The sequence below is a fragment of the Drosophila montana genome, unplaced genomic scaffold (assembly GCF_035044405.1).
Source record: "Drosophila montana isolate Dmon_TW-CO22-7 unplaced genomic scaffold, ASM3504440v1 contig_758_1, whole genome shotgun sequence".
In the NCBI taxonomy this organism is placed as follows: domain Eukaryota; kingdom Metazoa; phylum Arthropoda; class Insecta; order Diptera; family Drosophilidae; genus Drosophila; species Drosophila montana.
The window spans coordinates 1-63,062 of record NW_026999057.1 but is presented as its reverse complement, the minus strand read 5'-3'; the positions used below and the strand labels follow the sequence as shown (position 1 = coordinate 63,062).

At 40.6% G+C, this 63,062-nt stretch overlaps 1 protein-coding gene across 1 annotated transcript; it reads right to left on the bottom strand.

Annotated features, from left to right (window-relative positions):
* Positions 1 to 32,992: 32,992 nt before the first annotated feature.
* Positions 32,993 to 33,718, bottom strand: LOC135439653 (uncharacterized protein K02A2.6-like). Its single transcript, XM_064698401.1, has one exon. The coding sequence runs from the start codon at positions 33,716 to 33,718 to the stop codon at positions 32,993 to 32,995; it is 726 nt and encodes a 241-aa protein (XP_064554471.1).
* Positions 33,719 to 63,062: the final 29,344 nt, after the last annotated feature.

Sequence of the window (63,062 nt, the reverse complement as noted above, 5' to 3'; positions counted from 1 at the left end):
CCCAAAGACCGCCAAAGTGTGGAGCCCTAGGTGGAATGAAATGAAAGGTTATCTCTTCAGAGGAACAATATGATAGGATAGCATCTTGAGTGCTAGTGTTGAACATGAACTTCTTTAACTCGAGTAGCTTGTTGGATGCTCCGACAAAATTTGTGGCGTTGTCACAATAGATGTGCGACACTGGTCCACGACGGGCAACCATGCGTTTCAACGATTCCAAAAACTTATTCGTTGAAAGATCTGACACGATTTCAATGTGAACGGCCTTTACGGCCATGCAGACATATATGGCGATATAGGATTTTGTGGCCCATCTTGATCATCTAACAGCACTATTTCAAGGAAGATTTGCAATTACTAAGGAAACGAAGAGATTTGAAAAGCAATCTGAAATTTCTCAACCCCTATCATAAATGACTCTTCTGGGGACAAACTCATTAAGGTTGGCGGCAGACTCGAGCATGCTGATATCCCCTATCGTCAAAGGCATCCTTTACTTGTTCCCAAGAAATCGCAATTTGCAATTATGTTCGACATCTTCACTTGCGCAATTACCATGCAGGACCAAAGGCATTAGTTGGACTGCTGCGGCTTCAATTCCGGGTCATAATCGCAAGAGCTTTAGCACGCAGCATTGTTCGTTCTTGTGTACACTGTCTCAGATATCGTCCAGTTCTACTTCGTCAAGTCATGGGTTCCCTGCCACCTAAGCGCTTATCCACAGACAAGCCATTTCGCCAAGTTGGAGTCGACTTCTGCGGTCCAGTGAACACCTATCTTCGAATACGTGGCAAGGGTCCCACAAAATCCTATATCGCCACATATGTCTGCATGGCCGTAAAGGCCGTTCACATTGAAATCGTGTCAGATCTTTCAACGAATAAGTTTTTGGAATCGTTGAAACGCATGGTTGCCCATCGTGGACCAGTGTCGCACATCTATTGTGACAACGCCACAAATTTTGTCGGAGCATCCAACAAGCTACTCGAGTTGAAGAAGTTCATGTTCAACACTAGCACTCAAGATGCTATCCTATCATATTGTTCCTCTGAAGAAATAACCTTTCATTTCATTCCACCTAGGGCTCCACACTTTGGCGGTCTTTGGGAAGCCGCTGTCAAGATATATACATATACCTCATATATACATTAGTTAGGGTATCAATAGCAATGTCAAAGCAGATTATGTTAAGATTATGCTAATTTTCTTCTATTTGAATGTCATAAGCACTCATACACATGTACGAAGTCTCGCTCTCTTTCGAACTCTGTAATTGCTCGGTCCCTTTAATCTTAATTTATGTTAAGAAATCAGTTCTGTAAGCATCATCATAGAAGTAAGTCGTGTTGCTCATCAATTTGTTAAACCTTTATTAAAACTTCATGCCATCCACACACGCCCACTTGAGATAAGATTCTTAAAAGGTCAAAAAAACGCTTTTGATCCAACAGATGGTCTACATGAAATTTTCTTTGGGCAGATAATTCGTAGTAGAAAGAAATAGATCTTTTGATCTGATTTTCGTGTTTGATTCGTTCGACAGTGTTGTGCACAGGATTGACCCGCTTACGCTTCCTGAAGACCCTTTTCATCCAACTCTGGATATGGTCATCGATCTACCAGCCCGAGTCCCGAGCTGAACGTGTCCGTTGTTTCCGAAAGGCAGATTTTCATAAACTGAATAATCTTATTCTGCAAATCGACTGGTCCCAACTGTACAATTGTGCAGACATTGATGTTTCAATTAAACTATTTTATGATACCTTGTACTCGCTCTTTGATATCTGCGTTCATCTTGATCACCCAGCGAGGTCTGATAGGCCTTTCTGGTTCTCAAGTGAACTTATGAGATTACAAAATGTGAAGTCGACGTGTTGCAGAAATCGGATTTCTCCCGTTATGCAGTTGCCCGATCAAATTTGTCTACTCAAAATTCCATCTGCTATAAGGATTACCTTAGCCGTTGTCGCCTCCAAATTTCACAAAATCCTAAGCAATTTTTTAACTTTGCCAATTCTAAACGTAAAACTTCCCTTTTGCCATCTTCGGTTAGGCTTGCAGATAAAAAAGGGAGTAAGGCCGATGTCGAAAACTATAGAGGTATTTTCAAATTATTCGCTATACCTAAAGCATTCGAGAGAATCATAACATCTCAACTGCAACATTTATGTGGTTTTATTATTTCACCTTCCCAGCATGGGTTCGTGAAGAAGATCTAACACCACTAACCTTTACTTCGCTTGTAATTGATGGGTTTAAGAAAAGAATGTAGATTGACGTCATCAATACTGATTTCAGTAAGGCTTTCGACTCTGTCAACCACTCCTTACTGCTTCATAAATTATGTCTTCTCGGCTTCCCAGTCAATCTTTTGAACTGGAGTTCAGAGTATTTGCGGTACAGAACCCAAAAGGTTTTTGGTGACTGGTGACTTCCGGTGTTCGTCAAGGTAGTCATCTTGGCCCGCTACTTTTTACTCTTTTCATCATTGATCGTCCCTAGATACTGTCTCACTCTCGAGTATTAAAGTATGATGAATATATGAAATTATGCCTTGCATATAAAGATATGGCATCATGTTATTTTATACAAGCCGAAATTGACGAGTTTCAGTCTTGGTGTCAGGTCAACCTGTTACATTTAAACTGCACTAAATGGGAGGTACTGACTTTTTTTTAGAAGCTCTTCTCAATTGGTTTCTTACACCCTTGATAGCTTACCGCACGAGCGTATCAACAGTTCCAGCAATGAAGTTAATGATCTAGGTGTCATTCTTGATCATAAACTGAAATTCGACTCTTATGTTACGACCGTGGTCAATAAGGCCAGAATTGTTTTGGGTTTCATCCAGCGATGGTCGAAGGAGTTTGACGATCCGTACATGACAAAGACTATTTATATATATTTTTCACCACAATATTCTATCCGTCGAGACAGAATTGAATCTGTACAGAAACAATTCTTGTTGTTTGCGTGGCTTAAATTGGGATCCTCGTGTGCGGTTATCGTCATACTCCAGCAGACTTCTGACAATTAATCTTCTTTCCTTAAGTAATTGTAGAACCATGCTTGGTGTAATAATTATTCATAAACTAATTACTGGTGAAATAAACTCTTCTGTGTTGACTAGCATATTAAATTTCTCTATCCCTACTAGACTAACACGTAATTTTACACCTTTATCGCTTTAATTTTCCTCATCTAACTATGCCTTGCATGAACCGTTCAAGGTTCTTTGTGATGATTACAACAAGCATTACAGAGTATTCTGCTCGAGATCTTCTCATCCTCGTGTAGTCTTCTATTCTAAACTATTAGGCAAGTAGATAGTCTTAGCATAGTTTGTATGTTTTGTACTTCGCGACTCGTGTGGGCGGGATTCGCGCAAAAAAAAGCGCGGTGTTGCGCAAAGTGAGAAGACCTTTTATCAAATGTAGCGTGACGATTGCCGACGCCATTTATTTCCAAAAGTCAACTAAAAACTAAGATAATTATTTCTTATAACCAAAGCTTGCCCTATGCCCTAAAAGTGCCGACCCCGCGCCTCGAGCACGGTGTCACATGACGACTGCTTACATCGCGGAACGTTGGCCACAACAATGAGCTTGAGCTTCTGGTGTTGTTATGCAAAATCCGCAGACGTTGTTGATCTTGCACTCTTACGGTATGTCTATGCCTGATCGGTCTGGCAAATTCTTTGTTGTTGGCCGATCGAGTTAACTTACATTAACGCAGTCGATCAACATACATACGCACAAAGAAAACAAAAAACGAGAAAGAATGGCTATCTTCGGCACGCCGAAGATTTAATACCTTTGCAGACCCCACCTTTTCATAATGCTCATAGTGATTCGCCCGTATCTAAGAAGCACAGGGAAAATAGTTAATGCCGAGTATGGTTAACAGAGCACTGACGCGAGAAATCAAAACATACGAAAATCGGTGCTTAGCGAGCTTAATATGTTTTACTATTGATTCGGTCCCTTTATTCGCTAATAAGCAAGATCATAAACGCGATTGTTTTGTTTTAATTATAAGTTCATATCCCAGTAAAAAATTGAGTGCCCGTAAGCCGCCTTAAGAAATAAATGCTGCATACAATATATATTTTTCAAAATTTCCTGAATAATTTAAAAGAGTACCCGTTAAATTGAAGGTAACAAGAAATAAGTATATATAAATAATAAATAGTTCCTCTACTCAAGTACGAAGTAACATAAGTTAGTCTGTTATTCAATATACCGATATGAATAATTATGGGCTCTAGTAGCCGATCATATAAAGAATGAACCCTGATTTACTCGATAATTGTTACTTTGGTTTTGAGGTCTGATTCAAAATGTACTGACAGTACAAATAAAATAAAGAGAATTCAACATAGCAAGAAAATAAACATTGATATAAGCCCAATTAAAACTGTAATTTTATTGAGGATTTACATTAAAGAAATGAATGTGTAAAGTTCTTAATTAATTCCATTGACATGGGAGCCAGAATAGAAAATACTGCCGTATCGCTTTTGGGGCCCTTTAACCAACAACAGTTTTATGAGACCATCATTGGGAGGGTATAGAGGAAACGGGGCCTGGCAAACAACAGCAAAATACCACTGACCCAATTTAACAATATTTTGAGTATGCCATATTTTGTTTAATTTCAGTTTATGGTTTTGGCTAACACATTTGCGCTCGCGCAGGATAGACCTGGTATTTGTTCTTTTTATACCCTAAACTCCTTAAAAATGGGGATATAATGTATTTGTGAAAATGTATGTAACAGGCAGAAGGAAGCATCCCCGACACCATAAAGTATATATATGTCAGCATCAATAGTCAAGTCGATCTACCCATGTCCGTCCGTCAGTCTGTTCGTCTGTCCGTATGTATAATCGCAAGGATCTCAGAACTATAAGAGCTAGAGATTTGAAATGGAATCTAGGTCCTCCTAGTGCCCGCGCAGTATGAGTTTGTTTCCTATAATCGATAACTTGCCCCGTTTCCAAGTAGCTGATAAACATCAAAATCGAAATCCTGTTTTTTGAGAAAATCTCTTAATCAAGAGTCAACAAACTTGACATGTAGCTTCTAGAATAGTATATATATACTAAGTATCCTTCATTTTAAAGCTACCGTCACCTCCCCGCTACCTCCACATAGCTAGAAATCAAGTAATTACACCAACTGAATTCTATCAACAGCATTGCGATTGCGATTATATTATTTTCTATGGTGCCATTTTAATCCTTTTTTTTTTCTCAATGTGGCTGTTGAGTAGAGGCGGCGGCAAGTAATGCGGACAGTTGCGAGCTCGAACCCTACCGAGGGAACTATATTTTTTTTAAAATTAATTTTTTTACTACTAAAGCAAACGAGTGCGTAGCGCGAGCTGCATTTGGTGTTGGAATAATAGAGTTCATGGTATCCCCCAGTCGGGAGCTGCCGACTAGAGCCTCTTACTTTTTTGTTTATGTCTTCCTGAAATGTCAAATGAAATCGTTTGAATCATGCCAGTCGACCATAGTTTTGAAGAAGCTATTGAGCCGCAATAGCCTATAGCTGAACAAAATGCTTGCATCATTTGTGGAGAACGTATGGAGGATACGCAGACTTGCGCTTTCACCAAATACCAGCATGATTTCCACAAAATTTGTATTTAAAGTAGAGGGAAGCCCCAAAAAAAAGTCAAAGCTAATGTGTAGTAGAAATCATTCCCCCGAAGCAAAAGATAAATTAAATAAAAATGAATCAAATAAAGTCCCTCAGGTGATGAGGCAATGGGAGAGTCCTTAACCCTTCTGGAAGAACGGACAGCAAGCTCTAGACCTCATCTCGGAAGAGAAGCAGACCAGCCAGACCTAAATATTAAAGTCAGGAAAACCACAACCGGCTCGAAAATTTTGTTCTTGTTTCAGCCTCGATAAACGGATCCAGCAGTGTGATCCCGCCAAGGCAGTCTGTAGAAACTCAATTGAGTCAGCGAACCGTTAGGTTATCAAACTTGAAAGAGGTTTTTAGTGCACACAAAATCGCAGACATTCATCAAAAATGGGGAGATCGATTTAATGCTACCCCAGAAGGGTTATCAATTGAAGAATTTTTATATAGAATTAAAATCTTAGCGCAGGAAAATCTGGATGCGGATATTGAATTTTTAAATAAAAATAATCATCAGCTGCTGGAAGGCAAAGCTTTTGGCGTGACATCGTGAGAGTCGCTCGGTTACCGAGCTGCGGGAGCAAATACGAACTCGAAAGCAAAAACTCAGAGAGTCGTAAGATTATTTTTATGAAGTCATCTGTAAGCTCGTGTATAAACTGTCTGTTAGATTTGCTGAAGACAAAATGGTTGAAATGGTTCAATGAAATTTGCTCACCGGAATGAAAGATAGATTGCTGTTTGAAAAGTTTCGTCATTTTCGGAATTGTGTCCCCTTGTACAGAAATTAAAAAATATTGTAAAAGAAATAGGTAAGACTCCCCCAGAGCCATTTAAAGTAAAAGAAACTGGCGCTTATCGCATATACGCCCTAGGTGAATTAAGAACGGGCAATATCCAACTAGGTTAAGCGGAGATTGCTGCTGTTAATTGAGTCGTTTCTTCTAAAATCAATTGTTGGAATTGCGAATCTTCAGGTCTCGGAACTTCTGACGCAAAACCAAATCGAGTGAAAACAAGGAAATCTATTTATATGTGATAAGTTCTATAGCCCAACGCTTGATTTTAGGTAAGGTTTCTGGCGTATATTTACATTAGGAATTATCAGCACTATCTCTACTACGGACTTGGAAAAAGATCACATTTCAGATCAAAGTCCAGTGTCCGTCAGTCAGCTAAGACAGCTTGAAGCTGTAGAGACATTATTTCCGAATTTTGAAAAGCAAAGAATAGGCCGTACATCCCTAATAAAGCACCACATTAATGTTGCAGGGGCCAGTCCCGTATAGCAAAGACACTACCCTGTTAGTCCAGCCGTCGAAAACTTAATGCACGTGGAAATCGGCTGAATGATAAGTTTATTATTGATAGAACCTTCCCTTGCAAGAAAGCTTAGCGAAGCTACAAATAAGAAAAGCATCAAAAGAAAGGTCTCAGTTGCAGTGATTGACGTGTTTTACGTATGCTCCAAGATTTTTATATATTTTTACATCTCTTGTGCTTTATTTAAGAAGCTTTTATTACTTGTGCAAAGTGCTATCCCTTGTGCTGCGTAAGTCTATTGATTATTTAATTTATTGACCGAGGCGTCAGTTCCGTATTGTTAGTTTGTGCGTGTGTTTGCTGGTGCATTTTTCTTCTTGTGCATCGCGCTCTGACATATTTTTGCAGTTGCCTTTTGCTCCAAGCAATAATTTGTTTGCGTACGAATATTTTTCGAGCGTATGCCTGCTCTATGTTTGTGCACCGTTTTTCGTCTCGAAACTTCTTCTTAACTTAAACCATGGTAGAAAATATGTCGTACTGTAAGAAACCTTGCACGTTCAAGCAGGTTGAAGATTCCACACAGCCGCAATTTGTTGTTTGCTGGCTGTCTCACTGGGCGTGATTGCGACAAGATAGATGCAATTGCCAAGAAGGACTGCGGCGGCTTGCGTTGGTCGTGCCCAGTATGCATCGTAAAGCAAATTGATTTCTTCAGAATGTATAATTCTGTGAACAATCAAGTTTTAAAACTAAACAATGTGGCTAAGCAGCTCTCGAGTATCTTTGACCGAGTTTCGAATTGCTTAGCATATATAAATTTGAGTCTCCACCCAATCGCCGATTAGAGTCTCAGTTTTTGCATTTGCCCTCTACTTCTGTCCAAACTCATACGCCTCTTTTGTCCGTGCCTAGCAATTTGGATATAGCCTCAATGCTTTCATATTATAAGTATTACCGCTGTGGTATCTCCAGTAGACCCTGTTTTTGAACCTGCCTCAGTCAGCGTAACTGCTTCAGTAGCGTCATCCTCTGGCCGCAAAGGTAGACCTGCGCAAATTGTTAGAAGCAATCACGGCGCCTCTTTGGCCCTACCAACTCCAGTAATATCTTTAGCACCATCAGCTCATATTTTAACTGTTGTTGCCCCTCGGAAGCAAGTTTTTGTGTCCCAGCAATCGTCTGGCACTACTTGTGATTCATTGGCTCCCTATACAGCTAGACTAGGCGATACCCTGAACCCTCTTCCACCAACATTTAATGCAGCTCGCGCTCGTTTGCTTAAGCAGCAATAAAAATAAATTAAAAAAAAATTAGTTCACTCGATAGGATTCGAACTCATAACAGACCACATTATTTGCCACCGCCTCTACTCAACACCCATTCTACCAATTGTGAGAAAAAAACGAATTAAAATAGCAGTGAGGAAAATAATACAATCGCAATTGCATTTCTGTTTAATAAAGACGCGCGTGAATGTGTTTGAGTATATGTATACAGAAATTCATGTAATTGGCGCTAGCTACCCAACCACGTGGGCAGCCAAAACGCATTTGCCTCAATAACTTCTGTGTTTCCTAACGGATCTTGATGAAGTTTTCAACAGTAGATCTTATTGTACTATAGACTATTTGTGTATTCTCAAAAATGCGATGGAAGTGGGAAGGGGGTGATAGCTATTCTAGAAGCTTCATGTCAAGTTTGGTGACTCTAGCTCTAATAAGTTTTTGTTTATTCCTTGAAAGCGGGACATGTTATCAATTATCGGAAACAAACTCGTACTGTGCGGAGACTAGGAGCACGTACGTTCCAAATTTCAAGTCTCTAGCCCTTATAGGTTCTGAGATCCTTTCCAGACAGACGGACATTGCTACATCGACTCGACTGTTGATGCTGATCAAGAATATATATACTTTATGGGGTCGGAGATGCTTCCTTCTGTATGTTACATACATTTGCACAAATACATATAGCCCTTTCACCCATTTTTAATGAGTTCAGGGTATACAAACCGAAAGCAGCCTTTTCCTGTCACCCTTCCCGTTCGTTTGGCACAAGGTCCTATTGTTACTGCCACATAAAACTTACTCCGTCTTCCGGCATAGGTTTTATTCTTTATCAGAATGCCAGAGGTCTCATTTCTAAGCTTAAAATTCTATTTATGGCTAGCACACCCTTGGATTCAGATATAATCGCATTTTCAGAAACATGGTTAAATGTTCGAACAATTTCATTGTGCAGAAAAATGATCGGCTGATTCCAGGCGGTGGGGTATTATTTGCCGTTAAAGCCACTCTCCAGTCAGAACCTTTCTGTTTCAGTACGCCTACTGACGCTGAGATTGTCCCAGCTAAAATGACTTTTCCATTTCGCGATATTTATATCACATACTCCTATGTTCCTCCTTTTTCTGATATTTTAGTTTTTATGAAAAATATTTCTTATATTAAAGAAGTTTCTACTTATGTGCGTTATAGTGACCTATCTTTAGTGTTGGGTCATTTTAATTTACCGAACATCTCTTGGTCATTATTTACTGCTGAAAATTGTCTAATACCCTCAGCACAGCATGACTTTATAGATTGCATGCTAGACCTTTCTTGTATTTGTCAACGATTACCTTATTGCCTATGTCTCTAGGTCCCCTCCTTTATCTCTTTCTGAGGATGTATATCATCCTACTTAAGAGGTTGCAATGTTCAATAGCGATCCTCTTATTTCTCATTCATCAGCTACCAATAAGCCCCGCAGTCGCTTTCGCTTAGAAAACTGTTCCTTGTTTAATGAACGTATTCATGCAACCGATTGGTGTTTTTATATGACTCGGTTGATATTAGTATTGCTATTAATAATAATTAATAAAAAAAAGTCTGGTTCGAGTATTGACTGGGCTAAATATTCTAAAGCCAAGTTGAATTTATTTTTTCTGGACTCTTAGAGCTATGATAATCATCTTTTTCGTTGCAAAAGACAATTCGCCCAAAATCCGAGACAGTTTTATAATTTTGTAAGTTTGCAGGGTACTCAAGTCTCGAACTTAAAAGCCCCAACACCGCAACATTCTCAACAAAGATTAAAAACTTAAATGACAAAATATTAATAAAACCTCCATCCCCAAAGCATTTGATAAAGAGTCCTGTCGTCTGTCCAAACGACTGCCCTGGACCGCTCTTCACTGAAGCATGCAAATCAACGTGCATGATAAATACGACCTGTGCGATGACCGGCACCGGCCCCGCCTGAGCCCATAGGATCAGAACATCAGCAGCAGCCAATCAACAAGCGCGAGGGGCACACCTCCACTTGCGTCATCGAGGGGGCATCACATCCGGCGACGCCCAGCTGATGCAGCAGATGCAGCACATATACACTTATTATTATAAATTATAAATATACAATTTTTGTTAAATTGAGCGGAGTCATTTCTGGCCAATTAGAAGCGTAGCCTGTAAAACTATGCGAAACATTAAATAGAAATTTGCGAAAAAAAAATTTTTTTTCAGGAACAAATGAGAAATTAATAATAATTGAGGAAAACCCAAATTTGTTTATACATATTAAACAAAGTTATGTAGAACACTGCAAATGTGTTAAGTGTTGTAGAAGTCATGGACACCACGCCTCACTTAGAAATACAGACAGTACTTTTGTATTTACTAGTAGCCCTTACAGCTATGAATTTGTTGTTAAAAGCGTATCTTATATACAAGCGAATATTGAGAAAACGTTACCTAAGTCACGCAAATGATCTAGATAAAGTTAAAAAAAAAAAACAAAATAAAAATAATAATAACATGAATATACAAAGAAAAATAAATGAAGTTTACATAAATTTCCCAAACTTCATTATAAATTCATTGCAAATTCTGAGTCTGTATAAATAATTCATCTCAATCAATGATTTTGAGATAGAATATATTGACAAGTATGAGAATCCAACATACCCTTTGATACATTGCAATAATAAAAATATAGGTGTTGTCTTACAAACTTCACCATACGTTCATGCTAAGGTTATTAGCGAAGACAATCCAATACTAGGGTTAGCAACAATTGTTCAGGTTCAGTTGTTCAATGGAGTATATTAGCTAATAAATTTAAATACCTTTAAAGTATTAACAAAGATACAACAATCAAAGTAGATACGTTAATATACCATATTAATACGTTAATAATCCAATACAACAATATTGTTGATATTGTTAACAAATATAACGATAAACTTACAACAGAGCACGGCAAGCAGAGTCAAAAACTTTAACAATCCCTTAATAAAAGATTGAACAAGTAAGAGGTTCTAGTCGGGTACTCCTGACTAGGGGATAACCTGAACCCTCTTCTTCCAACAACAAATGCAGCTCGCGCTACGCGCTCGTTTGCTTTAGTAATAATAAAGAAAAACTAAAATAAAACAAGTAAGAGGTTCTAGTCGGGAGCTCCCGACCAGGGAATACCCTGAACCCTCTTCTTCCAACAGGCGATAGGTATAAAATGAAAGGTACTTGATACATATATACTATTCTAGAAGCTACATGTCAAGTTTGGTGACTCTAGCTCTTATTATTTACCAAAATTGCTTTAAAACAGGATTTCGATATTCGATCTGCGCGGGCACCAGGCGGACCTACAGATAAAATTTCAAGTCTCTAGCTCTTATAGGTTCTGAGATCCTTGCGATCATACATACGGATAGACGGACGGACGGACAGACAGACGAACATGGCTAGATCGACTCGGCTATTGATGCTGATCAAGAATATATATACTTTACTTATATATACTTTTACTTCTTTCTGCCTGTTACATATATTTGCACAAAAGCATTACACCGTTTTAACCAATTTTCAATGGGTTGAGGGTATAAAAATATTGGTGAATCCCCTGACGTACTAAAGGCGAAACTGTTTAATATCAAACAAAAAGGAAAAACAGCTTCACAATAAACTGTTGAAATTGACAACTTGCAAAAGCAATTCGAGGCAGCATATATTGATGATGGCCTAGACCCTGACAACGCAGAAAATTCTCAACCAAAGAATCAATTTTTGCTATGACCAAAAATTGCGAACATGATAAGCTTCGTATTATCTTAGAAGCAGGAAACTTATTCACTTTCAATGATGTCATGGGTAAATATATCCATTACAGCACTGAAATGACCGGAAGTGCCAGTACAGTATTGTACCACAGAGGAAGAGGTAATAAATACCAAAATACCCAAAGAGGTAGACCAACTGGTCGCGGTAATCATAGCCAAAATTACCAAAACCATAACAACAACAATAGAGGACATTACATAGGTAGTGCCCGTGGTCATATCCGAGGAAGGAATAATACGCACACACATTCATGCGCGTCTGCTTTGAATTCTATCAACAGCATTGCAGTTGCGATTGTATTGTTTTCTGTGCTGCTATTTTAATTCGTTTTTTTTTCATTAAGACGTTATTGTTGGTGTGGCTATTGAGTAGAGGTGGCGGAAAGTAGCGTGATGATCAGTTACAAGTTCGAACCCTACCGCCACAAAGGTATAAATCAAGTTAACAACCCAACTTGTATTGTCCACCAATTTAAGCTACAATTTTAATGCAATTGACTTTTGAGAATACACAAAAGTAGCGCGGTCAGTTACGAGCTCAAACCCTGGAAACTGTGTTTTTTTTGTTTGCTGGTGTGGCTGTTGCGTAGAGGCGGCAGCAAGTAATGCGGTCATTTGCAAGTTCAAACCCTGCCAAGAGAACTTTTTTTTTAATTTATTTTTATTACTACTAAAGCAAACGACTGCGTAGCGCGAGTTGCATTTGGTGTATATAAGAATAGGAAGGTTCAGGGTATCTTCTAGTCGGCAGCTCCCGACTAGAACCTCTTACTTGTTTTTGGTGTGGCTGTAGCATAGAGGTGGCAGCAAGTAATGCGGACAGTTGCGAAAATCGATATCAAAGTCCACGATAAAGCCTGAGGACTCAACCAGGCTTGGCGTAATATCACCTAAGCCAACTGTGTTGTAATAAAAATGTATGCTATTTTTTATTCAATCCAATAAACAAACAAAAAAACAAATAAAATAAATATCGAAATCCTGTTTTTTGCGCAATTTGGTAAATAATAAAGCTAGATTCGCCAAACTTGACTTGTAGCTGCTAGAATAGTATATATATATCAAGTATCCTTCATTTTATAGGTATCCTCACCTCCCCGCTACCACCACATGTATTGCCTAACTAAGTAAGCCACAATTTAAATGCAATTGTTATTTTGAGAATACGCGAATATTTAATAGTACAATGAGATCTACTACTGAAAATTTCATCAAGATCGGTTAAGAAACACGAAAGAAAATGTGTTTTGGCCTGCAAACACGTGCAGCAGCAAGCGCAAATTCCAAGAATTTCTGTATACATGTACACACACACATGCATGCGCGTCTGCTTTGAATTCTATCAACATCATTGCAATTGCAATTATATTGTTTTCTGTGCTGCTATTTAAATTCGTTCTATTTTCATTAAGACTTAATTGTTGGTGTGGCTATTGAGTAGAGGCGGCGGAAAGTAGTGCGGTCTGTTGAGAGTTCAAACCCTACCGAGGAACATATTTTTGTTATACCCTGTACTCATTGTAAATTTGTGCGGTCTGTTAGGGGTTCAAGTCTGATTGAAAAAACTTTAACAATCCCTTAATAAAAGATTGAACACGTAAGAGGTTCTAGTCGGGTGCTCCTGACTAGGGGATAACCTGAACCCTCTTCTTCCAACACCAAATGCAGCTCGCGCTACGCGCTCGTTTGCTTTAGTAATAATAAAGAAAAACTAAAATAAAACAAGTAAGAGGTTCTAGTCGGGAGCTCCCGACCAGGGAATACCCTGAACCCTCTTCTTCCAACAGGCGATAGGTATAAAATGAAAGGTACTTGATACATATATACTATTCTAGAAGCTACATGTCAAGTTTGGTGACTCTAGCTCTTATTATTTACCAAAATTGCTTAAAAACAGGATTTCGATATTCGATCTGCGCGGGCACCAGGCGGACCTACAGATAAAATTTCAAGTCTCTAGCTCTTATAGGTTCTGAGATCCTTGCGATCATACAAACGGACAGACGGACGGACGGACAGACAGACGAACATGGCTAGATCGACTCGGCTATTGATGCTGATCAAGAATATATATACTTTACTTATATATACTTTTACTTCTTTCTGCCTGTTACATATATTTGCACAAAAGCATTACACCGTTTTAACCAATTTTCAATGGGTTGAGGGTATAAAAATATTGGTGAATCCCCTGACGTACTAAAGGCGAAACTGTTTAATATCAAACAAAAAGGAAAAACAGCTTCACAATAAACTGTTGAAATTGACAACTTGCGAAAGCAATTCGAGGCAGCATATATTGATGATGGCCTAGACCCTGACAACGCAGAAAATTCTCAACCAAAGAATCAATTTTTGCTATGACCAAAAATTGCGAACATGATAAGCTTCGTATTATCTTAGAAGCAGGAAACTTATTCACTTTCAATGATGTCATGGGTAAATATATCCATTACAGCACTGAAATGACCGGAAGTGCCAGTACAGTATTGTACCACAGAGGAAGAGGTAATAAATACCAAAATACCCAAAGAGGTAGACCAACTGGTCGCGGTAATCATAGCCAAAATTACCAAAACCATAACAACAACAATAGAGGACATTACATAGGTAGTGCCCGTGGTCATATCCGAGGAAGGAATAATACGCACACACATTCATGCGCGTCTGCTTTGAATTCTATCAACAGCATTGCAGTTGCGATTGTATTGTTTTCTGTGCTGCTATTTTAATTCGTTTTTTTTTCATTAAGACGTTATTGTTGGTGTGGCTATTGAGTAGAGGTGGCGGAAAGTAGCGTGATGATCAGTTAGTTCGAACCCTACCGCCACAAAGGTATAAATCAAGTTAACAACCCAACTTGTATTGTCCACCAATTTAAGCTACAATTTTAATGCAATTGACTTTTGAGAATACACAAAAGTAGCGCGGTCAGTTACGAGCTCAAACCCTGGAAACTGTGTTTTTTTTGTTTGCTGGTGTGGCTGTTGCGTAGAGGCGGCAGCAAGTAATGCGGTCATTTGCAAGTTCAAACCCTGCCAAGAGAACTTTTTTTTTAATTTATTTTTATTACTACTAAAGCAAACGACTGCGTAGCGCGAGTTGCATTTGGTGTATATAAGAATAGGAAGGTTCAGGGTATCTTCTAGTCGGCAGCTCCCGACTAGAACCTCTTACTTGTTTTTGGTGTGGCTGTAGCATAGAGGTGGCAGCAAGTAATGCGGACAGTTGCGAAAATCGATATCAAAGTCCACGATAAAGCCTGAGGACTCAACCAGGCTTGGCGTAATATTACCTAAGCCAACTGTGTTGTAATAAAAATGTATGCTATTTTTTATTCAATCCAATAAACAAACAAAAAAACAAATAAAATAAATATCGAAATCCTGTTTTTTGCGCAATTTGGTAAATAATAAAGCTAGATTCGCCAAACTTGACTTGTAGCTGCTAGAATAGTATATATATATCAAGTATCCTTCATTTTATAGCTATCCCCACCTCCCCGCTACCACCACAAACCTATGAATAATTTTAGTAAACCAACATGTATTGCCTAACTAAGTAAGCCACAATCTAAATGCAATTGTTATTTTGAGAATACGCGAATATTTAATAGTACAATGAGATCTACTATTGAAAATTTCATCAAGATCGGTTAAGAAACACGAAAGAAAATGTGTTTTGGCCTGCAAACACGCGCAGCAGCAAGCGCAAATACCAAGAATTTCTGTATACATGTACACACACACATTCATGCGCGTCTGCTTTGAGTTTTATCAATATCATTGCAATTGCGATTATATTGTTTTCTGTGCTGCTATTTTTTTTTTTTTTTTTTCTCACCAAGACAGATCACAGATCATCTGTCTGTTGTTATTATACCCTCTCTTTTTACCCGCTCGCAATATAAAATTGGTTTTCCACGTGCGGGTATCGAAATCGCAACTACCTTCAATCGATCGAAATTCTTGATCCGCCCCATACTCCACAACCATACCAAGAACTGTTTCCAAACGAAAAAAAACTGAATTAAAATAGTAGCGCATAAACATAGCACAGAAAATAATACAATCGAAAATGTAATTTTAATGATAAAATTCAATAAAGACGCGCATGAATGTGTGTGTGTACATGTAGACAGAAATTCTTATAATTTGCGCTAACTGCCGCAAACAAGATAACTTTTGTGTGTGTTAACTGATCTTGATAAAACTTTTAACAGTAGATTCTCTTCATTATTCTTCTTATCCATTTTCAACAGTTTCAGGGTATAACAAAAAAAATATTTAAGTTCCGTCAATCAGACTTGAACCCCTAACAGACCGCGCAAATTTACAATGAGTACAGGGTATAACAAAAATATGTTCCTCGGTAGGGTTTGAACTCTCAACAGACCGCACTACTTTTCGCCGCCTCTACTCAATAGCCACACCAACAATTAAGTCTTAATGAGAAAAGAACGAATTTAAATAGCAGCACAGAAAACAATATAATCGCAATTGCAATGATGTTGATAGAATTTAAAGAACACGCGCATGCATGTGTGTGTGTACATGTATACAGAAATTCTTGGAATTTGCGATTGCTGCTGCACGTGTTTGCAGGCCAAAACACATTTTCTTTCGTGTTTCTTGATGAAATTTTAAGTAGTAGACTTATTGTACTATAAAATATTTGTGTATTCTCAAAATGACAATTTCATGTCAATTGAGGCTTAATTAGGTAGGCAATACAAGTTGGTTTACTAACATGATTTATAGCTTTGTGGTAATATCGGGGAGGTGGCGCTAGCTATAAAATAAAAGATACTTGATACATATATACTATTCTAGAAGCAAGATGTCAAGTTTGGTGACTCTAGCTCTTATTATTTACCATCATTGCTAAAAAAAACAGGATTTCAATGTCTATTTTTATCAATTACTTGGAAACGCGGGAAGTTATCGAATATTGGAAACAAACTCGATATGTGCGGGTACTAGGAGGACCTACAGCTAGTAGTCCGTCAGATTAAAATTTCTTCACCAGAAAACAATATTTTCATCCCAAATCAAACCCTGTAGCGGAATAAGCAGCCCTATACTTTGTTACGGAACTGCTTGTTTCTCAGTGGGCCGCGCCGGCTGGCTCATTGGTTTCTCTGGGTGTAGTCCCATCCCTGGCCCGCAGTCTGCACAATCGATAACAACAAAGCTACAACGTCTGTAGCCAAACATACCTATACAACACTATTCAAAATGAACCACATAATCGATACCAACAAACAATCAGAACGTCTAACAAATGAACAACACTAACAGCTGTAATAACAAGCAAACGTAAACAATACAGGTGAGACGCTCAATATAAATTAACAAACAAAACACTATTTATCCACTTTACTTTTTCAGATCGGGTCCCGGTTCCGGACCCAGCGTACCCACCCTACCATGAGACGATCACCTTCACTCGTCTCCCTCGTTTTGGCCACTAGATGGCCTGTATCAGCCCGTGTCGGCTGTTATGCTCCCTCTTCCCATCAAGTTAAACTTAGCCGGACATTTCTCTCTTCAATATGTGTATGTATAATTGGTTGCATCCCTTAAGATTATTATTTTCTTATTTCTATCTATTTATCAAGGTATCTCCATTCAGTTATTTATTCTACGCAAGCTGCCAACAATTATGTAATAAATTCCAAAATTTCGTTCATTTTACAGAGTGTGTTTTGTTTACTTTAACAATATTAAATGGAACAGGCGACGAAAAACTGCAAAGTTATTGCCCGTCGCCGCAAAAAAGAAAACAAGAAGGCAATCATGAGGCAATCGTGGCACCGATTTAAGGACAGAGTACCCACGCAAATACTAAGATCTGGGTATGTCACGATAGTTACTTGTGCAACAGGTAGGTGATATATATATATGTTTTAAATCGCTTAGTTCTACCTTACCCTACCTAAGAGCTCTCTGGGGCGATGGAAAGGGGTAATTCAAGTTAGGTATGTATGTGGGTGTTGTTCGCGCAAGTTCTAAATTTGAAACTTTTATGTTTTATAGGCGCATAGGCATAACCTTAGAGTTTTCCCTCACTGCTCGCACTCTAAATTGAAGCTTGGCGTAAGTGCCTATGTATATATATATATAATTTACAAACAAAAAAAACTAAATTTAACAATTTTAAAATCGACAAAAATCTGCTTTCTTTCAGGGAGCGCAATCAGGAGTCTACGTCTGACTCTGCCAATGACTCGACCGAAGAGGGGCGAAATGGAACAGACTCACTCGGAGGATGTGGGCGTGGTCTCGCCAGTGGCCGCTTTTTGCTGACGGCGTCGCGGATATGGTTGGCATGCACCGCTGAGCCAAATCCTGGCCTTTGGGGGATGACTTCGTGGGCCTCTCTGGTGTTAGAGCTGGTCCCTTCGTTGCCGGAGCCGTTTATTTTGTTAATAGTCTTTTGATTTTTATTGGTTCGTCTCGTGTCGCACTTAAGTTTTAAGTTTTCAAATTTTGTATATTTTGACACAGTGTTTGCATAGATTTTTATTAATAAACGGCAAAAGAAATAATTTATTGTTTAAAATTTAATTGCGGAACATTTTTCTTATAACTTTTATTTTTATTGGGCCGACATGAGAAATTATTACCTTATGCTCGCTTCGAGCTGGCACGCCCGCCGTTGACCGCTGATCAAATCGAACTCCCGGCTGTACATTTGGGCAGCAACATCGGTGCCGAATTTCGGCACACGCATACATTTGCGAGGCGGGCACCGTTGCTGTCCATCTGTCCATCGACCACCGAAATCACCACTAAATCAGTGATGTTTAGCATATTAGTCACATGCAAGGGGGCCAATCTGCTTGGCAGAACTTACCCGATACCAGCACGACCCCCCTCTCGGTATTGATTTGGCAGCGTTGAGATTCTCGCTCAGCCTGCCATCAATTTCAATTTTGCTCCAGCAGCGCAAATCCAAACAGCGACTGCCACATACAATTTTCTGGCGCTGCCTGCAGACTAGCGCCGTTGCATTCCACCCTGCTCCAGCAGGCGTCTAGCAAGAGCAGCATGCCTAAAGCTTTTTCGGTAAACTAATTTTCTTGCTTCAATATCTTGACAGTGAAATTGGCACGACGCTGGCAAAACGCAATCAAACCAACACACACACACGAGCCACACAGTGTGTGAAGTGTGCGCGCGTGTGTATACTTTTAGGTGGCGATACTTATGCTACCAACTGTTTGCTATTGACATCACGTTTCGTTTAAGCCAAAACTGAACCACTGGCGCGCCCAGCTCTTCTTCATTGCTCGATCCTTGCGGCAGCAAACGGAGCCATAAATTTCTGGTTTAGTCACCGGAAATTTAAGCCAAGTCGCAAAGTTATTATTAAAAACTTGTCGCAAAAAAATAAAATAAAGTAGAAGTAACTGAAGAATACCTGGGGAAAAGTGTCCTTTGCGCGAAATAAAAATCTCACATTTCCTAGGCGCATAAAAGGCACATCGTAATGGCTGCTGCTTCATCGTGCTTCGTCGTGGACGCGGCTAATAAAATTCTGATGGCTGCTAAAAGCACAAAACTTCCGTCTTTTTGTGTAGGAAACGCGCTGCGTGCATCATTAAAAATGACATGACCATGTCGCGTGCGGCAACCGAAAAAGCCAATTCAAGCTACCAGCCTCTCTCCAACAACATTGTCGACTGTTCGCTTCACCAGCTGCATTTACGTTCATTGTCTTTTGCATATATATATATATCAATTTTTGCCGCTGCAGAAGAAACAGGAACTGCACCAGAGACCAGCAAATGATGAGCAAACTTCAATTCGGATGCGAATGCAGACAACGTCTGAGCATAAATTTAATGAGGCACACGAACTTGCCAGAAAATGAATGCTGACGTGATTTGTCCAAAAAAGGAAGGCCTCAGAGCATTGGTCGAATATTTAACTAACGTAACAAAAATTTAAGTGAAATTATTTTCGTATTTTATTTGAAGTTCGCATCTGCCAATGCGCTTTGCTCAGTTTAAAAACTTACTAAATATAGTAAGTGTCTGCGTCCAAAACTGTACAGAAGCATTTACCGTAAGCACATACACATACACAGATACCAAAAAAGGACATTAAGGAAATTACCAAAAATTAGTAATATCAGAGTATAAATTACAGCAGTCATAGAGGATGAGACACTCATCCTGCAGTCCAAGGCAGCGACAAAATCTCTTAGTTGTTCCTCAAAACTCGACACACAGAAAACTAAGGGCTACGACTAATTGGCAAATCTCTCAGCCTAGAGATAAAAGTAATTGTAAAATATTACATAAAAACTCTATTTTTATTTAAAGTACCATAGTTCCCATTAAAATATACAGATATATATATTTTATTTTATTTTGGGCGTTTTTTATAGAACGCTCTGAACCGAAACCAACTAGAAATTAGTAGCGGGAACAGCTCAAATAGAAAATTAAAATAATTTGCCGATTTACGCATTTTTGCATGCCATAAATATTTGATGAGGCGGCAGCCACAAAAACTGACAGCTGTCAAAACGCGAATGTTTCAAAATGTAAAATGCGAGTGTGTACAGAATTCAGCATGGAATACATTACGGGCCCTGCGGGGCATACTTGTCTTTCACATAGCCCGCTTTCAATTTTCATTTATCCAACTACAGTGCGACAAACTTGATGACTGTCAAAGCTGTTGCTGCTGCTGTTGTTGTTTGCTCTTATCTTGGGCCCTGAGTCTCAGGTTTCAGCTCGTTGCATTCGGACGTGCGCGCTTGACAAGTTATTTTCGCAAGTGATCAACACAATCTCTTTACCTCTTTATCTCTTTGTGCTCTTCTTGCACTATTTTTAGCCACTGCTTGCGGTGGCGGCAGCTTATCGCGGTACTTTACCTAAGATAAGCCAGACTTAAACGGTGCTTAGTTTGCCCCTCGCCCTGCGCGCTGCGCAAGCGAGAGGTTGGTTCCGTTAATTCTTATCTTTTGATCTGGAAAAGTTGACGACAATTGCATTATTTGACTCTAAATAATAACAATTGAAGGTATGGACAATAACTCATGGAATCAGTCGCTACCTAGTAATAGGCAAGCTGTACTGGAGGAGATGAGAAAAGCAGCTGGGGTAAGCCCTGAAACTCTACGCTCTCAAATCCGCGATAGCGTAGCATCCATTTCTGCGGAAAACAACAGCTTATTGCCAAATCGGGTGATAACTGGGCCGACAGTAACAACAAGCACTGATACCAGCGTTACCTGCACTATCTCTATGTCGCAAGCAAGTCTGACATCTATATCTACGTATACTGTAGCGGCAACTGTGGGGCCTAACATTTCCTCGACTACGTCACTTGACAACACATTGGGTGAAATCTTGTCAGCAGCAACTCGTAAGACGAAGTGCTCGTTTCAAGACCGTGGCCTGCCTGCTAGTAAAAAACATAAAGGAGTTATAAACACTTCTAAATCTATACAGAAAGCTAAGCCGAAGCCCGCTGAGCTGCACAAGGAAGTAGCCAAAGACACGGCATCCACCTCGACTGCAGCAGCACTGAGTAAAAACCGTTTTGCAGCTCTGGACGAAGAAGCGAACAACATGATGGAGCAAGGATTGTCAGAAAGCGGTTCTGACGACGAAGATGAAGCTCGTGCTGTTGGCAACGGGAACAAACAATCCTCAAAAACGCTCTCAAAGCATCCAGCAATATGTGTACCACAAGTCAACAATCCCTCAGGCATGGAACAAGCACTAGACTTGTGCGTGGGTGCCAACAACTATAGCATTCGCACCTCTAAGTTCGGTGTATCACGGATATACACCGCAAACTCTGACGCTTTCCGAGCAGCTGTAAGACATTTGACAAAACTTAACTGTCAATTCTGGCACCATCAACTTAGGGAGGAAAAGCCTTACAGGGTTGTCGTCAAGGGCGTTAATGCCAACGTCCCCAAACCACAAATTGCGCAAGCTTTTACTGACCAGGGTTTCGAAACTCTCAATATATATTGCCCAAGAAAGGCAGATTGGCGTAACGTTCAGGTCAACGAGACAGACGATGAAGCGACGATCAACTACAAGTCTAGGCAAAATCAATTTTTTGTCAATCTAAAACAAGGACCCAATGTGTCTAATGCTTTGAAAATTACACAACTCGGCAGATACAGAGCCTCAGTGGAGCGTGCTCCTCGTAGAAAAGAAGTTCTACAATGCCTGAGATGCCACATCTTCGGTCATTCCAAAAATTATTGTCTTCAGGACCCAATCTGTGGCAAATGCGCTGGTTCTCATATGACTGGTTCTCTGCTTTGCACGAGTGAAAATTTCCTGTGCGTCAACTGCGGTGGTGATCACGCGTCGACCGACAAAGACTGCCCCGTCAGGATTAAGAAAAGCAAAAAAATGAAACCGATCCCAAGGCTCCATGATACTGGCAACACTGCCAGGCCAAAACATAACCAAGGCCCTTCACGTGGATTCATCCCGGCTGAGACTGTCAGATGCAGTATGTCTTACGCCGACGTTGCTCGGCCCAAAAGGGCGGAATCTGGTCCAAATGCTGACAAGTATCTTCAGCGAGAATGAAACTCACTGCCTGACAAGAAATTGGACGCGCTGGAGAGCTCCATACGGGATCTCGACTCCAGAATGGACCAATTATTCAAGTTGGTTCAAGAGACTATGGAGGCTAACAAGGCCTTCCGAGAATTGGTCCAGGCTCTCATTTCAAGTATCCAAAAATGATGCAACCGATCATTAAAATCGGATTGTGGAACGCACGGGGACTAGTTAGGGGCTCTGGAGAGCTCCGGCTGTTTCTTAGTGCAAATAATATAGATGTAATGTTTGTCACAGAGACACACATGAAAGAGGGACAGCGTGTCCACCTACCATGCCTTTCACCCCAGCGGTAACAGCAGAGGTGGCGCCACAGTCATTGTGCGCTCCAGCATGTGCCACATTCCTCATCCTCCCACCTCAACAAACAACATACAGCTAGCAAGAGTGAATCTGCAGACATCGGAAGGGCCCGCCGCACTAGCATCTTTGTATCTTCCTCCCAAAGAGCCTTGTACTAAAGCGGAATTCGAATCCCTGTTTGCCATGCTAGGTAACAAATTCATTGTAGGTGGTGACTACAACGCCAAGCACTCATGGTGGGGCAACTCAACAAATTGCTCCAGAGGCAAAATATTGCAGGATGTAGTGGCGAATGATCGGTACCAAATTCTTGCAACGGGTGAGCCAACATTCTACTCATCCAACTCCCTAGTGTCAACATCAGCGCTAGATTTTTTTGACATTAATGGATACGCAATGAGCAGGCTTAACGTGAAAACGCTTCATGAGCTCTCTTCGGACCACACACCACTTATAGCTGATTTACACGCCACTCCGATAAGCAAGTCACAGCGCTCTTGTTTACTAGCACGCGGTGCTGATACAGAAATTTTCAGGGCCCATCTGGAGCAGCTGATTGATCTAAATATGGAAATTCAAGACGCAGATGATATTGATAACGAAATCGATATTTTTAAGAGCAAGCTGAAAGATGCTGCAACAAGAGCTGCTCCTAGGAATCAACAACATCTGCATCGCCTCAGCTTCCTTCTATAATCGTTGAGCTCCTGCGTCTCAAGCGTAAAGTTCTTACTTTAAGGAGTATGCAAGAACAGGAGATGCCCGAATCCAACAGATTCACAACAGGCTGGCTAATCGTCTTCACAAAGTTCTGGCTCGCAGGAAAAGAATTCAAATTGACAACATGTTGGAAAACTTGGGTACCGATGTCTCTACTAATTACTCTCTGTGGAAAATTACTAAGAGATATAAGACATTGGCAACACCGAAATCGGCTATTAGGAACCCTTCAGGGAGCTGGTGCCGCACTAGTCTTGACAAAACGGAAGTATTTGCAAACAATCTTGAGCAACGATTCAGGCCGCACGACTCCTACCAGATCAAGCACTGTTGTTTTTGGTGCTTATTTTCAACAGCGTCCTACGTGTGGGATACTTTCCGAGAGCCTGGAAGTCGGCAAACATTATAATGATCCTCAAGCCTGGAAAGCAACCAACTGATGTGGACTCTTATAGGCCGATCAGCCTTCTGCCTTCACTGAGCAAAATTATGGAGAGGTTGATTCTAAACAGAATGCTGGATCTCGAGACTGTTACCCTTGCGATAAATTTCAATTTGGATTTCGCAAGCAGCATGGCACTCCAGAACAGCTGCATAGAGTTGTCAACTTTGCGTTAGAGGCCATAGAGAAGAAAGAGTATGCGGTCGCTGTCTTCCTGGACATACAGCAAGCTTTCGACAGGGTGTGGCACCCTGGACTTCTTTACAAAGCCAAGAGACTCTTAACCCCCCAGCTGTTCCAGGTTATAAAGAGTTTCTTAGAAGGGCGCACATTCCGAGTGGCTGACGATGGGTGCAAGTCCTCCAGTAAATCAATCGAGGCTGGCGTTCCCCAGGGCAGTGTTCTAGGCCCCACACTCGATATATTCAGCGGATATACCAAACCATATGGCAATCACCTCAGTCGATAAAAGCGATACGCTAATAGCGACCTACGCCGACGACACTGCGGTGCTCACAAAAAGCAGTTGCATACTACTAGCCAAAAGTGCACTGCAGGAGTTTTTGGACGCATTCCAGGAATGGGCATCGAAATGGAATGTGTGCATAAACGCAGGTAAATGTGCAAACGTGACTTTCACAAATCGAGTGCAGAACTGCCCAGCCGTATCACTTAATGGAAGAGTACTGGATCATTCATTTGCGTACAGGTACTTAGGTGTCATCCTAGACAGAAGCCTTACCTTCGAAAGACATGTCACGTCACTGCAGCACTCATATAGAGTCAAATTAAACAAGATTTCCTGGTTACTCTCCGCCAAAAACAAATTGTCGCTGGAGAACAAGGTCAAAATATATAAGTGCATTTTAGCTCCCAGCCTATTCTATGCCATACAGGTGTACGGTATTACTGCCAAGTCGCACTTGAATAAGATCCGTGTGCTACAAGCTAAGACTTTGAGGATGATCTCTGGGTCTCCATGGTACATAAGGACACGTAACATTGAGCGCGACCTTAAGGTGCCCAAAATAGGTGACAGAATCCAAGTGATTGCCCAAAAATACACGGAGAGGCTAGGAGCTCATCCAAACTGTTTAGCTAGACGCCTAAATACTGCCTGTCACCGTAGAAGAGTAAGGAGGAGACTCAAACGCCATCACCCTCAAGACCTCCTGAACCGGGTCTTGACATAAATATCTCATACTAAAATGTAGACGATCTCCCCAGTATCACCCCTTAAGCCTCCCCCTTATAAGTTATCTTTAATTCATTGTTATGTTCTATCATAAATTATTTTGTTATTTTTAGTTTAATTTTCTGATTAGTTTAAGTTGCCTTTCAAGGTAGCAGCACACTTATCTTGTTAATAAATTTCATTATTATTTTCCAAAAAAAAAAAAAAAAAATTTCTTGGGCCCTGTGACTGACTGACTCCCAGGCGATTAGAGGCGGCGCCGCAAAGTATGCAACAAATAAAGAAATTTTAAACACAAAATCTTTTAATCCCAATGAACTGTAGCTGTCCCTTCGAGTGCCTTCGACTCGACTAGACAGCAACGTGGATTTCGCCGCATGTCCAAAACAAACGTCGCAGCCATTTACTTAATCGACAAGGGATTATATTGCACCAGCAGCTACCAGCTACTGCAGAGGGTGCAGGTGGTTGGGCAGGGGATGCTTCTGGTGCGGAGCGGGGGCTTGGTACACAGTACCGGAGCGTTTGTAATGTTTTCATTTGTGTGTCTCCGTTGTTGGCCACTTTAAATTGAGAATTATTGTCGCAAACAACTGTCCGGACGCAGGCATAGCACGAATCGTAGTAGTGAGCACTGAAGCATCGGGCCTGGATAAGGATATATTGTGTCTCACGCAATTGGACAGCTTTAATCTGAGGTTACGCTGGCCCCGGATCCACAGCGTACGTGCTTAATTTTGTTTGCACTTTTAAGCCCAGCCTCGCTTGAGCCCTCCCGCTCCCTTGCCTGCCTGTGCCGAATGCAGTTAGGCTACAAAAATCACGGAGCAGGCGTTGCCGGGGCCAAAAGGAGCGCAGGATAAAATGTCAGCGGCCGAATGCGCTTGCCAAGGATTAGCGCTGAATAATATTGCAAATGAACATTTATTTTTACTGCGTACTGCTGCCCCCACCCCAAACCCACGTTTTCCTCCGCCAGGACAAATATTAATTTAGCTCAGCGCTTGGACACAACGCCTGCGATGAGGGCGGGGGAAGACGAGCCGTCAACCCTGGGTCAAAGCGCATTGTATTAAAATTTAATTGAGTAACTGACATTTTATTTTTGTATAATTAAATTAAGCCCCGGCTAAGCGTTTAATTTTTGCGACATTTGTTTTCTGCAGGCGCCGAACAGTGCCGCTCTGTCACAACAATTGACCGTGTCACGCCCCTACGCCTGCTTATGGCACGGGGTTGGGTCTGCAGCTTTATTATTTTGCTATTAAATTTGTTTATATAAATATCACTTCGGCGCCAGAACTGGCCGCAGGATTAGTTGCAAAAATTATGTTAAGTTCGCATCTCTTTTTTATGTTGTTGCAAAGCCTAGACGCAGGCGTTGCCACATAATTTATTGGTCCGCCGTTTGGGCTCAATTGCGCAGCTGCGTTCATGTTGTAGGCATTATTGGCCATAAAGGGTTTAACAAATTGATTGGCCAGCGAGATCGGCGGGGGGCACTTTACTGAATAATATGCAATTTAATTTCATGTACAGACAATATCTGATGGAAAACTAAAGCAGCAGCAGATTGGCAGCTATCAGTGTTGTCAAACATAGCCATATTGCTTCAAGTTTTGGCAAATGATAAATAGTAGCGTAAATTCATTGCCTTCGTGATAAAAAGTCAGCGAAAATTTCGCATCGATTTAAAGTTCTTAAATTTCTTGTAAATTAACAGCTGCAAACCCCATTTGCAGTCCAGAGCACATTGCTGATTAAGTAACTAATTCCACATAGCACACTCATTAGCTCATTCGACTGTTTGACCTATGGATAAAATTACAATATAATGTCGAGCGCTTTCTGCTGACCCCTTTGCTAAGCAAAGGCCCAAATGAAGGCCAAGGGCATATCCAAGGGTATGCGATCCACTCTCCTTGTAATCTCTTCAAGAGCGAATCGGCCGCCAATAGCAATCGCCCCTTTTGGCGCCGTGGATCGCAAGCCTGGCGTTGCCACCCTTGAATAAATTGGGCTCCGCTGTGGGCCCAGCTTCACCCCCGATACTCTGACTGTCCAATTTGAGTGCTTGTAAGATACTGATTTTATTCTTACGAATCCTATGTCTTATATACTAACAGAGTGTCTTAATTTTGGCCTGCTGTCAATGCATGTGGCAGCAGCGGTCATAAACTATTGTGTTTAATTAGGCTATTTTTTACCCTTGCTACTTATGTTTCTAATATGACATTTCTTGGCGTAGGTCGCTCTTACAATCTTAAGCGACCACAAGTGCGCTATCTATTATTATGCTGCTGGCTGCAGTCGTACACCATGGTGTGAGATTTAATTCAAATTTAGACTCGGTGTCACGTGTTCTTGTGTGAACATTCTGCGGAGGGCCGACAAAGGTGATGGCCTGCAGTTTTTTTGTTACAGTTATTTTTCTTATCAGGTATACAATAATTATTACGACTAAAATTAATACAATCATTAACGAAGCATGTCCCGATACGTGGTGGAAGTTTAAACCATTTAATTCCTTAGAAGTACTAATCTTAGTTTCTGTTAATGGATCCCACGTAATTTTAGGTATTTCTTTCAATTCTCCTATGTAAGAGGGCATAATGGTTTCCTGCCTTTCGGATCTTATTGTGCATCTTATTGTGAGCTTATTGTCTATAAAAATACCCTTTGCCTTTAACAGTGTGTAAATCTCCTTAATTTCTGTATTTTTTCTCTTTCCTGGAAGTACTAATTTTTCGGATAGGGTATCTTTTATCTTGGAGACTTCGTCCCTTAATTGTCTGGGCTTTAAAAGGTTTGGATTGATTTTGGTTGTAAATAGTTCGTTACTTTCTTCTAATTCCGCAATTTGTCTTTGTGTGCTATTGAGTATCAAGTTACACTGATCTTCAAACCCATGGAGTTTCTCACAAACCACTCTCATTTGTTGCACTAACTTGCTTCCTCTATGCAGCATTTCAAAATATGGTTTCATGTCGTAAAATATGACCAGATCCCATGAGGATGACACCTCTACCTCACCCATTGGATCTAGATACATTGCTGAGGAGCTATTAAATTTTTCTATCACCCATTTTCATTCTTGTTCCCTTAACGGAGTTGTATTTGATACTTGGCAGAATAGCATGAGTATCATCATCATCATCATCATCAATCCTAACTTTGAGATTTTGCATCTCTTAGAGCTTCACCTTTCCTCCTCATTAGTTTTCTGCTCATTTTCATTTTTGTCTTGTGCCTGTATGCCGATAAGCGGGCACACTTTTGTAATTGGTCTTGTGGTAAATCCATCCTGTAATTTTACTTTTACTACCCTGACTTTGTTATCTTTTCCCCTATGTACCTCTTCCACTTTGCCCAAGGGCCAGCTTGCTGGAAGACAGTTTTCGTCTTTTTGTCCCTCTTGTATATCCCGTGTTTTAATAGATTCATTTCCTTCGATCGCTATTACTTTATTTTCCTCAGTATTTTCTACATGTTCTATAATCTCTTGTTTATTTGCAATCCATTTGTTCAAATTAAAACCAGATTCCGCTAGCTCCCGAGAAATTTCTTTTATTTTCTTCTGACAATCTTGTATGGAGTCTGCTCCTGACATCAGATCATCCATATAGAAGTCATTTCTGATTGTTTCCCCAATGATTTGATCTTTACAATTATTTGCTATATCTACCAGCACTCTTGTTGCTAAGTAAGGGGCTGACGCGGTACCGTATGTAACCGTTGTGAGTTTATAGTTTTTAATCTGCTTATTCGGAGTTTCTCTCCACAGAATATACAAATATTGTTGATCCTTTTTGTCAACATTAATCGACGGCAAATTGCCACTTGCGCCATTTTAAAACGACGTCGAAAATATCTATTTGGACTCTGGGTCCCACCCACATTATATCATTTAAGCTTTTGTTGTTCGTGGTTTTTGCGGATGCATCGAAAACTACTCTTAACTTGGTTGTAAGACTAGAGTCTCTTAACACTGCTTGATGAGGTAAATAATACTTCCCCTTTTCGTTGCACTCGACCATATGTCCTAAGTTCATATACTCTTTTAAGAAGTTGCTGTAACTTTCCTTCAGCTTTGTATTTCTAGTGAATTTTTTCTCTAAGTTCAGAAACCGTGCCATTGCTTGTGGTCTTGATTCACCTAACTCTTTCTCTTCTTTTAACGGAATGGTAACTGTATACCTTCCACCTGGTTCTTTTCTCGTTGTTTCAATAAAATTTTTCTCGCAGATATCTGCTTCTGCAATTTCTTTATCTTCTTCTTCTAACTCCCAAAATCTCTCTAAAGCCTTAACCTCAATGGCCGACGCGACTATTTTTTCTTCGGATTTCGTGCACCCAGACACTATCCACCCGAATTCTGTGTTCTGGCCGAGAAGTCCGTCTATTTTTACTACTCCATTTTTTAAAATGTGAGTATACAGGTCAGTTCCGATAACTATATCTACTCGACCTGGTTTATTAAACTGCGGATCAGCTAATATATATCTTTCCCATTTAATTTTTTCAATATTTATTGATTTTATTCGGAGCGCTTTCATCAGTTTTGGCAAAACTATTGCATCTACTGTAAGCGGCTCCTTTTTTGGGTCAAAAGTATCCACACAAACTTTGACCTTATATTTTGATACACTAGACTCTGTTGAAGATACTCCACTAATTTTTGTGATCGCCCTCAATCTAGGTAACTTCAGTATCTGGACTGGCTCCTCAGATATGATAGTAGTTTGCGACCCACTATCAATTAGTGCCCGCAATTTTTCATATTCCCCGGTAGCTGATTTTACCCTGACAATTGCTGTCGCTAATAGCGCTTGCCTTTCAGCCACGCATGTGTTCACTTTCTCTCTTCTTTCAAAGTGAAGCATTGTGTGGTGGTATTTGTTGCATTTCGCACATAAAATTTCACTTGTGCACCTCTTGGCACTTGAATGTTTTAAGCACTTTAAACATAATTGTGCATTTCTTGCGGCTTCTGCCCTATCTACTGGGAATATGCCTCTAAATATAAAGCATTGTAATGCATAATGCCCTGCTACTTTGCAAATTGGGCAATTTTCCGAAAAGTCCCTATTGACTTTCGGTTTTTTCTCCTCATCCTTCAATGAGCCTAGAGCATCCAACCTTTGCTCTAAATACTCCATTACGTCGGACAATTTTTGAACTTCTTTTGTTCTTTTAACATGATTTTCATATGATTGCAACGTTTCTCTATTAAACTCTTCTGATGAGACCGTTTTCAATTTTATTAAATGTATTGATTCATTAATTGAATCAATAAATGCTTTAATGTGCTTTGCTGAATCACTGTTCAGTCCTGGCAACTCTAAAGGCCTATTTAATTGTTCGGAAAATATTTTCCTTTTGTTTTCATAACGCTTGGTTAATAATTCCCAAGTCGCATTGAAATTTTCTGCGGAGCCTATTAGCAAATGCGACACCATGCATCTTGCTTCTCATTTTAATGCCGTTTTCAAATAGTTAAATTTAAGAGCTGGACTCAAAAACCTCTCTTGATTGAACCAACTCTGTAAACAACTCGGCAAAGAGATCCCATTCTTTGGAATCCCCGTAAAAGGTGGGGACCTGCATTTTCGGGAGCATTGGTAGCTCCTCTGTTTTGACATGGCAGCCCTCCATTTTTGGGTGACACTTGTCTTGAACCTGTTTTGCTAGTTCTTCTACCGTGTTCTGTACGTCGAAATCTAGCGTTTTAATTTCCCTATCAAACGTTACGTTGCTGTCAAACTTTTCTTTAAAGAATTGTATTTCTTTTTGTATTTCTTCCTAAAGAAATACTACCTTTCTTTTCCTCAATCCAAACATTTTACTGTTGTTTTCCTTAATGTCCACCTGCGTTTCCTCTAAATATTTGTTCAATACATCTTCCTGCCTGTCGAAATCATTGGCCCTCTTCTCCATTGCTTCTGATTTAGGCATTGTCCTATCTTGGCGAACTGGTTTCGCCTTTTCTTCGGGTATTTTGCTAGTTAGGCCACCTGAAAGTATTTCTTTAATTTTGCCTATAACTGTCATTATTACGTCGTATTGTTTCTTATTGAAGTAGTCATGATCGACTACTCCAATTTTACACAATACGCTGTGATTGGTTTGAAACTGCTTTTGCAGTTCTCCTATTTCTTCTAACTCGCCCCCTTGACCACCCTCTATCTCTCTGATTCTTTCCACCAATTGTGACTGCTTCGTCAACAATTCTATGACTTTGTCTGACAACATATTTTTAACAAAACTTATTATTTATTTTACATAAAAGGTTCTTTTCAATTTTAATTTAAACTTTTACTTTTGCTACAATGGACTGTATTTTAAAAAAAAATTTTTGTTTTATTGCGAGGCGATCTTGCCGCCGTTTTCGCAAGGGTGCGCTACAAGGCGCACTCTCATTTTATTGTTAATGTTGTTGTGTTTTACATGACGCTCGATTGCGTCTATTCGTAGCCACAATGTCGTGGCTATGTCCCACGCTGGTGGTGGCTTCCAGTTGACTCGTTCTAATAGGGCTCTTCTTTCCTGTAGCAGTTTCGCTTTTAGGCCCCCTCTCCTTTTTGGGGCTTTGGCGGACGGGATTGCCAGAAGTTTTTCCTCTTTTGCCTTACGTGCTGCTGCTGCTGCTCTGGCCGCTGGTTGCCTTGCCCAATATTCTTCTATTGACAAGGGCTTCGGTCCTGCTTGTGGCTCTTCTGCGATGATTTTCTGTAGCGCTTGTTGGTAAGCGCTACTAATTTCTCCTCGTCCAGATGCTTGGGCTCCTTCTTATTTTTTAGGTGTCCCGTCTTGAAGCGCCGCTGGTGTGGGTCGTGGGAGGAGTACTTCTTGAAGAGTTTGCCCTCTGGATGGGCCTTGGTCACCTTCTAGCATTGGATCTCGCTCTCCTTTGCTGTCTGGTCTTCTGTTCGGCGCGCTGCTCTTGTCTGCACCGCCCAACAATTTTTTTGGTTTGGCGTGCTGCTCTTGGCTGCACCGCTCGATATTTTTTTTTCGGCGTGCTGCGCTTGGCTGCACCGCTCGATATTTTTTTTTTGTGGCTCGGCGTGCCGAAATGCCGGCACTGCTCGAAGGTCTTTATAAACAAGCGTGCCGAAATGCCGGCACTGCTCGGAGGACCAAATGAACGGATATGTCCAATTTGTGTACTTGTAAGATTCTGATTTTATTCTTACGAATCCTATGTCTTATATACTAGCAGAGTGTCTTAATTTAGGCCTGCTGTCAATGCATGCGGCAGCAGCGGTCATAAGCTATTGTGTTTAATTAGGCTATTTTTTACACTTGCTACTTATGTTTCTAATATGACATTTCTTGGCGTAGATCGCTCTTACAATCTTAAGCGACCACAAGTGCGCTATCTATTATTATGCTGCTGGCTGCAGTCGTACACGATCGTGTGAGATTTAATTTTACCGAGGGTCAAATTTAGACTCGGTGTCACGTGTTCATGTGTGAACACTGACCATATGACAAAAAGATATCGGCGTGGCCGATATTATCGCACGCAACCAACTAAGCAAACCCTCGTTGCTGCCGATAACGTCAAATGCAACATCACCACGCAGATTATTGTAAACGCGTACCCGACCGTTACAATAGAATCTGTGTGCGCATTTTCTATACTGTTTCGACCAGCCGGCTAATTAGAATGCCCAACGTAGGCCACACCCACGACCCTGATCTACACCCGTATATCCTTCGTATGGAACACTCCTAGGGGCTTCCCTTGTAAAGCTTCCAGCAGGTACGAATTATTGCCTACTCGCCGCAATACTCTGGCCTTAACGAACTTTCTTGCAAATTTGGCGTTAAAAGCTTTCACAGAATCGCTCAGCACAAAATTGCGTCGGTAGACTTCTTGGCTGGGTTCCGCCTGGAATACCCGGGCTCGAGCGTTGTACTGCCGATGACTTCTTTCGTGAGCCTGGTGTAGTTGGCTTTGGACTCGCTGTCTAATCAGGCGTATTTTGTCTGCTTGGTGCAAATGAGAAATCTCATGATCATCCGGAGATCCTAACCTACGAGCCAATTTATAGCATGCCCCATTTAGGAACATATAATGTCCGAAAACGGCAAAGAAAGAAGTCATCCCGGTCGCTGTGTGTATGGCATTTCGTATGGACACCTCTATTTCCGGAAGGTAGAGGTCCCACTCGCGGTGATCTTGCTCTAGATACGCCCGGATCGCCGACAACACTGTATGATTAACTCGCTTGCTTGCATTGCTCTGTGGCGCGTAGACCGCAGTGCGCATGTGCGAGATGCCGAAAGCTGAGATCATGTTTTGGAATGTACTTGATATGAACTGTCGTCCATTGTCAGAGTGGATTACCTCGGGTACTCCAAACTTATAGAAAACCTCGCAGACTAAAAAATCCACTACGTTAAGAGCCGTAGCCTCTCGCATTGCTTTCAAGAAAGAGAATTTTGAAAAATAGTCGACTACCACGAATATCCAAGCGTGCCCTTGCCCGAACGTGGGTACTTTCCCAGGAAGTCAATGTACAGTTTTTGGAAGGGTCGCTCGGTCACTACCTCATTTCCTAGACCCACATGCATGCGGAACTTCGGTGCCTTGACTTCCTTGCATGTCACGCACTGTCTTACCCAATCCTTTACCTGACTAGCCATGCCAGGCCAGTAAAACTGCCGACGTAAGGTCTCTAGCGTTTTCACAACACCCCCATGACCAGCCGTCTCATCTACATGAGCCTTCGCTATTAAGCCGACTGTCAACGAGCTTGGTACCCACAATTTCCACACGGTGCCTTCTAACTCGTCTTCTAAGTGGACGAACCCCATGCGCTTAAAAAGCAAATCTCCTTCAACCTTCAGGTCTGGTAGTTTGTCTTGACTCGCCCTTACTTGTTCGAGCAACGCCTGATATTCCGCGGATTCGAACTCGGTGGTCGCAAATTGGAGAAGGCCTTCTGAAACCTTTCCCACTGCTTCGACACTGCGCGATAGAGTGTCGGCTACCACGTTCTCACTGCCTTTACGGTGCTCGATGGTAAAGTCATAGCTTCGCAGCTGCAATGACCAACGAGCTAGTCTCCCGCTTAGGTCTTTCATGGACATCAGCCATTTTAAGCTGGCGTGGTCAGTGATGCATGTAAAAGTCATCCCTTCTATGTAGGGTCTGAACTTTCTTATGGCCAGTACCGACGCTAAGCACTCCTTTTCAGTGACGGAATAGTTCCGTTGGTGTTTGTTCAAATTGGCTGAAAGTAAGGCTATGGGTCGTTCCTGACCCTCAGTGTCTTTTTAAAACAACACCGCTCCCACGCCAAACTGAGACGCATCGCACTGCACGAAGAAAGGCTTGGCAAAATCCGCGTGCACGAGCACTGGGGCCGTGGTCAGGGCGGTCTTCAACTGTTCAACGGCTTGCGTTGCCTCGTCACCTAATACAAACTTTCCACTATCTTTTTTTTTTCACATTTCGGTCAGTGGTGCGGCCATAATCGCGAAATCTCGCATAAATCGCCGGTACCAACCTGCTGTCCCCAAAAATGAGCGAACTTCTTTGCGCGACCGAGGCACGGAGATTCGTTTAATAGCTATAACCCTTTCGGGGTCCATGCGAAGCGTGCCGCCACCAATATTGAATCCTTGGTATTTTAATGCCTTGAAGCAAAATTTTGATTTCTGCAGTCCGATTGACAGGTTCGCTTCCCTTAAGCATTTGCCCACTTGTCGCAGATATTTCAAGTGCGTTGAAAAATCTGGGGAAATAACTAATAAATCGTCCAAGTACACAAAGACGTTGTACCGTAGCTCGTTGGGAATCACCTTGTCCATCAGACGAACAAGACGTTGGGCTGCATTGCATAAACCAAATGGCATAACGCGAAACTGGTATAGTGGTCTACCTTGTACTGTAAATGCAGTATAGGGCCTGCTTTTGTCGCCTAGTTCAACCTGCCAATACGCGAACTTCAAATCCACACTGGAAATGTAGTGGGTCTGGTCCATTCTAGATAGGGTACCTTCTATACAGGGCAGTGGATACGCGTCTTTCACCGTCAAATTGTTGAGCTTGCGTGCATCGAGGCAAAATCGGTTTATCCTCGGTCTTCGCAATACTGTTGTGCGGTTACTCCATGGGCTGTTGCACTCTTCTATAACCCCCAAACTCAACATTTTGTCGACTTCTTCACTTTCTACTACTCACTACTACTACTTTCACTTTCACTACTTTCTGCATCGCTGCCGATAATGGGTAGGGTCTATCTTTGAACGGTTGGGCACCTTCCACTAAGTCGATAGTGTGCTTCTCTAAGTCCGTCGTCCCTAATCCGCTACGTTCAAAAGACAAAAACTCCTGCTTTACCGCCTCCAATTCTATCCTTTTGGTGTTCCGTGGAGATTAGCTTCTCGGGGCCCAAAATGTCAATGGCCAGGTTAAATGCTCGCCAGAAATCGATCCCAAAATAGGCTCGCTGCTTAAGGTACGGGCAGATAAAAAACTTTATTTTTTTATGCTGCTCCCTGTACGAGATTGGGAGTTCTACCCTACCTATGATCGTTTTATCCTCACCTCCAGCAGTTGTGACTACCGAAACGTAAGGTTGCACCGTAGCCCCTAATTCTTCTACTAATTCTCGACATCATTTTCTCAGCAGACTGACCGAGGCTCCAATGTCTAACAAACCTTTCATTTGGAACCCCGCGACCTCCATTTCGGCGAATACGCGAGAGTCTAGGCTATCCTCCCGTTTCACCGCTTCAATGACCTGGTGCCTCGTCATTCTGCGTCTACGGAAGCGCGCTCTAGCCTTCACCATCCTTCGGGTGGCCAGCGTCATCCCCTCCAATTGTCGCTCACCAAAAATTTTATTTCGGGCCGACATGTATGCCCGAACAAGTTCTTCGTATGGTAAGCCTCTTAATGTTCTTCCTTTGTTAATTTCCTTACAAATATTCTTATCCTGGCCCTTATGGTCTATATCCGGCTCCGTTTCCATGACTATTGGCTTTGGAAGGTGCTACTCGAACGCGTCTGTCCCGCCATCATCGCGCTCCCTCTGGGGTTTCCCGGACAATTCTCGCAATGTGAGCAGAACGTGTCCGGCTTTCCGCACCTGTAGCAGAAAATCGTCCGCTTCTTGGACAGGCAGTCTCTAAAGACATGATCTAACTGTCACAGTTCCAGCAGACTAGCCGGGATGATGTCCTGCCTCGCACGAAGGCCTCCTCCAGCTCTCCAGGTGGCGATTCCGCATGATGTGGGTGATCTTCAACCTCATGCACAGTCGGTTTTGGTCCTTGCGAATAACGTGACTGCTGCACGTACCCGGTCCGGCCTCCGCGACCAATGTGCCTCTCCACTTCTATGCACTCTTGGCGCAGCTCATCCACGGTGAGTACATCGATGGCGTAGATGTATTTTGCCAGACTTTCCTTCAACCCACGCTTTATGATCTTCACTAGTTATAGGTCTCTTAGCGGCTTTTGGAATCGCGCGGCGAGCTGACGCATGTGATGGATTTATTTATTTTTTTTATTTTTTTTTTATTAATTGTCGACAAAACGAGTGTCTTCCTAATTATTTAATACATTATATATACAATTATGAAAATTAAATGCTAAAAGCCTAGTTAGAGAACACAATTTTCTAACAGCATCACCGACCGATGGAGGTGTTTTATTTGCCAGTCCGGCCAGCTGTGCACAGCTAATTCACAGCTAATTTTGTCAGTGACGCTATTAGAGCCTACATCTAAGAAGAAAGGGTTTAAGTAGGAAAAAGTGCTCTTAAGTAAAATCAAAAATATTCTTAATTTGCTATATTATTTAAGAATATACCATAAATAGGAGAAAAAAAAGTAAGAAGATTGTTAAGAAAGTAAAGAACTGTATGCTAGATATATAGAGTGTTAAGTAGATAGGATAAAGAGATAGTATTGGGAAAGTAATGGGAAATCACCGACCCGGTTGGGGAAAATTTACAGCCTGTCCGGCAAGCTATGCCCCTGATCATTGCTGGGAATGGTCAGTGACTTCCCGAAGGTATCTTGAAAGCAACGATTTTATGAGGGGTAGAGAAAGTTCGGTAGAGAAAACGTAAACTATTGTAATTTTTACATAGCACGCGAAAAGGATTGTGCATAGCGTAGTCTGTTGTGCACGTTGATAAGAACAAGGGGTGATAATTCCTGGTTGGTCTAGCCGGAACAGAGAATTGAAGACGCCCTAGCAGAAAAGGAGAATCTATATCGCCAACAACCAACTTATGTAGAAAGACAACACCGAGAATTGTCCTACGGTTGGTTAACGACGGAAGATTAAGAATAAGCAGCCTGCTGGAATAGGATGGCAATCGAAGATTAGGGTCCCAATTTAAACGTCGTAAGGCAAAAAGCAGAAATTGCTTCTGAACAGATTCAATACGATCCTGGCTATTGTTATACTGCGGAGACCAGATACAAGAGCAGTATTCAAGGATAGGACGAACAAGAGAGATGTACAGAAGTTTCGTTATAAAAGGATCGTTAAACTCTTTAGACCATCGTTTAATGAATCCAAGTTCACCCTTTGCCTTATTAACGATAGTATCTATGTGCAGATTGAAGCAGAGTTTAGAATCAAAAAGAACGCCTAGATCCTTAACTGTTAGTATACGTTGCAATGGAGTATTGTCGATTGTATAACTGACAAGATAAGGTGTAATACGATTAAATGTCATAAACATACACTTTGAACAATTCAGATGCAATTGATTGGCCGAACACCAAAGTTGCATAGCGTTCAAATCGTCTTGAAGCCGAGAATGATGTAGGGGATTAGTGTATGATAGAATAAGTTTCACGTCGTCCGCATACATGAGTACACGGGCATGTGATATAACAGAGGGGAGATCATTTATAAAAAAAAATAAAGAGTAAATGCCCAAGATGACTATCTTGAGGAACACCAGAAGTAATGTGAACCTGTTTAGAGGAAGTCAGCCTCAGCATTACTCTTTAGGTCCTACCTTTTAAATGAGAACTAATCCAAAACAAAAGAGACGGAGGGAAACCTATTCAGTCAAGTTTAAAAAGTAAAATGTCATGGTGCACTGAGTCAAACGCCTTACTGAAGTCAGTGTAAATGACATCAGTTTGCATTTTCGAAAGGAAAGCATCATTTACCAAGGAAGTAAACTCAAGCAGATTGGTCGTATTTGACCGATTCTTTACGAATCCATGTTGAACAGGGGAGACAACTGATTTTCAGAAATGCTGCGAATTCGAAGTTATTATTTTTTTTAAATAATTTAAAAACAGCGCACTGTTTTGTAATGGACCCTTTAAGTTGGTATATCAGACTTTCCACCTTTCTTGTGGAGAGGAATGATATAAGATTCTTTCCAAAGAGATGGAAAGACAGAATATTCAAGGGATAGATTAAAGATTGAAGATTGAAGCTTTAGCAATGGGTCAACAAGGGAAGAACTACACTCTCTAAGTAGACAACTAGGAATATTGTCAGGAGAGTAAGAAGATTTAAAAAAATGTATAGCTGGAAGCATAGATTAATAGGAAATAATAGGAGCAGGTATAAAGCTAGAGGAAGTAATAGTATAAGGGTAAGAGTTATTATTAGGACAGACTCAAGAGTAGGTTGATTGGAAAAAATTAGCAAAGAGGTTAGCAGAATCAGAGTCATTGCTAGCTTTATCCATCCCGAGAGAAATAGAAGAAGATTTACTCTTCAAGTTTACAAAATTGTGGGAGTAAACCAAGGTGGCTTTAAAGAAGTAGTCGAAGGAACTGACTTGGGAATATACATATCTAAGAGGGAGTTTAGGGTGTTATAAAAAAAGTTAATAGCAGTATTCATGTCAACCGAGTCATATAATAAAGACCTATCGGTTGCATAAATAAGTTGATTCAGCAATGAATAATTTCCTTTGCAAAAGCAACGGCGGGGATTATTGGCTGATGAGCACGAAATGAGAGGATTACAATTGAACATTGCAACCTCTAAAGTAGGATGATATACATCCTCAGGAAGAGATAAAGGAGGGGACCTAGACACATTAGAAATAAGGTAGTCGTTAACAAATACAAGATCAAGTGTTCTATTCAAATGATTGGAAATTGAATTGATTTGAAACAGCGAAGGGTCAAGCATACAATCTATAAAGTCATGCTGTGCTGAGGGCACTAGATAATTTTCGGCAGTGAAAAATGACCAAGAGATGTTCGGCAAATTAAAATCACCCAACACAATAAAAAGGTCATTATCACGCTTATGTGAAGAAACTTCTTTAATACAAGAAATATGTTTCATATAAACCTGAATATCAGAAGAAGGAGGAATATAAGAGCATGTAATATAAATATTCCGTGTAGGAAAAGACACCTTGACTGAGACAATCTCAGCGTCAGTAGGCGTACTAAAACAGAAAAGTTTTGACTGGAGAGTGGCTTTAACGGCAATTAATACCCCACCACCTCGAGTCGGCCGATCATTTCTATGCAAAATAGAATTATTCGAAAAAACCTCAAAATCAGATATGGTTGAATTTAACCATGTTTCTGAAAATGCGACTTTATCCGAATCGAAGGAAGTGCTGGCCATGAAAAGATTTTTAAGTTTTGAAATGAGACCTCTGACATTCTGATAATGAATAGAGACTTGGTCAGAAGAAGAAGTTAGTTTTTTGGGGCAGAAATGGTACCCTGTATTGAAGGGACTGGAAGGGTGACAGGCTGGTTACGCTTTTTGGCTTGAACTCGTGAACAATCATGTGTGGAGTCCAAAATTTGGGATCACAAATGAACATATCATGTGAAACATTTATTTTTTTGAATGATGATGATATCTCACGAGGAGTGGAGAAATTAAATTTAGTAATTGACACGCTAGCAGAAGATTTGCTAGCAATATAGGCTGCCAATGACTCAGAGGTGGTGTCAGACGAAAGTCGAGACACAAAAACTTGCCTGCGAGGGGCAACAACAGTTAACGTAGGAGCTGATGGGGCTGGATTACGCGCAGGTCTACCTTTGCGGCCAGGAGCTGAGCCCCGGAACCTGTCCAAGAGAGCGTGCCGCAGTTGCATCCAGCTGTCGACTCTAGAATGCTGCACGCGCATCCAGTACCACTCGCGAGCTCTTCCGGTCAGGAGCAGGTTGACCTCCTACCATGGGCATTGGTATTGCCTCTGCAGCAACTCCAGCCGAAACACGAAGTCCTCGACAGAAAGCATGGCGTCCTCGCCATCGAACTTGACGTTCCACCGCTCGAGCTTCAGGTACGCTGTCTCTTGTACGTTGGCGTACGCTTCCTCCGGATGGAAATCATCCGCTCTCCGGTTCTCTACTCGGAAATGACGATTATTTGTATTACGCCAGTTCCTCGCCTGAGTACCTGCAACGTACACTCCTTGTCGCTCCTCGTGCGACTTGTCTGTGTGGCTTCTTTGGCACCGGCGGTAGATATGTCTCGCGCTGGATCCCTTCTCGCTCTTTCGGGATGGCACCTGTTCGTGGTCCCGGCCCGACTTGTCTCGGTGACATCGGTACAGTGTTAGGCTCTCCGGTATGGCTCCCTGGCGGCCTAAGCACATCAATGATCCCCTTCATTATCTCCATAAAGCCTGTTCGCATCTCCTCGCGGATAGACTCGCTGATGCCAGGTGGCAGAGCATGCAGATATGTCTGGTGGGCATGAGCTATCGCCGCGTATGCTGCCGACGTGAGTACCGAGTCTTTCGTTGCTTTCGGGAACTCTAGGTTCCGTGGAGGTCGATCTTGTTGCGCCAATTCCTTCTCTAAGTCTACCAGATGTCCCTCCTCCGGGATCTGTCTCTCATGAAATCCCCGGAAATTCATTGGCGTTCGCACCAGACCTCCAGCTGGACGCGGCGGTGGCAGTGCCGACGCTCCGTCAGCGTCAGAAACCCAGTCAGACACCTGTTCCTTAGCCATACTGATCCCTTGAGAAAACCGTACCCCTTTCTACTATAAGTCTTACTTACCCTAATACAAAAAAAAACGTCACAAATAATTCCTTTTAAATAAATAAATAAATAAACATCGACCACAAAACTAACTCACAAATATAACTTTTTTATATTTTCTCAATCAATTTCATATACTTTGGGGGAGCATTCGTCACATGCATAGTTCATCAGTTCGACTAACGAACGGCATTCAAGGAACGCTACCTTGAAGTCTATTTGGTTTCTGTCGCACTTCTGGGAACCTTTAGGCATGCTGAGTGACAGCTACGGCGCAGGATCGAATCTATATCGTCCTGGGTCACCTGTCTCCGAAGCTTATTGCTACGGCCAGCACACTCCGAACGTAAACACAGAGTGGGACAAAGCAAATAGTAAACATTAAACAAACTATAACAAGACCTACCCTAATATCACATTTTATCACAGGTTATTTTGTCATGGCGGCTACCACCAGGCTACGATGGACGGTCGCGAACGTTCGCCAACATGCGAACGTGACTTACCGCTATCAACCGCGACAAACAAAATCCCCATGTTAATGGACACCATGGCAAGATCCGCCTCCGTCGCTCTTCTGGCCATTCTTGGGGTATGCTGTGTGACAGATGCGGCGCAGGCTCGATTCTACATCGTCCTGGGTCACCTGTCTCCGAAGCTTATATAACTCCTGTCAGCATACATCCAACATTGACACAAAATGAGACAAAAACTAATAATTGAATAAGTAACATCTGACAAAATTACCCTAATTTTACATTTTTTATCACGAGATGCCTTTGTCATTGCGGCTACCACCAGGCTACGATGAACGGTCGCGAACGTTCGCCAACATGCGAACGTAACTTACCGCCATCAACCACTACAAGAAAAACTTCTCATGTTTATGGATATTCTGATATTCTCCACTTCCGTCGTGCTTCTTGGATTCCACTACACGCTGCGCAATTATGAGCCACCTACTCGTGCCACATAAGACTTCAGCGGTGCAAACGTAAACAATACAGGTGAGACGCTCAATATAAATTAACAAACAAAACACTATTTATCCACTTTACTTTTTCAGATCGGGTCCCGGTTCCGGACCCAGCGTACCCACCCTACCATGAGACGATCACCTTCACTCGTCTCCCTCGTTTTGGCCACTAGATGGCCTGCATCAGCCCGTGTCGGCTGTTATGCCCCCTCTTCCCATCAAGTTAAACTTAGCCGGACATTTCTCTCTTCAATATGTGTATGTATAATTGGTTGCATCCCTTAAGATTATTATTTTCTTATTTCTATCTATTTATCAAGGTATCTCCATTCAGTTATTAATTCTACGCAAGCTGTCATTGTCTTTGGTTCGTCAACAGGTGCGTATTATTGTTTTGCTTTGCCTTATAATTATCACAATTATGTAATAAATTCCAAAATTTCGTTCATCTTACAGAGTGAATTTTATTTACTTTAACAATATTAAATGGAACAGGCGACGAAAAACTGCAAAGTTATTGCCCGTCGCCGCAAAAAAGAAAACAAGAAGGCAATCATGAGGCAATCGTGGAACCGATTTAAGGACAGAGTACCCACGCAAATACTTAGAACTGGGTATGTCACGATAATCAGTCGTGCAACTGGTAGGTGATATATATATGTTTTAAATCGCTTAGTTCTACCTTACCCTACCTAAAGAGCTCTCTGGGGGTGGTAAGGGGAGATGGAAATGAACGGCCCAAATGAAGGCCAAGGGCATATTCAAGGGCATGCGATCCACTCTCCTTGTAATCTCTTTAAGAGCGAATCGGGCGGCCAATAGCAATCGCCTCTTTTGGCGCCGTGGATCGCAAGCCTGGCGTTGCCACCCTTCAATAAATTGGGTTCCGCTGAGGGCCTAGCTTCAACCCCGATACTCTGACCATATGACAAAAAGATATCGGCGTGGCCGATAATATCGCACGCAACCAACTAAGCAAACCCTCGATGCTGCCGATAACGTCAAATGCAACAACTTTTTGTCCCAAAAAAGGGATTACCAGGTTCCGATACCAAGAGATGGCCATTAGTTATGGACTATCGTCAAATAAATAAAAAATTACTCTCCGATAAATTTCCACTTCCAAGAATAGATGATATTCTTGACCAACTGGGCAGAGCAAAATTTAATTTCCTGTTTTCACCAAATAGAATTAGAAGAAAACTCTAGAAACATAACGTCTTCTTCAACGATCAATGGCTCCTATCGTTTTACACGATTACCATATGGTCTTAAAATAGCGCCTAATTATTTTCAAAGAATGATGACCATCGCTTTTTCTGGATTAGATCCTTCACAAGCTTTCTTGTACATGGATGACTTAATCGTCATCGGTTGTTCCGAAAACCACATGATCCAAAACTTAACAAACGTTTTTGAATTGTGTAGGAAACACAACCTTAAATTACATCGAGAAAAATGTTAATTTTTCATGCACGAAATGACTTTTCTAGGTAATAAGTGTACTGATCAGGGTATTTTACCAGATGACTAAAAATACAATGTCATTGAAAATTACCCGGTCCCTACAGACCCCGACAGCGCTAGAAGATTCGTTGCATTTTGCAATTATTACAGACATTTTATAAAAAACTTTGCAGATTATTCAAGTCACATAACAAGATTATGTAAGAAGACTGTAAAGTTTGAGTGGTGCGATTAATGCCAAAAAGCTTTCGATTATTACACAAAATGCTCTTATGAAGCCTACTTTATTGAAATACCCAGATTTTAGCAAAGAGTTTTGCATCGTAACAGATGCCAGTAAACTAGCCTGCGGAGCAGTTTTAACTCAAACTTGTGGACACAAACAATTGCCCGTAGCATATGCTTCTCGTTCATTTACAAAAGAAGAAAGCAATAAAAGTACAACCGAACAAGAGTTGGCAGCAATCCTCTGGGCAATAACGCATTTTCGACCATATATATATGGTCAACATTTCAAAATTAAAACAGACCATAGACCATTGACAGACCTGTTTTCAATGGTAAATCCAAGTTCAACATTAACAAGAATGAGATTAGACTTAGAAGAGTATGACTTTACTGTAGAATATCTCAAGGGCAAAGACAACTTCGTTGCTGATGCATTATCCCTCATCACAATAAAAGAATTAAAAAATATCTCAGCTTATATATTAAAAGTCACTACAAGAAGTAAAAGTAGAAAGAATAAATCCTGCGCAGGACAAGAATCCGAATTGCAGTAGCAACCGAACACTTCGATGCGCAAAATATATAACGTAATTCGAAATGAAGATGTTAAAAAAGTAGTAACCTTGCATATAAACTTGCATATAAACTTGAAAAACCTAAGAGTAGTGCTACTCCAGCCGGTAACCACAATAAAAAGTAATAAAGAAATCGAAGAAATACTGTCTACATTCCATGATAATCCAATTCAATGAGGGCATACGGGAACAACAAAAACTATTGCAAAAATAAAACGCTATTATTATTGGAAAAATATGACGCGTGATATCACAAATTATGTGAAAAAATGCCCGAAATGTCAAATATCAAAATAACAACGCACACTCGAACTCCTCTAACACTGACAGAGACAACACTAATGGCATTTGATAGAGTAATAGTAGACACGATCGGTCCACTACCAAAGTCAGAGCTAGGTAATGAATACTAATATGTGACTTAACAAAATACCTTGTAGCCATACCTGTGCTAAACAAAAGTGCAATAACTGTAGCTTAAACTGTATTTAAAGATTTTATTCTGAAATTTGGTCAAATGACGACGTTCATTACGGACATGGGAACAGAATATAAAAATTCAGTTATAGAAGATTTATGTATGTAAATACTTTGGTATCAAAAACGTAACTTAAACAGCACACCACCACCAGACTTTAGGGACAGTAGAGCGAAGCCATACAACATTCAATTCATTTGTTCCCATATATCAGTTGATAAAACCGATTGGGATATTTGGCTACAATACTTCGTATATTGCTTTAATACAACCCCATCCACAACGCATAACAACTGTCCATACGAACTAATTTTTAGTAAAAATCCATTTAATAATGTAAATGAACACAATAACATAAGAAGAATAAAAAACAAAAAGTACATAAGGATAGGCTTATATTGTTTAATACGTAAAACTAAAATGGAAAATCTTTAATGAAAGAATGGTTGGCCATCAAAAAAAAAAAAAAAAATATTTCTCTTAATTTAAAATTCATTAATTCAAATTATATATTCTTTAATCAACTATTCAATTATTATAATGTCATTTTTAATATTATAATTTAAAAAAAAAAAAACAAATTTTTATAAATTTATTTATTCAAATTATATATTCATTAATCAATTATTATAATATACAAATATATTAACAACATTTCTATAAATGACCATAACTTGTAAATAACTACATATATTACGTTATTTCTTTAAAAAGGGACGTGTGTATATGCCTTAAATAAACACACTGTATTCAAATATATAGTATGCGGCACTTTGTTGCATACAATAACAATTATACACTAAACAGCCCAGAGCCACTTGAATGTATTGGCTCTGGCTCATATTACGCAGCGCTGCTTACTAGCCCTCTAGCTGACCGTTTATGCTTACGGTGCTTATCCCACGCTCCGTCTGGAGCGCATTCTAATAGCAATATATATATGCCCAGTAACACATATGCAAGCTACAAGCTACATATGCAATCACACTCTCTCTCTCTCTCTCTTTGTAGCTGTTAGCCGATAACTGCATAAGTTTATATATGTATGTTATCCATAGGCTAAGAACATTCCTGAACACAACAAATTCAATTAACATCAAAGCGAAACAGCACTGACGTGCTAGTGTTACTTTACAAAATATTTGCTCGCCTTGCAAAAGTCAACTTAATTTATAAATTGGATCTAAAAGATGCCTATTGATAGATAGACAGAAGATGCGAAGCCATTGACAGCTTTCACGGTGCCAGGCAGATCCCTTCTCCAATTCACCGTAATGCTCTTTGGACTATGTTACCCGCTATTCACAATTTTCCGTGGATGATTATTTCCAGCAGATTTGCGTCATCTAGCCGTGTTGGTTCGACCAATTAAAGAAGGCTAACCTTACCTTTAACGTATCCAAAAGTGTGTTTTCAGGAGTGAGTTCTTGCAAGATTAATTATTTTATGTAATATTCCTTTCAATCGGTCCAACATTTAGAAAAAAAATTATAAATCAAAACAAAAGAAAATCGATGCCTGTGTGAAACATCTGAACTCTCGGCAGCAAGTGCAATCGCACTTCTTGGAGTGCAGTAATCCGACAAACAGATGTCGCTGTATACATACATATCTTGCAGCCCTAGCCACGATCTATCGGCCAATATATACCTACCTCTAAGCTGCCATTCAGAGCTTAAAGAAAAAAATGCCAATCAGAAGAAATAGCTACAAGAGAATATAAGAGAACTTTTTTACAAATATACTCGTTTTCGCAAATAAAACTAACAATAAGAATATGATTGGCTAAAAAACCAAAGTGGTGACCCCGAACGTTAAATAGGACATTACATGCAAAACAAGCATAGTTTTCTGAGGTCCACGTCCATAAAGCACACAATTCGCGACGCTGACGAATTTTTCGATCGCAACAAACATGTCGACCCAAGATAGCGTGTTTAATAAAGAACTTCAAGAATTGAAGGTGCAAGTGCAGCAACTTCAATCGTCGGCTGCACGGCCACTAGCAGTAAATGCAGTAATGCTCACAGATCAACGCTCCGAGGTTCAACAAATGCAACCTTCAACTTTGGTTTACACAATTGGAGTGCCTGTTTCTTACCATCGAGGATCTCATCGCACATCCACCTCTGAATAACAGATACGGCGCATTCAGGCAATGGCTTCTCGAAACATTTGCGGAATCAGATGACTTAAAACTAAAGAGAAGCTCGCGACATGACCGGCATGACGCCGTCGGAAAGCACCCGCTACTGGCTGCGAAGCCGTTATACGCACTCTTTTTATCGCCGAGCTTCCAATGTCGGTTCGACCCCTAATTTCTGTCTGGGAGGAAGATGCCAAAAATAAGTTGGCAAAAATAGCGGACAAGATGCTACAAAATAGTGGAATGGAACCGACTTACGTAACGTGAACACAAACTGCAACTGCTCATCAAAATCAGCAGAATGTGGATGTGGTCAGTAACCATAGCCCCAATTTAACTGACGTTGCGGCCGCCTTGCGCACGCTTTCGCAGAAATTCGGTTAGCTACAGGACGAATGTCGTTGCTCAAAACATTCATATGCAATCCCACCAAAACTGAGAAACGACGAGGAGGGTGGGGACAAAAGATCGCTCTGCTTCTACCACAGCAAGTTTGGTGATCGCGCCCGTAAATGCTACCCTAGCTGCCCACGTTACCAGTTACACTAGAGCGACTGTGGTGTCAGTTGTGCCTTGCACAATGACAAACAGCAAACCAAAAAAACGTAAACCATAATACAAACATATGGTAACCTAAACCTAGAGCTCTACTTGGGCCTAGGTCGTGCTTTCAAGTGGTCATTTATCAATGCTGACGTGCAAACTGCAATAATTGGCGCTGACTTTCTGTTACAGTTCCATTTGCTCATAGACATCAAGCAACAGCGTCTTATCTGCACACTAACAACTATCGGCAGTTCAATCAACTCGCAGCTTTTCGAAGCTGCAAATAATGCACGAAAACCACACAGTCGTATCCCTCAACAACTAACGCGAAAATCGTCCATCACATGCAGTTCGCCACAAGATCATCACAGCTAGAGCACCAGTAGCAGATCGTCCACGGCGACTGATTGGTGAGAAACTGGCATTTGCGAAAGCACAAATCCATCAACTGGTCGACGAAGGAATCTATCGCTATTCTAAAAGTCCATGGGCAAGTCTGCTGCATATCGTAGCAAAGACTAGTGGCGGTTGGCGAGCTTGTGGCGATTTCAGGAAGCTAAACGCGATAACAACTCCTGATCGTTATCCGATACCGCACACACACGACTTCGCAGACCGTTTAGTTGTGAAGCACATTTTCACAACTTTAGACTTAGAACGCGCATACTATCAAATACCGATGGCACCAGAAGAAATCGAAAAAACTGCAGTATGCACTCCGTTTGGTTTGAATTTGTATACATGCCATTAGGACTTAGAAATGCAACGCAAACTTTCCAGCGTTTTATGGACCAACTTTCCCGAAGTATCGACTAGGTGTTCTGTTACATAGACGATTGAGGAGCATAAGCAACACGTGAACAATGTCCTACGTATCCTGCAAGCAAACGGCCTCAGGATTAACGACAAAAAATTCAATTTAAAAAACACTAAGGTATTGTTTTTAAGCAACACAGTTGATGGAAACTGTATTAAACCTCCAGAGGAACGCGTCAAGGCGATCCCTCGGCCACAAACAATATGCGAACTAGACCGCATCCTGGGCATAGTGAACTACTATCACCGCTGCATACCACATACATCAAAAACTCAGGCACCGCTCAATAAATTGACGCGCCGCATGAAAAGATTACAAACGATCTGTAGGGTGGACGGCGAAGACGATTAGGGAATTTGCAAATTGCAAGGCCAGCATTGCAAATGCAGCCACTCTCGCTCATCCTAGTCCACACCCAGATCTGAGCCTGACTTGTGATGCCTCCGACACAGCAATCGGTGCGGTACTGGAGCAATACAACAGAGGTACAAGAGAGCCCCTAGGCTTCTTTTCGAACAAACTCAGCGTAACGGAAGGCAGGCATAGCACAAACGACAGGGAGCTACTAGCAATCTATGAAGCAATCAAGTATTTCAAGCACATGATAGAAGCAACGGTTTTCGTTATAAAAACTGATCACAAGCCGCTGATACACGCATTCGCCCAAAAACCTGAAAAGCATCGGAGCGTCAACTACGCCAATTAGGCTTTATCTCTCAGTACTTCACAACGATCATACATGTAAACGGCAGCGACGTCGTAGTAGAAGACGTGCTCTCCAGGATCAATTCCATAACGATGCCGACGACTATCGATACAAAAAGCATTGAAGCGGCCCAAGCAACGGACAGCGAACTGATAAGTATGTTAAATGGAGAGACATCGTTTTAACTACAGTCAATGCAAGTCAACAAGCAAACTTTTCTGTATTGCGACGTATGGACAGCAACTCCTACACCATATATTCCACAGCCACTGAGATACAACAGACTTCAAATGTTCGCCGACTCTCTTATCCTATTGGCAGGTCTACAATCAAACAAATTTGTGCTTAGTATGTTTGGCCGTCGATGCGTAAGGACATCTTGGAATGCTCACGAAATTGCTTGCCATATCAGAGGGCAAAAATACATAAACACTACTCTATGGTTCCTACCAAAATCACTGTCCCTGACCGCAGATTTGACCATATACACCTAGCCTTTGGTAGGTGGATACAGGTATTGGCTGACGATGATCGACCGGTTCTCTCGCTGGCCGGAGACAGTACCTCTGCAGGATGTGACAGCGCAGACGATCTGCGATGTTATTTGGTCATGCTGGATATCACGGTTTAGATGTCCCTTGATAATCACCACAGATCAAGGAGCTCAATTGAAGTCTGCACTCTTCAAAACCCTGGCCAATTTATTGGAAAGTGGAAAGTGGCATGGCCGACCGTTGGCATAGGTCTTTGAAATCCGCTTTAATGTGCAACCCGCAGACCCCGTGGACCAAACTACTTCCAACTGTAATACTGGGAAGGAAGATCTCCAAGCATTAACTGCTGATATGTTGTACGGGTGCATTCTTGGGCTTCCCAACGAATATTTCTATGACCTGGACGCACCCTCGAATCCATGTCAGTTCGTCAGTCAGTTTCGTACCAACATGCAGGCGGTAAGGCCGACGCCAGCTTCGCATCATAGCAAGTCGAAACTCTTTCTGCACAAAGCCATACATGGATGCTCTCACGTATTCGTGAGGACTGACGCGGTAAAGCATCCGTTGGAGCCTCTATACTCAGGACCGTATAAGGGGATATCTAAGTCATCAGATCGAGTGCGTATTATTGGCAATGAAACAGCATTGTCGATCGACAGATTAAAAACCTTCATTTATGGCAATTGAAGAGGCTGAAGAAGACGTCCCCACAAATGACGCAGCTGATCCCGTGGATGACGGAGGTTCACGAATCAAACCCTAGCCACGATCTACTGGTCAATATATATCGGGCCTACCTCTAAGCTGCCATTCAGAGTTAAAAAAAAAGATGCCAATCAGAGGAAATAGCTACAAGTGAATATGAGAGGAACTATTTCACAATTATAATCGTTTTCACAAATAAAACTAACAATAAGAATATAATTGGATAAAAGGCCAAACATAAGTGGAGATCTGTATTACTCCAAAAGAGTTTGTAAATGCTCTTTGTCATTCTCTACATTACGAATTTGAAAGAGAAAGAAGGGACATCTTCCGGTAGTCGAAAATATATATGAGGATCATAGAAAATGCCGAGTTTGGTTAAGATATCTTAATAAACAAACAAGTTGTTCATATAAAAGCCTACTTTACGACCTATCGTTCGACTGTTAATACTGATCAAGCATATATATACTCTATGGGGTCGCAGATGTCTCCTTCTATGCGTTACTCATTTCGTATCACCTTTTGGAGGGCCTGCGGAGTCCTAGAAGCAAAATTGGCAGAAGATGAGTCCATGAAGTGGCCGAGCGTCACATCAGAGCTGCTTTCAAAGATCGGTGCCAACGCTCAAGAAGTCCGTTTGATTATGGATGATAGCCACTGGTATCGATGTGTTCGCTACCGACTAGATGGGCTTGTTTCTTGAACAAAGAGGATTCGATTTCAGTGCCTTGATCCGTGGTTATTGTTTTCGGTGCCCCAAAACGCAAGATCCATTGTGACCAAAAAGCTTGTGCAATCGTTTCAGCAGTGATATTTGTGAGCGGAACTTCCTCCAGCGTTTTGATGCGGCGGCATGACCATGATGTCTAAAAGGACATGATCAAATCTGCCGTTGGGCAGAATTTCTCTGGTACCAGATGATTATGTTCGTTTATTTTCGCGCGTTGGCTGGGCAAACATTTCGTTTATGGCTGGTCAGACAAATATCTGCCGAATTTGATGCAGAGTTGCCCTGCATCCGAGTGGGGTGCGAAAAGTGATGTACGCAGAAGAACACTTGCTGCCGCAGAGTTTTTGGACGCATGTATCCCGTGGGAACATCGCAGAATAGATTAACATTGTCATCGTAGCTAACTTTCCGGAGTTTTAGTAACGACTTTCTTTGCAATAGGTCTGCTAGTTCTGAGTCATCGGCTTGCGCTTCCTCTATCTGCTCTAGTTTTATGGCTGATGGCATGGAAATCGTGCAAAGCCGCGAAAGGCGTCTGCAACCGTGTTCTCTCTTCATTTAACATGAATAACGCTACTAGAAAATTGTGAAATTAAACTTAACGGGCGAAGTTGACGAGGTGAGGGCTGCATTGCTTAGCTTCTTAGAGAAAAAACAAACTGGCTGCCAGGTGTCATTCACTTGTTGCTTTAGTACGGCTCCTAAAGCAACATCAGACGCATCACAAGACAGAGCAAGTTTTGCATTTGGAGATGAATGTGGCAGGGTCGCCGCGCCAGCCACACTGCGTTTACAGGCATCGAACGCAGTTACGAGTTGCGTTGTTCATTCCATCTTTCCTTGGTCGTTTCTTTTTACAATTCTAAGTAGCTCAGAGAAGGGCTCCTGAGTGTGAGAGGTAGTAGTATGATGCCAAGAAACCAACCCAGTTGGCTGATGGTATCAGGCGTCAATTCGGCTAGTGGGCGGTTTGTGTGTTCGTTGACAACGAAGCTGAGAAATTTAACTTCTGATTGCGCAAGTTGCTCAGGTTGATCAATCTGTAGGACGGTGCGAAAATATTGATCATGGTCTATAACTGAATTGGAAAGGATTGACATGTTGTCAATATAGCAATATACAAATTTAATCCCATGAAAAATGTCACCCATAAACATTTGCAAAGTTTGCAGCGCACTCTTTAGACCAAACGGCATGTATAGGAATTTAATAAGTCCAAAAGGAGTAGCTACCGCTGTCTTTGGAATGCCACTTTCCGAGAATTGTCAGGTTAACAAATTCGTGGAACAGATTTTTAAGTTTTGTACTGATAAAACTGAAGTGTGATTCGTAGTAGAAAGGTTTGCGGTTGCTGTAAGGCCAGTGATCGAATCTATGAGACGTTCGGTTTTGAAGTCAATGAGCTTTTGATACTTGGCCAGCAAAACTGCACCAATTATAGCTGTTCCAACTGTCTGCAACTATGAATGGCCACGTGAGACAGCGACGTGTTTAATATTTTGTCTAACTATCGAGCGGGGTATGACAAATACTACTGATCCAGAGTTGGTCAGTTGGTTGGCCGCGTGACAGCTGGCTTAATTGAACTCGCGATTTGCTACGAGAACGGTCAGCCGATTGAAGACGTTTGAAATCCATTTGCAGGTACTCAAATTTTGCAAGAGTGAACGCAAGGGGTCAGAAATATCCTTTAGGGTGTTTGTGGTAGCAACAGTACTTACAGTAGTCGGCTGCGAGTCGGGGCCGATAGCAAACATAGCAGTTGCATTGACTGTGTCAAGCATTTTATCTTCTATTTTGGCAAGTTTGTACAAATCATTTTCCTACCAGACCGTAAGAAGTGGTTGGATCGTTTGAGGAATCTCCGCGAGGAACAGCGTGCGAATGATATGTTCGCTGCTTGAGTCCAGAGCTAGACGTCGTATGTGTGCCAAAATCTCGGTAGGTTTTAGCCTAGACGGTTTTCCACCTTCAAGCAAACGATGCAGTTTGGATTCTGGGCGTTCTGCGAATTTCTCCAGCAAAATATTTTTTAAGGCTTGGTATTTGTTTATAGAGGGAGGGCAAGTTACCAAATCCTCTACGGCCAAGATAACATCGGCACTCAAATTGACGGTGATATGATCAACTTGTCATCGTCGTTGTTGATGCCATATAGACGGAACGATGGTTCTACTTGTTTGGTCACAGCAGGAACAGCCGCCATCGCAGCTTGTGATGAAGACGCACCAACTTGCAGAGCATCGATTTGCCTGCAGTTCTCGAATCTGCTCTGAAATGTTACTCCTCCATAAAGATCAGCTTTCTTGGCTTTGATGATCGTAAATTGTAGGGAGATTTGTGCATACACTGTGCTTTGTAGTGTCCGTTTTTTCAGCAAGCGTGTGTGAGTGGAGTAGTTTTGCTGAGGACGCCAGTAAGGCGCCGTGTAGTCGAGCGTGATTGTGTATGTGTATGCACACTTTTATAAGCAAAGGACAATTTTGGAAGAATTTGTGATCGTATTGCGTGTTCAGATCACGTCGGGGTCACCAATGTGGAGATCCGTTTTACTACAAAAGAGTTTGTTAATGTTTTTTGTGTCTCTTTATTATTTCAAAATTATAAGTATATTAAGACTGAGCTGTCGCTAGCTGGATCCTCTATCTCACCAGAAAAGTAGTGATTAGAGAGAGGCCAGCGATACCAATCTGCCAGACTTCCTCGATATCAATTAACATTAAGCTTACATTATGCTAAGCTACCAACAACAGATGGCGTATGACTAGTGCTGCCACACAAAAATATGTATTAAGATATACAAAAGTTAGCAGCTAGCTTATCGTCTTGGTTTACACATTTGCGTTCGCGCAGATTAGACCTGCTGTTTGTTCTTTTTTTTATGAGAGTTGTCACATAGTTGTTGATTGAGTAGGAACTCTATATAAAATCATATGTAGTGGCGATCAGCAGTGGCAGCAAAAACCACCCATCCCGCCAGAGCTAGGGTATTAATGGGTCCCGTGCGCGGTTTAGCTGTTGATGCACTGGCCAAGTGAGAGTAGTATCTTAAAATATATTTAAGACTGTTTAAGGTCAGAATCTCAAGTGCACACAAGTGAGCCTAATAAAGAACATTATAAAGAAAAATGGGATTTGCTTACTAACATAATTATAAAGTCTGCGCGCAATAAAAGAAAATCTCACAAAAGTCTACGCCGAGGGCACTGCAGTACCTGAGGAAAGTTTCCGGTCCAGGAGCGGTAGTGGGTGAAACGATGGCGAGCACGACAGCCGAACTATATAAAAGTGAGATCTATCTGAGACGATCGCTCTGTGTATCTCCCAGAGAGCTCTTTGGTTGAGTAAGCTAGTTTATAGCGATTTACAAAATTTTTCTGCAAAAATATATTTTTTTTTCAAGATTATATGTATGTGTTCACATATATATTTATATAGGCCAATTGTTAATTTATTAAAAAATTAATTGAAATCACAAAAATTATTAGTAAGTATTGTTCCCAGCAGTGACTAGCTTCATCTGTTTTTTTTTTTCTTTTCACAAACTTGATTAATTATGTTCTTTTGAAAAATTAGAAATATAAAAATTAATATTTACTGTACATTTTTTTGAAAAGGAAAATAACTGGCTTATTGTTTGTTAAAGGGGAGAAAGAATATGACAGCCGACTCAGGCTGAGTAAGGGCCATTAGGTGGCCAAGATGAAGGAGACGAGAACAAGGTGTTCGTTTTAGTAAGGGAGGGTAAGTCTGGGTCCTGAAGCGGGATCCTTTGGACGATTTAAGTGTAGCAGTAGTACTTTTTCCTGTAATTAATTTCTTACCTTTGTTGTTATTTTCTTCTTGTTTCAGCTATTTATATTGTTGATTTTATTGTATTTTTTTTTTGCTGTAATGTTATATTATAATTGACCGGACTGCTGATCAGGAATGGGCCGTTCCCTGAGAATCTATGAGCCATCCAGCGCTTCGTAAAGAGAAACAAGCACTTTCTTAACAATATTAAAGCAATACAAAGATCGTTATATTCAGTGCTGTTTTTGAAAACAAAATTGAACAATCAATAAAAGTACATAAAACTGATATCCTATGTGGCACGAATTGGTTGGCTATGATCGTGCAGGGTGTAGTCAGATCCGAAAAGCTGAATGGAGGCAGATCGTGCCATTAGCATGGGAAGCTTTGTAGCCTGGTGGTAGCCTGAATGATAAAAGCATTTTGTGACTAAAATGTGATTTACGGTTTCTTTTGTCAGATGCTATTTAATTCTTACTAGATGTTGTGTCTCATTCTGTGTTTACGTTAGATGGGTGTTGACCGTAGTTATAAAAGCTTCGCTGATCCAGAACGATATAGATTCAAAACAAAACCCAAGGTATTTAAGTATTCCTTGGATGCGGTTCGTCTGTTAAACTGACGATCTGAGCATTAGACAGATGCTTAAATATTTGTCCACTGTCTAAACTATAACTAAAGTTAGCCTGTGTAGGAATTTGTTTTCTCTTCACAGATTGTAGGAAGTTTCGCTAAAAACATAACCCGTTTTTATCGTGAATAATTTTGTTGTGTATGTTTAGTTTGTTGTGGATATTTAGTTATTTTTTAATTATAAATATTAGCAAGATTTGTCGATTTTGACGTGGATATTTATTTATATACTTACTAGGAGATGTTGATGTTAGTTAGTAGAAGTATCATTCGATGGTATTATTAGAATTTGCTTATTATTAGTAATTTTTTTATAAGTTAGATTAGTGATTTTTGGCTACAGATGAGTATTGGCTAATGAACAGGTTCTTATTGGAAGGAAGTAGGAGGATTTTAAGAGAGACATATCCCGGTGGATATGCATCTAAAGATTGGCACAGCAAAATGGGCCTCCGCAGTACCAAGAGTTCCTAAAAACAGCAAAAGACTCTGCGAGCAGTAAACACGGAGATTGCTCAGGTCCACCAGAAGTATTGGCACTCCTTGCTGTCCGACGTCAGCAAGTTCTTCCGAGAGGAGAATCTAATGGGCTTAATAGATATCACTCCGATTCCGGAAGCCTTTGAGAGACTAGGGTTTTAGGTGGATGTACTCACCATCGATAAGCTTAACCAAGAGTGCAGAAAGGGAGGCTGCATTTTTAGAAAGCGGAGGATTTTCTGTTACAGATGCGGGAAGCCGGACACTATGTGCAAAAACTGTTCGGGCAACTCTAGATTGAGCGCGATGAAAACATGATAAGAGAATCAGCATTGAGGCACAAGCCAACGTCAAAAGAAGCAAAGTATGATAATATGGCTACTACTAAGTCTTACAATAAGGATGTGAATAAAGATATTGTTAAAAGGCTTACCATATTAAGTATGTGTTCGGGCAATCATGTCGGCCCAATATATGGTGTTTGTTAAGCGACAGCTGAACGGGAAGGCGCTGGCTACCCAATTAGTGGCAAAGCCTCGTTTACGCAGGAGCAAGATAACGTAGCGACGGGTCATCGAGGCTATCGGACGGAAGGAGAACGTAGATCCACGTGTGCTGCAGATGTGGAAGCACTTGGCAAAATATGTAAGGGTTTTTGCAAAGGGAAGCCTCTGTCAGTGTTCTGCAAAAAGATGCCGGAAGTTTGTAGAGGATTGGGATGGGCAGCGCAACCTAACGTAGCTATAATAAGGACGGCAGCGGGTGCCAGCCGTTAAAATTTAGATATTAAAGTAAAGGAAATCATATTTTGCCCCGACGTGCAGCGAGGATTATACCTGGGTATCGATATCTGGAGAGCCTTCGATATCGCCAAGAGTTGTTCAATTCGTCATGCAAGACGGTAGTGCGTCCTGATGCATCTGGTGATAGTAGTCAGCTCACAGGTCGCCCTTTACTAAGACGACAACGGCAGCATAGTTGATTCGCAAATGTGGGACTTGGAAGAGCGGATTTATCCAATTCAAATAGGATGGCCAAGGGAAGACTCATCTATTGTAGTATCAGATACTGCTGATCGAAGGAACTGAGCCCGTTAAGGACAGGCATTATCCTTTGTCGCCGGCAGAGCAGGAGATCGTGTGAGCTGATGTGGAGAAGAATTAGCATTGCCCAGATGCCGAGAAATTATGACTATGGTTCCCATGTCCATCCACTGTTTCCTTATTGTATAAGAGTGTAAGTTTTTTTTCTTAGTCTCTTTTTTAATTTTACAGGGACCTTATCTCCTACTTGGAAATTTATATTTTGTTTTACTTAGGAGATGGATGGATTATGTCGATAGGTAATATTTCGCCTAAATATAACGGAATAGGTGTTTCTCCAAGTACCTGTTTCTGAGGCTACGTTTCGTTTGCTAGTTGGGTCATCTTTGGAAAAAAAATAATCTTGGAGAATCTGTTTTACATTCCGTGAGAACTATGTCTTTCTGTTCATTTTTGTTTAAAATATCGGTAACCCTGCGTTTTGTGTGGCGGAATGTTGTTATCAGATTTGATTTTACTTATTTCTGCTGAACAAAAGCTAATATTGGAAGTTCTCAGAAAATTCCTTCTTGACGACGCCACATACCCTCTGACCTGGCGTTTCTATTGAAATGGGGGGTTTTCCCATGTGGGGCACTACAATTTTCTACTATAGAGCCTCTATTTTTGAGCTGTTGTCTCTGTTCGTTCCTTTGAGCCCTTTCTTCTACACTCCTAGCAAAATTGCTGAAGAACGTGTAGCGTTCGTGATTAGATTCGACCTCTTGGGTTAAGGCCAATGCAGAAGGAAGATCTTCTGGTCTTGCCGAAAAAAGAACGTTACTTAACGATTTCTTAGTTCCCGATATAAAAATAGCTATGTTGTATTGTATAGTATTGCAGAAGTGTCAGGTTTGACAATTGTCAAGTCGATTTATTATAGCTTTGAAGATTAAAGGCGTGTCGAATGACCATGTCAGCCTTTATTGTTTTTTTTTTCAATATATATTATGCTTAATAATGTTTTAAACTACCATCGTATTTTTCTTATGTTTTATAAGTTGTGTGTGCCGCTTCCTCCATGACATGTATGTCGCATGCTTCCCTTCAAAATCTAGCAAAGATTTTACATTGAATAAAAATGAGCGGTCTACTCACATGCTCTTATTTAATTCCAATAAACTGTTTAATGTTGTAGTTGCTGCCGTCGGTAGTGACGTTTTATGCTGCTTCTGTTGTTGTTGGGATTTCAATTCTGCTGCTGCCCTCGGTGGTGATGTTGTATCCTGCATCAGTTGTTGCTTAGTGATGTGTTATTATTCGCCAATTAAGAAATTTGGGACCTCATAGGTCTAGATTTGCTCAAGAAACAGGGTTTCGCAAACGATTTTTATTGATTACTTAGAAACGGGGTAAGCTATTGATTATCGGAAATAAACTCGTACTGCGCGGGCAATGGGAGGACTTCCGTTCAACATTGAATATCTCTTATAGGTGTTGGAATCCTTGCGTTCATACATACGGACGGGTGGACGGACAGACAGACGGACGTTGCTAAATCGACTCGGCTGTTGATGCTCATCAAGAATATTATTCTTTATGGGGTCGGAGATGCTTCCTTCTTTCTCTTACATACATTACCACAAGTACATTATACCCTTTTTACCCATTTTCAATAGGATCAGTGCATAAAAAAACGGGTATATATATAGTGGCATATTCGCACATATGCACAGTTATAGTGACAAATATAAGAAGGCAGCATAATTGCAGCTGCGAATCTGCAAGCGCTTATCGCCTGCAAAAACATAAATACAGTTAAACAAAGCAATAAAACATTGTTCAGATAATTGCAGCTGCATCCAAACAGATAAGCAAAGCCATAAACACCTTACTAGATAGTTGCAGCTGCACTTGTACAGTTACACAAAGCAATAGACACCTCACTCAGATAATTGCAGCTGCGCGTCTTTACGTAGAAATAAGCTTCTCAGCATAAATAAGCATAATAAGTTCTACTGAATTTTAGTCTTAAGTTGTTCTTCAATAAATGAACTTGTCGTGAAATATTGCCTTGTCGTTAATTCAATTTAACCGTTAGAGCTGTGCGCGGTTTTTATAAGATTCAAACTCACAGTAAATAAAGAAAAATCTAATTGGCGCAGCCGGTAGGATAACAATAAATTGTGGATCCTGATGCAATAGCTAAGTTATTAATTCTTGTGTCCCGTTTACTGTTATCCGCTAAAACAACCAACGCGAAGGCAACCCAAGCGACGGTCAATATCGCGTCAAGTTTTTATTAAACCTCGACAGTGACGTGTACACCAAAATTCGCATATTGTCAAAGCCGCGGATTGTGCAAAAAACTTGAAAAACAATTCAAGAAGACGCGATAGAATTCGAAGAGAAAATAATTTCAGAAACTTCTGGTTATCTCAAAAGATTCGAAAGTTCTATCTGTGCAAACCAATCAAACATTTTAAAATATAAGTTAACAAATTTAGTGAATACAATAAAAATATAATCAACAACTAAAAGAAACTGAACCTAAAATAAGAGAAGCTGAAGTGAAACAACAAAAACTAAGAAACTAAAAAAATTAAAAATAAAACCAAGTAAATAAAAAATAATTAAATTATAAAACAAATAAAAAATTTATAATGGAAGGCAACGCAATAACACCCCTGACCGATGCCAACATGGCACAAGTGATCAACCAACATAAAAACGTTGAGAAGTTCACTGGAGATAAGAACGCTTTGTACACGTTCATCAACCGGATCGACTACATTTTGGCCCTCTACACCACCAACGATGCAAGGCAGAGGTGAATTGAAGGAGGAGAATTCTTTTTGGAATTGTGGAACGCTGCATCAGCAGTGAAGTGATGTTATCCCTTGGCGTAAGCAACTTGATGACCTGGACGGATCTTCGGAAGCAACTAATACTGAACTACAAGACGCAAACTAAGAACCAAATCCTACTGGAGGAATTCAGGAGCACCCCGTTTAAAGGCAATGTGCGAGCTTTTCTGGAAGAAGCAGAACACCGTAGGCAGACACTAATGAGTAAGCTAGAACTAGAAAATAACATTGACGAAAAAACATTGTATGTATATGTATAATCAAAACTAGCATTGACGACCTTATTCAAAAATTACCCACAAACATTTGCATTCGAATTATAAATTGCGAAATTCCCGATTTAAGATCTCTAATTAATATTTTGCAAGAAAAAAATCTTTATAACAAACCCTGTCTTAATCCAACCCCAAATAAAGTTAAACAAGAAAAATATTTGAAGCCATTGTATCAACCAAACCCAAATATTCAAAGATTCCCCACTTTTCTTCAACCAAATCAACCCCAACTATACTAACAACAACACTTTTAAACCTAATAATTATTCACCTCAACCAATGCAACAAATACTTAGTCCAATCAGACCAACCTACTTTACACTCAGACCAAACTCCCGACAAACCCAATTCGACAACAATCGTTTCGGACAAGTAACCCCACAACAAAACACTTTCAATAACTCTGGCGTAGCCAACCAACCGACTAAACAAGTTAGACCTGCAGAAAGTGGACAGAGTAAGATGAGTATTGACGATGAAGCTAGAAATCAGGAAGAGCTAAACTATCATGATTACATGCAACAAGAATACTATAATCAATGCGCTGCTTATCCTGAATATTATCCACAATATTATCAAGCAGAAAGTTACCCACAAAGCCCAGACTTTACATACACACAATCAGCCGAACACGAGACAGAACAACCAAATGAAATAGAAATCGAGCAAGCCGAAAGTTTTCAGCTTCCAGCCTTGGAAACCAACAGTACATAGTAATCACTTATAAAGGCAAAAATCTGAAATGTTTAATAGATACAGGATCTACTGTAAATATGATGACATCAATTGTTTTCAATTTACAAGTTCATGACACCGACTGTTTCATTCAAACCAGCAACGGACCTTTAACTATCACAAAGAAAGTTAACGTCCTTTCTAATAACCTATTCAAGGGTAATAATGAATTTCTTCTACACCAATTCTCCTCAGACTATGAACTATTAATTGGTAGAAAAATGCTTTCAGAAGCACAAGCCGTTATAGATTATAAAATCCAAACTGTTACTTTATACAATAGAAGGTATAAACTAACCAACGATATTCCAATCACAAATCAGAGCCACTTCTTAGCCCAACAAAATCCTGAAACTAATCAACAGTTTAAAAATCCAATTAGAGAAATTTCCGATAACCAAGAATCTGCAAACTCAAGCCCTTACCGATTAGATCATTTAAATGAAGAAGAAAGAATCAATTTAATCAGTTTGTTGAAGCAATATCAACACATACAATATAAAGAAGGCGACCAACTTAGTTTCAGTAATCAAGAAAAACACATTATAAATACTACCCACAATTCAGCCTTACATACAAAACCATACAGTTATCCACAAGCATATGAACAGGAAGTTGAACATCAAATTCAAGACATGCTTAATCAAGGTATCATAAGGCCTAGCAATTCTCCTTATTGTAGTCCTACTTATATGGATCGTACCGTAAACAAAAATTCAGAATCGTAATTGACTACAGGAAATTAAATGAAGTAACCATAAGCGATAGGCACCCAATACCAAATATGGACGAGATTTTAGGAAAACTAGGTAGATTTCACTACAATTGACCTTGCAAAAGGATTCCACCAACTTGAAATGCATCCAGATTCCATTCAAAAAACAGCTTTCTCTACTAAACATGGCCACTATAAATATCTTCGTATGCCATTTGGATTAAAAAATGCACCCGCAACCTTTCAACGTTGCATGAACAATGTTTTACGACCGTTACTAAATAAACATTGTCTGGTATATCTTGATGATATAATTGTATTCTCAACATCCTTAGAAGAACATTTGCAATCACTCCAATTAGTTTTCGAGAAGCTTTCTGAAGCAAATCTCAAATTACAACTTGATAAATGCGAGTTTCTAAAACAAGAAACTTCATTCCTAGGACATGTCATAACTAAGGATGGAATAAAACCCAATCCTGATAATATCAAAACAATTCAGAAATATCCAATTCCCACAAAAACCAAAGAAATAAAAGGTTTTCTTGGATTAACCGGTTACTACAGAAAGTTCATTCCAAATTTTGCAGACATAGCCAAACCAATGACAGCAGTACTTAGAAAAGACTCAAAAATCGACATTAAAAATCCTGAATACATTAGAGCTTTTGAAAAATTAAAACAACTAATTTCTAATGACCCAATTCTAAAATTTCCAGACTTTAAAAGTAAATTCGTTTTAACCACTGACGCAAGTAATGTAGCTCTTGGAGCAGTACTCTCTCAAGACGGACATCCCATTAGTTTTATTAGCAGAACTCTCAATGACCACGAAACTAACTACAGTGCCATAGAAAAAGAGCTTTTAGCCATTGTATGGGCAACAAAAACTTTTAGACATTACCTACTAGGACGACATTTCGAAATCAATAGTGACCATCAACCATTATGTTGGCTGTACAAAATGAAAGAACCAAATTCAAAATTAACCCGATGGAGAGTTAAATTATCTGAATATGACTTTGACATAAAACATATAAAAGGAAAAGAAAACCACATAGCTGACGCTCTATCACGAGTAAAAATAGAACAGACTTATTCGGAGAAGAAACACAACATAGCGCTGACGAAGACAATAGTAATTTAATATTCACTACAGAGAAACCAATAAACACATTTAAAAGACAAATTATATTTTCTAAAGGCATTCCAAACATAAAAAAAAGAAAACTACTTCAAAAAATTAATAATTCACATTACATACGATAACATGACTAAAGATCATTGAGTAATAAAGAGACAGAGGAGGCTTTTGGATCAAAAGCTCTTTTTCGAAACACTTCGTGCGCGATAGCGAGGTTGCAAACACAATTGAGTATAACTCATTGACAAATTGCAAGCAC

What these genes read in the sequence shown, in the direction of transcription:
- LOC135439653 (XM_064698401.1), bottom strand. Translation starts at nt 33,718, where the DNA reads ATGCGAGAGGCTACGGCTCTTAACGTAGTGGATTTTTTAGTCTGCGAG.